The 72,089-nt window shown below is 39.2% G+C and overlaps 2 protein-coding genes across 3 annotated transcripts in view; both read left to right on the forward strand.

The window, feature by feature from the left end:
- Gje1 (gap junction protein epsilon 1) overlaps nucleotides 1–1,251 on the forward strand; it is a 1,728-nt gene extending 477 nt beyond the window's left edge. The window contains exons 2-3 of the mRNA XM_032896398.1: nucleotides 240–422; nucleotides 856–1,251. Coding sequence (XP_032752289.1) covers nucleotides 240–422; nucleotides 856–1,251 — 579 coding nt within the window. The remainder of the gene's footprint in view (nucleotides 1–239; nucleotides 423–855) is intronic.
- A 5,816-nt stretch (nucleotides 1,252–7,067) lies between these two features.
- Nucleotides 7,068–56,153, forward strand: Vta1 (vesicle trafficking 1). 2 transcript variants are annotated; one of them, XM_032894965.1, is made up of 8 exons: nucleotides 7,068–7,222; nucleotides 25,167–25,261; nucleotides 28,027–28,154; nucleotides 28,842–28,917; nucleotides 38,489–38,597; nucleotides 45,626–45,802; nucleotides 50,448–50,534; nucleotides 55,646–56,153. In XM_032894965.1, exons 1-8 carry the CDS (start codon nucleotides 7,111–7,113, stop codon nucleotides 55,789–55,791), a joined length of 930 nt encoding a protein of 309 aa, XP_032750856.1. In that variant the 5' UTR covers nucleotides 7,068–7,110; the 3' UTR covers nucleotides 55,792–56,153. The 2 variants fall into 2 exon arrangements, with proteins under 2 accessions (XP_032750856.1, XP_032750857.1); XM_032894966.1 differs by lacking the exon at nucleotides 25,167–25,261 and having other exon boundaries at nucleotides 7,089–7,222.
- The last annotated feature ends 15,936 nt before the right edge of the window (nucleotides 56,154–72,089 follow it).

The raw sequence follows: 72,089 nt of genomic DNA on the forward strand, positions 1-72,089 counted from the left end.
CTAGTTGCCTTCTGTCCTTTATAAATTTATGAGTGAAGTGGAATAACAAGGTCCTAATGAGGGCTTCACAGTGAACTTGACCATCTCAAAGAGACTTCTATCTTGCTAAAAAAAAAAAAAACTTCTCAGATCTCAACACTTTTAAAATTCATTTTAAAATGTGATCGTGAATACATCCTTCCAATTGCCCCCTTTTACATGTTTGTTTCCAACCAATTTCCCCACTTCAAAAACAACAGGTTAAACCTCCCACCGTGATCGGCCAGTTCCACACTCTCTTCTTCGGCTCAGTGCGGATGTTCTTCCTTGGAGTGCTGGGCTTTGCCGTCTACGGGAATGAGGCTCTGCACTTCAGCTGTGACCCAGACAAAAGGGAGATAAATCTGTTCTGTTACAATCAGTTCAGGCCAATAACCCCTCAGGTAAGTTTTCTGGCTTGCGCACAAACACTGACTCCCCAACACTCGTATTTTCTTCTTCTCCAGTTTTGAGAACTGGATTGCTTTTTTAATTGTCTGAACTTGAAGCCCTTGGAATTTTCTCCCAAATCCAATATTCTTCTATCTATTGGCATAAAGCCATCAGGCAGCTATTATAATCAAGTAATTTACCATTTCTTCAGCAGATAAGCAGTGATGATGAAATATGACTTCCAACTGCCGTATGTTCAAAGTTCTAAAAATCTTAATAATTAAATGATATGCCAGCACCACTCTGTTCATTGTATTTCATTGTTTATATTTGCAAAAGATGTGCAGTTTTTAAATTAGGCCTTGGTGAATCTGTGACTTTTCCATGTATTCCTTTTGGTTGTTGCTTATTTGATTTGACTGAAACAGTTCTGATATGCTTTAGGTGTTCTGGGCATTACAGCTCGTGATTGTCCTGCTCCCTGGAGCTATTTTCCACCTTTACGCGGCATGTAAAAGCATCAATCAAGAATGCATTCTCCAGAAGCCCACGTACACCGTGATTTACATCCTCTCGGCCTTGCTAAGAATCAGCCTGGAGGTGTCAGCCTTTTGGCTTCAGATTCACCTCTTTGGCTTCCAAGTGAAGCCTGTATACTTGTGCGATGCTGAATCTCTCGGTCAAAAAATAAATACTCTAAAATGCATGGTTCCAGAACACTTCGAAAAGACTATCTTCCTCATCGCAATGTACACGTTTACTGTGATTACCATGGTGTTATGTGTTGCTGAGATTTTTGAGATCATATTTAGAAGGTCGTGTTTCCTCTTTAAACGGTGACAGGGTTGACTGCCTATTATCATGCCATGGTTCCCATGAGTCGTTTATATTTGGTTTTCCGAGCGGGTACTTCAACCCCATATGTTCTTTAAACCTCAGTGTGTCTGTCACTTGTGTATACTAGAGAACGGGATGTCAAGTTCTGAACTAGGTGTTTTAGAGCAAACATCTCCTCCTATTGGAATTTTATAATTTATTATATAATAATGGACACGTAAGCCTAATGATAGCTCATTTTTAAATACTAAATTTATAGGCTTCTCTCATATACAACACATTTTAAGTGATCACATTATTTGTGGCCTAAAAGGCTTCTTGTGTCAGTTAAAGACTGGAAAATTGATGTTCAGAGATGTTGTTTATGTGCCCTAAGTCACAAAACCAAACCAGAATCCAGGTCTTTCCTTATACACCGAATCATGCACCTTTAACTTGGAGGACATAATTATTTTTGCATTTGCGTAAAATGTACTTTAAACACAAAATATGAAGGAATTGAGAGTCATAGAGTTTAATCACTAACTCAAAGAAGATGAGCAATTGATTTTTTTAAATATTAAACCCATATTGTTTTGCTGAAATCAATATTAAATGATTATGGAGATAGTTACCAAATAAATTAGACTTGTTACAAATAACACTGTGGATGGCTTCCTTGTTTTTGTTGTGCCCACCTGCCCTGCAACAATTAACTTCCATATTAAAAAGTATTGAAATGAAAATTTTGTTTCCATGAAACTATAGTTCCTCATTAGTTTTGAGAGCGTGTCATAGGCAATACTATGGAAAATCAGAGCACCCCTTTCTACTTGCCTATATTATCGACAATCACCCTCACCTTACATCTTTTAAAATTCTTTATGTCCAGCTGTTTTATGCTAGCTAGCACTTTGGTAGGGAACCACACAGAGTCAGATACTGAAGTTTTGGGATTTTTATTGAGCACTGTCTAGCTTATACTTGATATTAAAAATTCTTCATTAGGCTTTTAAAACCATTGTGTTAGCTCCACATAAAAGCACAGAAGAAAATCCAACTTTGTTTTCCTAAACAAATAGTAACTCGGGACCAACTATTTAATATGCACTACATTGCTAGGTCAAATTTAAAAGTAAAAATTGGTACCCAAAGGGAGTCACATTCTGTTGTCCAATGATATATCTACAGAGTCATAATGAGAGTAAACTGTAAATAAAATAAAAAAAAAATAACGTGTTTTGCAAAAGTCTAAATATTTCAAAAAAATCAAAATAAATTTATAATAATCCATGGAATATGGAATAAGGAAGACATGGCATCAGAAATTAAAAATTACAATAACCAAATGATACTGAAAACAGAATTTACTGAAATTTGTTTAAAGAATTAAAACGGTGTTTGGCAGCCTATGGAAAAAAATCTATATTATGTTACTAAAAATTGTAAATATTTTTATCTTCTCATTTCAACAAATTAGCAAAACAACTAGTTAAAACGATTAAGTGAGATGAGAGTGAAACTAAACACACAGCACACAGAAAGATGAAGGTGAGAGTTAAGAGGAAACTCGTTAAAGGAAGCTTGGCAAAACTAGGAAGCTTCCAGTTACACAGGTTTAGATGATAAAGTAAAGGAAGTCAGCCTTATAATAACAAAAAGTGATCGTAACGTGATCATAAGAGTATATGAGTAATGTAACAATAAACTTGATGGGATGAAGAGTCTTTGAAACATATAAATTTAGAAATATTCTTAAGTCTATTTAAAAAATTTCAAATTCAAACCCTTTTCATAAAGAAAACTCCACATCCAGAGGGCCTCTCTGGTGGAAATCATCAAATGTTTAAGGAAGAGAGAACGCTGCAAAATCTCTTTAGGAAAGAAGAAAAAGGAGCCTCCTAGTTTCTCAGGCAAGATCGTGTTGGAATGAGTGGAAAATATTTCTTTTTTTTTTTTTAATTAGAGCAGCTTAATGTTTGTATCATAACTTTGATATCAAAAGTCCTAGCAAAAATATATTAGTAAATGTAATCCAACTAGCATGTACAAGGTTGGGTTTATCCTGGAAATGAGAGACTATTTCTTAACACTTAAAAGGCAATTGATGTGACTGAACTATATTAAATGAATAAAGGAAGAAACCACATAACCATCTTAGCGGATGCCAATAAAAGTACTTGATTATACTTAACAGTCATTTCTGATGAAATAAACAAAATCAAACTTTTCACTTAATATGAGGATTACCTAAATTTGAGTAGATAGATAGATGGATGGATGGATAGATAGATAGATAGATAGATAGATAGATAGATAGATAGATAGATAGATGAATTTATGGAAATACCACATGGTATTGAAAGAATGAAAAATTTTCCTCATGATTTGAACAAAGAGAAAATTTTCCACTTTTACTAGTTTGGCTTAATTTGAACTGTAGTTTGTTAAAGCAAACAACAACAACAACAAAAAAGTGTATATGTTGAATGATTTCTTCAATAAATTTAATAAGACCAAAATAACAGATACAGAGGTATGCAACTTGGAAATCATCTTTATTCATACAGCAGCACATACAAAATCCTAAAACACTTTAAAAAAACTACAAGAATAGTGAATTGCCTCAAGAAAACACTGTAGCAATAAAAATCAGCAACAAAATATTTAAATTTGTAGAAGTATGGCCTTTTAGAATAATCACAGAAAACACATGGGGGGGGAAATCACACAATATTTGCTAGGCAGGTACAATAAAAACAATGTAGCAATCCTGAAAGAAATTTATAAAACAAAAAGATCACGCCGCCGTTGTGACTGAGTTGGTGACCTTTAATCACTAAGAATTTCTGATACTGACACAAATGAGTTCAGTGTAATCTCGGCAAATTATTGTAAATATATGCAGGCGGTTTCTAAATTTCGTATGGAAACACAACTGAAAGCAAGTGATAGAATAAATTTTCTACAGGGGAAAAATCCATTATTTCAGTACAGCAAGCCAAACAAAACTAGCAAGCAAGCAAACAAACAAAAGGCACCATTACAACGGGGGTGGGGGTGGGGGAATAAAAATTACCTAACACATCTCTGGCAAAATCACATAGAGACTGAGACTCGAAGAGGATTAGCATAACTACTAAGTAAATAGGGGCAGATCAGGTGTTAGAGTCTTCAAGTAAAAATTAACAAAGACGACTGCTACATACTAGTCAATAATGATTTAACAATGTATCAATGCATTCACTGAACACTTGAGCCTCTGGTTTCATAAATTAAACAGTAATGTGCATTAAAGTTCAGATGTCTGCTGAGACAATCAATACCCAGATATCAATACCCTAATTTTAGTTTCAGAAAATCCATCCAAAGTAGAAATAAGCAAAGAAAATTCAGACTTAATCTCCATCACAGACCAGTCAGAATTAATAGATAGCTACAAGAAATTCTACCCAGTGTATACAAAGTATACATTCTTCTACTCATCCTGCATAATTTTTTCTATCATAGGACATATTATAGGTCGTGAAGTGAGTCTAAGTGAATACAAGAGAATTGAAATAATTCGTAGTATCTTGTGAGACCATGGAATAAAACTAGAAACAGCCACAAATATGTAAAGACTGGACAATGCACTCTAGAAGGAACAGTGAGTCATTAAAGAAATAAGGAAGAAACTTTAATCTCTAGGATCAAGTGACAACCACAGCGCAACTTACCAGAACTCTGGGACACAGATAAGACAGTAGCTATTAGAAAGTGTGAAACTATATAGTGGAAAATATAAAGCTGTAAGTACTCACATTAAAAAAAAATTCAAGGAGATCACTACTAAATAACCTAGGAGCATCCTTTTAAACATTCTAGGGAAAAACCCCAAAGAAGCAGGCATTGAGAACCAATGGAGGGCAGGGCAGAAACTAATGAACCAGAGGCTACAAGAGAACCATTATATCAGTTCAGAAGAATGTTGTTCTTTGAAAAGATACACCAGATTGAGAAACTTCCAACCAAATTAACCAAGAGAGAAACCAGAATTAGAGATGTAAAACAGGTTATTAGAGAAGAATCCAATGAAACTCTCAGAATCATTAGAGAATATTTCAGAAACTTATATTCAAAGAAAGCAACTGAAAAATCTGAAGGAAATTTCCTAGACATATATAACTTACCAAAAATAGACATAAATTAGACAACTTAAAAAGGTTTATACCCAGGAATAGAAATGAAAATGAAGCAATTTTTTAAGTTTATCCACAAAGATAGAACAAATAAATAAATAGATAAATAAATAATAGGACTAGTAATGTTTACTACTGGATGCCCTTTCACTCCCACAAGACAGGTTTCTCTTTGTAGCCCTGGCTGTCTTGGAATTCCCTCCATGGGTCATATTTTCCCAGACCCCAGAGATCCACTTACCTCTGCCTCCAGAATGTTGAGATTAAAGGTGTGTACCACCACTCCTGACACTACTGAATTCTAATGAATTTTTATGGAAGAGCCTACATCAATACTTCTCAAACTGTTCCATGAATGAAAAGGGAAGTGACATTACCAAGTTCATTCAGTGATACCAGTATTACTCTGATGGGAAACCACATAAGGCAAAGGAACTCTATAAACCAATATTGACAGTGAAAGAAAGGTTTAAATGAAATGTTACTATGGAATGGAGAGGAGGAAATATAATATTTATATATATTAATATTAAAATTATATTAAAATGCCATGAGTCGGAAGTGCTGGATCTCCAGGACTCTATCTTGTCAAGTATTAAGATAGACTAACACTTCCCTAAAGTTCATCATCTTCCTCCATGAATCAACTTGGTTCACTAAAACATACACGAGCTAGATCAGAGAAAGTATTCAATTTGTATTAGTTCGCATTATGTTTAGCTTTCATGTTTGAAAAGGACTCGCTATTTAGTCCAATATTTCAACATGCAAATTTTAATTTAGTATTCAAACACAATATTTCTCATATAAGAATCTAAAACTTCTAAACTAAAAGCAATCGTGGCTTCCAGTTCCAACTTCCTTTACATATATGTTTTCAATATCTCTCTACGGTTTCTAGAAAGGCTACAATGTGTACTTTTTTGTGTGTGAATGTATAAATCACACACAAATGTAAAAATGTGATCATTTGTTCTATTAAAATTAATGACACCTTCCCCACCCCCATCCCCCAAAACCCACGTGGGCCATCTATAAGCAAAATGGCTGTAATCTCTACTAACTGGGAAGCCTTGGGGAAAGGATTTCAAGTCCAAAACCTGTTTTGACAACTTTGTGGGGCTCAGTCTCATAGAAAAAAAAAGGGAGGGAGGGAGGGAGAGAGGGAGGAAGGAAAAGTTAAAAGCTGAGAAGGTAACTTAGTGGTATATACTGATTGCCTAGAATGTTTCCAACAAAAACACACACACACACACACACACACACACACACACACACACACACACACACACACACACACACGAGAAAAAAGAGAGGAGAGGGGGAGTTTTCCTTTCTCCCAGTCAATGTCCTTTACGTCCTTATTTTTCCCTTTCCCCCTTTTTTTTTTTTTTTTTTTTTTTTTTTTTTTTTTTTTTTTTTGCCTTTTATTCCATGAAAACAAACAAAAATAAAAGTTAAAATTAAAAAACGCTATCTTCCTCTTACCAGCAGAGAGCGCTGGAGCCGTGTGCAACATAGAAGACTCACATTCTTCACATTTAAACTGCCTTGAGCCAGGCAGCAAAGTTTGTCTCTTTCGGGCATCCGTCGCAGACAAGCATCTCGGCAACGGAAGTGTGGGTGGGTATTGCCGCGCTAGAAGGCGGAAGCGGAAGTGTCTGTGACCGGCTAGTAGGAAGTGGCGCTTCCGGGAGTGGAGATGGCTGCGCTGGCCCCGCTGCCGCCGCTGCCCGCGCAGTTTAAGAGCATACAGCACCATTTGAGAACGGCGCAGGAGCATGACAAGCGTGATCCTGTGGTGGCCTACTACTGTGAGTCTCTCCGAGTCGCCGCCCTCCCGCACGGTTACCCCCCGAGCCCCGCGTCTCCCTCCGTTTTTGAGGCCCGTTCCGCCCTCTGGCTTTAGACCTGAGCCTTGACCTCTGGCCCGCCCTGGGAAACCCCAAGAACCACCCCCGTCCCCGGTCCCCCACCTTTCCTCTAAATGCCTTGGGACTGACTACAGCCACTCCTGGGTACTCTGCACACGCCCCCCACACCACCCCGGGTTTTCTGTGTATACACCAAGCTATCTGCTTCTGGGAATGATAACCTCGACAGTCGAGCCTTTGAGATGGGGTGAAACGCTCGTAGGTTTCCCAGAGATGAGTAGGAAGGGAGACTAATAGAAAACATAACAAAAACCGGACATTAATCTCTCGACAGCTTTCAGGTTTGTTCCAAAACTCATAAACAGTTCAGTGGACAGTGTCTACTACTGAAAGTTTGAATTTGACTTTTTTTTTATTTGTTTTCTGTACACCTCGTTATCACCAATAAGAATTTTCAGTCATCCTTTAGCTATCCTGAAAGTTAAGAAGTTTAATAAAAATATTTAATTTGAAATGTATTATAATACTGCTGTGCCGCTGAAGAGGGAACAGGCTGAACTCCATTCAGACGTTTAGAGTTGATTAAGAGGGTAGGACTAGTGATTTTATGTAAATTATATTTTGAATATTATATTCATATCTTTGTTGCAAGAAATGGCAGTGCTACCTCTGAGTTTCTAAACAACTTACAGAATAGAGAAACTCAATATGATGTGTCCTCTCTTATGGGCATTGTAAAGACATTGTTAGTAGAAATCTGGACAAAGTCAACCCTTCCCTTCTCAGCATGTACCTCATTTCTCACGTATGCAAGGATATCCTCCCTCCACCAATAATTGCCATACTCCACGCGATTTAAGATCTGAATTGTCACCTCTTCTGCAAGCCACAAGGTGCCTATAACCCATTTTCATAAAGAGCATGAGAGTGTTGTTTCCACCATGCTTGCTCTAAGATCCTCAAACAAAGCCATGCAGCAGGTAGTTATTGAGCCCTTTTACCTATTGCCAAGCCTTCCCTCAGTAGGACTACTGAGAGGAGGAGGGTGCTTGGACTGTACTCACGAGTCATATAAAGTCAGTCAGGAAGAGGAACAGGAGTACCACAGTAGCATAGAGAGGACCTCATTCTCCTGTGTTCAGAAACACATTGCTCAGTTGACAGTTGAAGCCAGACCTTTGTGCACAATTTGCCAAGAATATACCTTAAGAAGGAGTAAAAGTGAAAGTCCAGAGGCAGCTTTAAAAGAGGAGTTAGGATGGGGAGTATAGAGTCAGAGAGAAATTGGTACAGAACAAAAGACTGACTTTTCTTTGAGCCAGGGCCCTTTGTTTCCCTCTAAGCTAATCCTTATTCATGTACCTATTACTGTGCATCTTTGTGACTACCCCAGGGTCTTTTTCTTCCTATGTCATTATGTTCATTCCTGCCCTTTGTTCTAAGCTTGGTCCCCCGTTTTCTTTGTTTAAAACAAAACACAAAAAGAGAGAAGTGCTTCTCTTGACAGTCCCCTAAAATTGAGCCTTACAGCTCCCCCTCCTAGGTGAACTTGAAATTTGAGTCCACTCTTGTCCTCACCCTTTCCTGGTAAGGACCTTTTCCCCTGTTGTCATCTGGTTTTTATGGGTGTTTCTGTTTCAGTGGAATCCCTTCTCCATAGAGTCACGAATGGGCATTTTAATGACTAAGTTGATTTGGCTATAACGCAGTTTTTGTTATGAGACCTGCATAATATCCATGCAGAGTTTTAAGGAATGATAGGAAGGTATGAATGTACTCACATTTGATGTTACTGATGTTTTAATTTTTGCTAATTTGGTGGCTGTGGATGCTGTATCTTTGAAGTCATATTTGCAATTCCCAGAGTCTTATGAGGTTCAGCATCTATTCATGTGTTAATTAAGCTGTGCTTTCCTTTAGAACTGCCTTTTGTTGCCTTTGCCCAAGATTCTATTGAAATGTCATTTGCTAATAATATATACTAACCCTTTGTTGCATGTATTGCAGCTGTTTTCTCCCAGTTCACAGTCTGGTTTTTCTTCAAGAAATCCTTTCCAAAATGCTTGATATAAATCGTGTCAGTTTCTAGTTTGCTAGGCTCTGATTTCTTTTGTGTCTTCACTTGGAATTTTGTTTCTTAAGACTGTAAATGTATCTCTTATCAACCATGGAAACATATGTTGTTGATGCTGTTTATGACTGCTATTGTGAAGTTTCTATTACATGTGTATATCCTTTTCCCCTGAACTGTCTTCTCTTAACTCTCTTATACATTTCATTTGTGATATGCTTTGTAATTCCTCAAAGCCTTTTCTTAACTTCTACATATCTGTTGTTTAATATAGCTACTAAATTGATATCAACTTTTATTTTTTATTTCTGAGTATTTTTTGTTTTGTTTTTGTTTTTCAAATCTGTCTGCCCATTTTCGATATTTTCTTAGTACCGAGTTCATCTTTAAACCTTTTAAGTTACATTCCTTCCCACACACCCTATCTGCTCTAAAATTCAAAAGGTTATTAATGTCAACATTATGGCACAGGTAAAAAAAAAAATCACACTGAAGAATTGTCTCATGCTTCAGACTATTGAAATATATACATTTTCCTCCCATGCTAGGTTGATGGGTGCCGGAAAGATTGCTCAGTATGTGAAGTGCTTACTATGCACACATGAGAACTGAGTTCAGACCTCTGACAACTTGTATAAATGATAGCATGATAGAACATGAAAGTCTGGGAAACTGGACAGATGGATACCAGGAGCTTTCTGCCATATGACCCAGCCAATTGGGATAAACTCCCGGTTCAATGACAGACCTTGTCTCAGAAAATGAGGTGGAAAGCAACAGAGAAAAACTCCCATCTTTGGTCCCTGCCTCCATATATGCCTGCAGAAGGATACAGATATACACACAAAAAATATCTTCGGTCTTTGTGTATAAAATACTTATGAAATGAAACTATGTATTGACTTGGATTCCTATTATTAGGAGTTTCTAAGAATATGAAATTTAAAATACGTTATGTTTGTTGTATTTATTCTTGAGTAATTAAAAACAAAAGAGTGATTCCTGGACTTAAGAGGAATTCTCTCGTTTTGTTTTGTTGTTACTTAGTAGTCTTACATTTCTAGGTTGCTTGTCCTTTTGTTCTTTTAAATCAGAAGTTAATGCTAAAATAGTAGTTTATTTTTCTCCTTCTTTAGCTACAATAAATCCTAGGGTATTTATTGTTTACTTGCTTGGACTATTTAACATTGTCATGGCAAAATAATGAATTCATGATATTTGAAAAACATGTCTATTCTAAGAATGAATCCCATAAGTTTGTCTTGTCTTGTTCTGTGTTTTTCAAACAAAGTCTTTGTGACTCTGGTTTCCCTCCAATTGAACAAGATCCACTTACCTCTCCCTCCTGGATGCTGAGATTGCAGGTGTGAGATACCATGGCCAGCAGGTTCGAATTTTAATTAGGCATTTTTTCTTTTGAGGTTACTTTTCATCCATGTGCAGGTGTAAGAAATAATATAGAGGAAAGCCTGTTGTTCCCAAAAATACCATATGACATCTTAGCCAGAAAATTGAAATTGGTACAGTCCACCCATGTTTTTCTCAGATTTCCAAGTCTTACACATATTTATTTATGTGCATATACACTTAATTCTAAGCAGTTTCATAAATATTGGTTCCTATTCTTATCACAGTCAAGACACAACAGCCTAAGAATTCATTTCAGAAAGCATGACCTATCAGCAGCAAGGCGTTTGGCAATAGGATGTCCAAACAGGACCTGTCCTTGAAATATACTTGGTTTATTCATACAAAGATTCCTTATAAAATCATGATAATATTAAAGGTAAACAGACATCTTCCCAGGTGATGAGCAGTTGTTTGGGCAGAAATGCTGCTGCAGAGTTCCAATGGGGATTCTTCTCCTTAGGACTCTCAGAAGCTTACAGCCTGCACCCACATTCCCCATGAAGTCCTTTAGTTGTGGCAGGCTGTAAGGATGGCACTTAAGTCCTTGAGGTCCTTGAAAGCATAGGCCAATCTCAATTGCTAGGGCTGACAAGTGGGTCACCAAGGCCAAGGCCCTCTGTGCACAAAGTCTCAGGTCCTCCTGCCAATGAATATCAGCATAGAAACTAGAGAATTCATGTTTGGGGAGCAGTGTGATGCTAGAGACCATTTCCAAAGTTCCAATTTCTGTATCATTTCATTGGATGTAGTTTTGTGCTCTCAAGGCTCAGAGCTTGGGACTGGACATCACTAGCATATCAACACCGCCTTGGAGTTATGTCATTAAAATATCAAGGCCTGTACTGTACTGAGCTAGGCTCTTGTCTAAGGTACCTGCGCTACCAGGTAGCCTGCCTAGAGCTGCCTCACAGCGCTTATCAGAGATGCTGATTGCAGACACATTCACCATATCATTTCAAGTCATGTAAAATGCTGTCTAGGTTTCACAAAATGGTTTATATGTTCCTTATATCCATCATGGTGCCCTTTACCATATCTGCCTTATTCTCCGTGCACATATGTAGTAGACACATAGTCCTTTATGTGTTTACTACAGCTTAGCAATTTAACTGATGAAGTTCATTCAGGTCATTTCCTAGTAACATTACGAATAAAGCTTACATGGTCACCAAGAAAAAAGACTGAAATAGCAATTCCTTTATCATTTCAATTCCCACTTACAAGCAGGCTGAATGACAGTAGGTGCTTGCACAAGAACTTTCCCATTAAGCCATCTCCCCAGCCCTGATTTTTACAGATGTAAGATCCATATGAATAAGTAGACAAAATTGCAAACTAATGAAGGACAGAGTGCTAATTATTAACATTCAGCTTATTCAGTGTCCCGCTTGGTTTTTATATCAACTTCACACAAGCTAGAGTCATCTAAGAGGAGAGGATTTCAATCAAGAAAATGCCTACATAAGATTTGACTGTAGGCAAGCCTGTAGGACATTTTCTTGGGTAGTGATTGATGACAGAAGGCTCAGCCGGTTGTGGGTGGTGCCATCCCTGGGCAGGTGGTGCTGAGTTCTTTAAGAAAGCAGGGCAAGCAAACCATGAGGAGCAAGCCATTAAGCAGCATTCTGTGGCCTCTGCATCAACCACTGCTGCCAGGTTCCTGTCCTGCTTGAGTTCTGTTCTGATGCTTTTGGTGTGAACTGTGAAGAAAATAAACCCTTTCTTTCCAAGTTGCTTTGGTCATGATGTTTCAATATAGCAATTGTAACCCTATCTAAGATAATTAGTAATAAGTATTAATTAAATGAGTACCATTTTTAATATTAAAATTTAACTTGGTACAGGTCATGAACTAAAGTCTGCACAACATAGCTGAGTGAGATGGCACAAGTTTTTGAAAGCATTTTGGGAAAATGTAAATATCTGTAGTTAAGTGGTTCCAGTTTGGGGAAATTTGTGTTTAGGGAAAAGTCACAAATATTGTTCTCAGCAGAATTCTATGAAATATATATGATGTATATCTTTGTTTTCATTAATAAAGCCATAAAAGGTATGAGCCCCAACAAACAACAGACACTGAAATATTTTGGACAATGCTGGATCTGGTCCTCTGAGTACACTAAATGCAGGAAGATCTTGACAGCCTCAAGTTCACTGAGCAGCATAACATACACCTGTCATCCTGGCACTCAGGTGACAGAGCTAAGAGGATCAGGTGTTCACAGCCAACCTGGGCTACAGAGAACCTGCCTCAGAAAAGAAACAGTGCTAGGGAAATAGCTCCCTGTTAGAGCACGTGCTAGCATGTGTGGGGCCCAAGTACTGCACAAGCTTTGCTATAAGTAAAGGTGTAAAATTTCACAGCTCAGAGTGTGTGTGTGTGTGTGTGTGTGTGTGTGTGTGTGTGTGTGTGTGTGTGAATATATCACAAATATATAAATAAATACTATGAAACTAGTACGTGACTTCACTGATAGAAATGATTGTTGTTGAAAAATGGCAAAGTGCATTTTATAAGATGACGAGTCATATGAAAAAGTAGGACAAAGAATCTCATGTATATTCATAAACAGTAGCATGTTCCTATAAGAATGGAATTTTTGCTTTTGATTGCTTTTTCCCCCGTTCTCTAAGTTGACATATTTCATATTATAAAAATAAGTAAAGCCATTAAAAACTAAAATCAAAAACTAATTAAAAGGCATAGGTAGTGAGGAGCCTCAACTGCTAATCAAAATATAGCAGGGTCTTTTATCTCTAAACTCCCCCCTTTAATAAAACCAAAAAAAAATTGAGATCTCATTAACAAAATTGTATTATAACAATTTTGGAACAACCAGATTTGATACTATAGGCCAGATCCAGAAGGATCTCTTTTTAAGTTCACTGCAACTAAAAATATGAACTTTCCAGTTTGGCTTTTAAGGATTCCTCTAGGGGGTAGCATTGTAAAACCATAGACCTCCAGTGACCTTGAGAACAGTTTCTTGAGACTCCATTTGTTTCTGCGATCACAGAAGGATAAGGAGTTCCTTAGGAAGCTGTGGATACATGCCACTGTTTCAGTCAGATAAGATATAACATATAAACGCAGAAACGTTTAACTTAAACACCAATAATGTTTGTTTTCTTTACTAATGATGGTAAAGTATATGGAGATTAACATTAAAGGTTGCCTGCTATTAATTTGTTTTTAATCACACAGAAAAAAATAGGTTTTTAAGTTAAATAAGCCTAAATCAATGGGAAGAATCTTGTTACCTTTGTGGTTTCAGAACTTAAATGATAAATTGGTACCATAGTCTTTTTTGAAAACTATTGTTATTATTGGCCAACTCAACATACTGTACTGTGACAGTGAAAGGTTTACAGTAAAGACACAGAATGGTCAGTCTCTGCCCCACGCGTTATAATCACATTACTATTATCTGTGCAAGTATGTGGGCACCCATATTGTGTTCTATGACTGTAGGCTTGTTGGTCATTCGAGTACTCTCCTTTGTATAAATAAACCTCTTCAGAGAAAACTGGGATTGCAGGAACAGAGCCTGTGCAAGCGACCCCTCAGCTTTCATTTCCTTCTTTGCCACGCCAGAGATTCAAGCCAGGTGGTCCTCCTTGCTTCTCATAAGAGTTGTATTTGCCTGCTCAGAGGTGAAACCTGCATCCCCTTTGAGCAGCAGCGGTCTGTCTGTAGTAGGCTTCAGTAGACATGCTTGCTAAATTCTGCTTCAGTAGCTGCTGTGATGACTTTTGTCCTTCCATCCTGGGGCTTATCAGGTTTGCGGTGGGGGGGTTGAGTTTGTTTATTGAGACTCAATTTATTGCCCTTTCCTTTTGGAAAGAGGGCTGAACATCATGGAAGAGCAATTCTTTGCTGACAGGACTGCCCAGCACATTTTAGAAAGTCATTGTAAGTGTCGGCCATTCCCCCACACTGCATTCACTGGGAAAGTGGCTCAGTTGTAACGTGCTTGCCCCGTGAGCATGACCACCCAACTTTGATTACTGACACCCACACAAAGCCAGGCAAGACCACGCTCCTCTGTAACCCCAGCACTCGACATGCAGGGACAGGCGGGTCTCAGGAACTGATTGGTCAGCCAGTCTATCTAATCAGCAAGAGACCCTGGCTCAAAACAAAACAGAAAAAAGACATGTGGCAGACATTGAAGGTAAACACCCAACATCGCCTTTTGGTATTCATATGCACATAACTCACAACGTTGTTCCCTCTAGAAGCAGTAGACAGCACTATTTTGCCTTTGAGAAACATTGGTCAGAATAATGCATGGGTTTTGTTTTGTTTTGTTTTTTAGAAACTTTCTAATACTTACAAAAGAATAAAGAATCACACAACTTCATACTCATAATTATTTGTTTGAAGTGACTAAAATATAAAATTGTGTGCACATTCACACCTGCTATCTTTAACTTCATGTGCCAACTGGCATCCTTAGGCTTCAGTTCTTTTGAGGGAAACAATGCTTAATTATGTCTGAACAGAAGGTTGTCCTGTGACCAGGGGACCCAGGAACCACACAGCTCTAACATGGTACAGTGCCCCAATGTGTCCTGAGACCCAGAAGCCCAGGAGCCACACAGTTCTGACAGGAAGCCTCCTCAGGAAGCAGAGATGTTGCAGCTTCACCCTGAATTCTCTGATGGCTGTATTTCATTATATTCCCTTCACAGTGCATGACTGCGACCCCACAGTTACCAGCATTTGTTTGTTTTGCCTTAGCCATTCTGATTGATAAGGTAAAGAAACCTCAGTGCAGTTTTGACTTAGGTTTCCACGATGACTGACAGTGTTGAAGTTTGTTTTATTTGTGGATTGACTCTTGAGTTGTTTTGAACAACACACATTTGATCACTTATTTCTTAGATTCTTTAATGTTCTGTATATCCTGAATATTAATTTCCCAGATGTATAGATAGCAACATTTTCTTGTGTTCTGCAAATCATCTCTTCTTTGGTAATTACTTTGCTGTGAAAAATCTTATTTATTTAACATTGGTCAATTCTTAATATTACTCTCTAAGCTGTTTTGAATTCTGTTCTTAAAGTCTTTGCCTATGCCTCTAATGTGAAGGGTTTCCCCTATGATTTCAAGACTTTGATTAGGGACTTGGATCCATTTTCAGTTGAGTTTCAAAGCTATAAAGATAGAGATAGATACCTTTACATCTGACTGTCCAGTTTCTTAGCACTACTTTTTTAAGAGTCCATCTTGTCTCTGACATACGATTTTAGCACCGTTGAGAATCAGATGTCAGGAGGTGTGCACTTTATTAGTAAACAATCTTGAGCCAAAAGTAACATCAGCTTCACAGTATTTTGTGGTGATGTTACCACTTTTAAATGATTTGTAAGTACATGATTCTTTTTTTCCCCATTTTTATTAAATTGGGTATTTCTTATTTACATTTCAAATGTAATTCCCTTTCCCGGTTTCCAGTCCATCAGCCCCCTAACCCCTCCCCCTCCCTTTCTATATGGGTGTTCCCCTCCCCATCACCCCCATTACCACCCCCCTAACAATTCCGTACACTGGGGGTCCAGCCTTGGACCAAGGGCTTCCCCTTCCACTGGGCTCTTACTAGGCTATTCAATGCTACCTATGAGGTTGGAGCCCAGGGTCAGTCCATGTATAGTCTTTGGGGTAGTGGCTTAGTCCCTGGAAGCTCTGGTTGGTTGGCATTGTTGTTGTTATGGGGTCTCGAGCCCCTTCAAGCTCTTCCAGTCCTTTCTCTGACTCCTTCAACAGGCGTCCCGTTCTCAGTTCAGTGGTTTGCTGCTCTCATTTGCCTCTGTATTTGCCATATTCAGGCTGTGTCTCTCAGGAGAGATCTATATCCAGTTCCTGTCAGCCTGCACTTCTTAGCTTCATCCATCTTATCTGGTTTTAGTGGCTGTATATGTATGGGCCACATGTGGGGCAGGCTCTGAATGGCTGTTCCTTCAGTTTCTGCTCCAAACTTTGCCTCCATATCCCCTCCTATGGGTATTTTTGTTCCCCTTTTAAGAAGGAGTGAAGCATTTGCATTTTGGTCAGTCATCCTTGGGTTTCATGTGGTCTGTGCATCTTGGGTAATTTGAGCATTTGGGCTAATAGTCCAAATGACTATTAAATCAGTGAGTACATACCATGTGTGTTTTTCTGTGCTTGGGTTACCTCACTCAGGATGATATTTTCCGGTTCCATCCATTTGCCTATGAATTTCATAAAGTCATTGTTTTTGATAGCTGAGTAGTACTCCAATGTGTAGATGTACCACATTTTCTGTATCCATTCCTCTGTTGAAGGGCATCTGGGTACTTTCAAACTTCTGGCTATTATAAATAAGGCTACTATGAACATAGTGGAGCATGTGTCTTTGTTGTATGTTGGAGCATCTTTTGGGTATATGCCCAGGAGAGGTATAACTGGGTCCTCAGGTAGTTCAATGTCCAATTTTCTGAGGAACCTCCAGACTGATTTCCTACATGATTCTTAAGTACTCATGTAATGCTAGTTATCCTTAAGTTACTATTATTCCAGATCACTGGACTCTTGAAGAATTTAGATCTTCTTGAGTCTTATATATCTTTACTTAGTGTGATAGCCTTCACCTTTTAATTGGAATAAATCATTTGTTTTACTAATTACTAATGTGCTTGAATTCAAATATTCTTGCAAAAACCAGAAAACTCAAATACAACACTGATAGCAAGAGTGTTGTATTTGCTTTTTCTAGTTTTTGTTTCTTTTTCTGCCTCTGACAGATAAATGGGGTATTCTTTGGTGTGGTGGGGGGCAGGGGTATGTGTATAAAATTAAGTGTTTTTATGCATGCAGTGCCTACAAAGACCGGAAGAAGGCATCGAATCACGTAGAACTGAAATTACAGTGTTGCGTTCTCCATGTAGGTGCTGAAAACAGAACCCAGACCCTCTAGAACAGCTGGAGTGCTCGTGACCACTAAGCCAGCTCTCCAGTCCTGTTGAGCATTTGTTTTTGTTTGTTTGTTTAAGAATTCTGCCATTCTTCCAATAATATTTATATTATAATTAGTAAGTATTTCTAATTTATTAGTAACCATTATAAAGTTTGCATTAAGGCAATACAATCTGTCATCATACAGTATATAAATTACACATGAAGTATTTATTGTTTTTTCCTACCTTTTGTCTATAGTTGGTATTGTATTCATACATATGTCATATGCCCTATATTTTTGTTATTTTATATTTTTACATTTTTTAACCATTCTGTTTTAATTTTTTTTATAAAGTGAGAAGCTAATTTTTTCTATTTGTAACCACATAAGTACCGTCTTCACCAGTCCCCTTCCTTTTTCAATGGTGGCATTTCTTTTTCTCTCCCAGAACTCTGCCATTTCCTAGTCCATTTGATGCTAAGATTACTTCAGCCTCTATTACAGGAAGTAAGCTTTCAACCTCAGGCTTTCTTTTTGACACATGCACTGGACTTGACAGTTTGTTTTTCCCTTCTCCTATTGGACACCTTTCTGGCTGTATCCCTTCATTTGGAATCTAGTCACATGTAAGTCAGACACATAACACGTTCCTGGACCAACAGAAGCTGCTTTTTAGATTCTTTGTCTTTTTCTTTTCTAAGATTGTTTCTCCCAATTTTCTTTTGGGTGTTTTCTGATGCTATTTTTGAGACTCACTAACACACACACACACACACACACACACACACACACACACACACAGCCTGTCTATCGCTCTTCCTCCCTTCCTCCCTTCCTCCTTCCCTCCCTCCCCTCTCTCTCCCTCTCTTTCACTCTATGTTTATACTTTGCTTGTAATCATATCACGTAAAATTTTCACTTTGAATAATTTTTTTCTAGGTGTTATTTCTCTTTTTTCCTCTCTTTCCTAGCTATTCTTGAAATGATTTAGTGTTAGTTGCCTAGTGTTTGATTGTTATCTGTTATTTCCTGCTTGAAGTGTTGGCTTACTGCTTTATTCCTCATATTTTCACACCTGTGTGGTTAGCAATTCTTGCTTAGACACTTTGAAAAGAATTATCTGGCCAACACTCAAGGTATTTGTGGTTCCTTGGATCTTTTGTGCTTTGTTCTTTTTTTGTTTCCCAGTGTTGTCACAATTGTTGTTTCTAGCTCTGTGGGTACAGTAGACTACAGGAGAGGATGGTAAAAGAACTTTCTTTAGGGACAAGTTAGACCCACTACTAAAGTATGGTTTTGGAGTCTCCTAAATATCCGGGGTAAATATTCAGGACTCTCCATGGTCTAGTTGGAACATAAATGTATTCTAGCACTGTGTGTATGCTTGGGAAGATGTAGACATACAGCCTTTGTACATTCTTTGGCCCTGTAGAGCTCTCCCCGCCACAGACCTGTAGTAGTGTTTGGCCCACTTCGACTGTGTTTAGCTGTGCAGACCAATGGACTGCAGGTTCCTCCAGGTCATTACCCTGGCCTTCAACTTACAACTGCCTGATTCTCCCTGAACTCATTCTTCATCGTTATTGTTTTTCTTGCTTTTAATTTAATTAGGGATTTATTTTACTTCACTTTACATACTGCTCACTGCCTCCCTCCTGGTCAGTCTTTTCTCATGTCTCTCACTCCATTCAGATAGAGGGAGGGAACTGAAGTGAGAAAGGGGATGGGGAGAGGGATGAGGGGAAAGAACTCTTTCTTCTCCCAGTTCAACCAGCAGACATACTGTCCGTGAAACTGCGTCCTTCCTCTGGCTTTACCATGTGCCTCGTGCACAATGCTGAGCTGATCTTACACGTTTCACGCTGTGTCTTTTCTCTAGATACCATATTGTTGTTTGTGCTGTTAGGAAATACATTTTATGGTTTTTGTTCAGATATCTTTCTAAGGCTTAGGCTGGCCTTGAAATCACTCACTTTCACAAGCCAGCCTTGAGCCTGGCAATTCTCTTGCCTCAGCCTGAAAAGTGTCCTAGAGCACAGGTCTGCTCCACCCAGGGCAGCTTATCGGTATCTTGTGAATAATAGGTTGCCATGTCCTGCCTGCTGTGCAGCAGCACCGTGCTGGTGTGTGACCTTGAGTGTGAGCATTGGCCAGGTTTGTACACATTTAAACCTAGATACACTCACTGATACAGCGGCAGGAGCTGCATTAGGACAGGCGCTGTAAAAGCCTTGCTTGATGAAAGGTGAATGCTCACCTTTAATATTTACTCACTTATTCTGCCTTTCTTGTTCCTTTTGATTTGATTTGACTTGATTTGTGGTCAAACTGTGTATATTAGCGGGAGAAGAGATTGTTACTGCGGTTTTACTTTGGAAAGTAGTAAAATTCTACCTGCTATGAAAACAGTGTGTGTACGTCAGTGTGTGACTCAGTAGTTGTGCACCAAGGATAACACTGAGCATATAGAGGTACAGACTTAAAATATTATAATACTTTCAGTTCTATTTCCTGAAGTAACTTTTGTTTTTAAATGTCAATATATCTTAGTATTTCAGTGCCATGTTCTTTTAATATAATAAAACCTTATTCTTCACTGGTGTGTGTGTGTGTGTGTGTGTGTGTACTTTATACTACATCATGTTAAGCATTTTTACATTTCTCTTGGATGAGCAAGATCTGTTAGAATATTTATGTTCAGAGTCTGTGGAACCTTGAATAATGCATACTTCCATGATTAGTGAATGTTTGTCTCCTGAATGCCTCACATTAAATCAAAGTTGGAATGGAAACTACTTAATCCTTTTGCAAACGTGCCTCATTACTCATCATCAAATAATATTTATTTATAAAAACAAACAAAAAGAAACCGGGAATTTAAAAAAGAGTGGGGGTAAAAGTGGGGAAAGGTGTCATAATATTATAATATCAGAAAATAATTAAATTATCTATCTCTCTCTCTCTCCTAAAAGAAGCTCCAATATGAAAGATTCTTGTAGTCGACTTTAACTACACACATTTGTTCTACCTTAATAGGTGTTTTCAATGTTACACATTAATTTTTATTATATTTCTATTTCTACAATGAATTGCTTATCTCAGACATCTCTTTGAAAGTGATTCTTTTTCCATCCATACAGCAAACGATGCTTTGTAATTTTCTTTCATACAGATATTTAAGGTTTTCGGTTTTTTTTTAATCAGTACTGGAGAATGTGTCTTCTATTACTTATCTAAACTTCAAGTCGTAAGACACTTAACTAATTCAGAAATGCTATATAGGAGTCTGTGGGGATCGCATTTTATGTTAAGAGTGCTACATAGTGAGTGAGTCCTAGGCCAGCCTGACATACAAAGCAAGACTCTTACCTCAAAAAGCCAAGAGAAAAATGCATTGTAAAATTAAATATGGTTACAGAGATAGCTGAAAGAAGACATTACAGTTTACAAATGGAAAGATGCTCATGAACTGGAGGCCTGGAGTGGTACATATAGTCAAATGTTAGAAGAACAGAGTATTGCATTCACAGGGTTGTGCTTGACAGACTTACCTTCCCCTGTATATATCAGCTGGAGATGGTAATTCAGCTATAGAATGGCAGTGTGTGAGCAGAGCATGTAGCAGTTTAAAGGTCAGTATGTATGACCTTTACATCTGTATTAGATTGACTTGCTTATTACAGAAAATTCAAATAGTCCAATCAAATAAGGATTTACTCCCTTGTTTAAAAACTTGTTAGCAGTGCACATTGGCAGTGAATCTCTATGACGTTACTGGGGTCCCAAGTAGTTTCAGAGCTAGCAAACAGCACGTTACAAAGGCTGCACATAGTCTGAGGCGAACGCTAGAGTTGACTTAGGAAGTGGTGGTGTTCTAGATGACAAGGAAGAGAGCTCTTTCCCTGCCGTTTATGGCTGGAAGGAGTGTAAAGTTGGGTTTAGCTCTGATACAATGCCGTACTTTTGTTTCGAGCATTGTAAAATATAAGCTCTTCCAAAGTGTGTACATGTCTGTGTAGCAAAAAGATGGGAAGGAGGCATACGAGAAGGCACCCAGCAGTCTCTGCTACCAGAGAAAGCTTCAGGAGTGTGCCAGATGGACAAGGAAAGACCCTGGGATCCACAGGTCATTGCAGACATGATAATATTGGGTGGCAGAGGACACAGGCAGCCTGAGAGAGTTGGGAAGACACGGGAGAGAGATTAAAATTAGATAACAGCGGAATTTGTAAATCCCAGGTAGGCATTCTGTGGGGGAATTTAAAAGTAATGGTTACCTGAGGACTACAGTCCTGGTGTCCTGAGCAATCGCAGGTTTCAGTAAGATGAAGCATGGGGGAAGGCAGACACTGGTAGATGTGAACTCCGAAGCAGTATGTGAAGGAAAGTCTTGGTCTAGATTAGAGCCAAAAATATCTGATTGCTGGAAAAATACAGTTTATCACATTTGTCATCTACCCTAGAGAACTAAAAATACGTATTGAACACCAATCTCCAATGATACTGTCTATAATTTATTAACTACATTTGTTATATTAACTTTAAATGAGTATATAAAGGTAAATATTTTAGAAGACTGAGATTAAAATATCATTAGATGTGCTTATGTTATCTTTCCACAGTCCATCCCAGCAGTTTTGCTGACTCAGGCTCATGTGCATACCAAAGGCTTCCACTTTAGCATAGTTGAGGATGGTGACTGTTGGGAAAATGTAAACAGTCTGGTATGGACACTGGCCTTGAACTGATTCCTTCCTTGTGGAAGCCTTACCCTTAAACGAAAGCTCTAAGACACTTAATGTCCTTTAAGAAACTTCAAAAATATTGTAAAACATGGGTTAAACTTAGGAGACAAAAAGGCTAATGTCATTTGAGGACATTATCATGTAATATTTATGAAGGCATTTATCCAAGATTTCAACAAACTCAAATAGGCAGAGAGTAAACAAATTAAAATATATTAAAGAATCACAGATCACCAAAAAGAAAAGGACAATGTGTTAAATGATTTTCACCTATGAGCCACTTAAAGGTAGAATATAAGATAGAGTTAAATTTGGAAAATTAAGCCATAAGAAACCAGAAAAATCATCTAGCTGAGTTGTAAATGTCTGCAGAAGTTCCCAAACTTAGGTTCATTTGGTGGAGAAATGTCACAAATGTAAGCAATGTTTTAAAGAGTTCCCAAAGTATTTATAGTTAGCCTGTTTCTATCTGAAAAGTTTGTGTAATGGACTTGTAAGAAGAAGAAATCTCACCAAACCCTGTAAGAGGACGTGGGCCGCTCATCAGAGAAGTGGTTAGAATTCAAGTTCAAATACAAAAGAACTAACTAGAATAGACCCAAGCTTGGCCAATAAAAAGAAATAGAAGTGGTTTAACAAGGAGATACATTCAGCCATACTCTAATGGAGCAGAGTGGATGAAGACTAACTAAGGGAGTCTTCCTGGATAGTGAGTGCCTTGGACAAGTTACTAAAGAATAGGACTGATTGGGGTCGGGGGAATGAGAGAAATGTAGTCTATTGGGTCTTTGGGTGAGAACATTTCTGTCTATCTCACCTCAGGTAAAGATGTTGGTATTATGTTCACCTAACATAATCCGATTTTAATGTCTACCTCTTTCTCCCTACCTCCCAAAGAAAACCAAAAACAATAGTTTTTCAAACTAATTTGTTACAAAGAAAGCATGTTTGGTAAAAGATTTTAATGTTGATAAAAGTCCTGATTCATAAGGTAGAATACCAAGATATCTAAGAAATATGAAATGTCATCAGGAAGCGCAATGAGGAACAACTGTCAGTCCCTAGATTGACAGGGTTTTGTGCTCAGTGTCAGCTTTCGTGAGTTTAAGAAGTACAGGTGTTTGCATACATCACAGAAGTAGCTGCACAGTGGTGCTCGGTGTTAAAGCCCACCTTCACGGACCTCAGTGCAAACGGCACTAGGGAATGCTACCTCCTGCCCCTCTAACCCGAGGAACTTGAAAGTATGTGCACTGGGAAGTACCATAGCATAAAATTAGTTATAGCCGTCAACTTTCAGAACTGTCCCGGGTGTATGTGCTAGAAGAACACACGAGTGCCGTGAAACAGTAGTCCTGCCATCCTCAGTCTATCCTCAGGGCGGGCCGAGTTTGCAGGAGGAGGGATTACAGACTCTATGTGTGTTGATCCTGTAAAGTCTCCACCATAAACATTTCTAGTTCTTCACACTAGAAACTGTAGAAACTGGGATATTTCTTAAAGAGGGCTTCAGTTTTAGCCTTATCTCAAATGTGTTTGTTAGTTTTTAAAGAGGTTTATTTATTTAATCAGAGAAAGCACATTGAAATGACTGAACCAGCTGTCCCTATAAACTTCAGCTCCAGCCTCTGCTGGCACCACCGTAGCCCAAGTTCTCTGTCAGCTGCACTAGTTCGGCAGGCGTTCTTTACATGGGATTGTATTTTATTCTGTTTGGTCTCGTCGTGTCGTGTCTTGTCTTTTAGTGCTTTGGCTCACCAGTTAGATTATATGTCCTTCTGACATCATAGGGCCTACCTAGTTTTTAATTTGTTTTAAACATGATGGAAAGAGAAGGCCTTACTTGTAAAGATGTGCTAGCATGATGCCTGTCTTGCATTTGTAGGTAAGATTTTATGGTTTTTATAAATAAAATGCATAGGAAATCTAATCTTTATTTTAAATTTATACAAATTCTGAATTTCTTACTAGGCAAAAAATATTTGAAACATTTAGTTACTTCAAAGACATATTTAAAGCATAAAAGTTCAGCTGTTTCTCATCTTATAAACTGGTGCTTTAAAAAATCCAGGAAGCTGAACCAAAGGTAAAGTCTAGAGCCAAGAAAGCAGTGTTGTTGGCGTGTTTCAACAGGCAAGAGCTCTCAAGATCCGTGTTCCCAGTCTAGCTGTGTGTTCTGGAAAGGACATGTAGGAGAGGACATGCTCAGCTGCTAAATTGTGAAGACTAAGACAGTTCACAAACTGTCGCTAGGAACAATTAGCTTGTCTGCTGAGCAGAATGCCTAGGTGGTTTTTCTACTCAGGATATCAGGATATGACGCAAAGGCTCGTGAGCCTCAGGGGCCAAAAAAAAAAAAAAGAGGCCTGCAGTAAGCAGAGCTCCTGGTGTCCTGTCCTGTCAGCTGGGCTTACCTTAAGAACAGCAACTGTCAAAGCGCAGACACAAGGATGGTCAGTGAGACAGACGGAATGGAAAAAAGGAAACACCAAAGTATCCAGCAGATAAAACTGATCAGAAAGCTGTGGACCCATGACTTAGACATGTTGCCACAAATCAAAGCGGTTCCCCAGGTCTAGGTCTAGGTGCCGTCTGCTTCAATCCTAACCAGTGGAAGTTATCCTCACGACTGGTGTTGTAAATTTCTTAACCATGGACCTAATTAAATAGCTGGTGGATTTTTTTTTTTAAGTATAGAAATTTAAAACCAACATATTTTTTCTTTTCTGTGTAGGTCGTTTATATGCTATGCAAACTGGAATGAAGATTGATAGTAAAACTCCTGAATGTCGTAAATTTTTATCAAAGCTAATGGATCAGTTAGAAGCTGTAAGTTACACACTAATAACTTATTATCTGACTGTTTTATATGGCATTTTGTTTTGTATGTTTGTGCATGTATTTTCTGTTATTTCAATTCTTCCCCTAGCAACACTTAGCAATGTCACATTATACCTGGAGAAAAATAAGGAATCTTAAAAACCCGCGCCACATCCAGGGGAGTTTCAGGAATAAAGTGGATCCAAGTATTGTTGTATCCACATGACTATAGGTGGTTTCTGCTCGCTCTCTCATAAGTAGTAAGGCTGCTTTCCTTCACATAATCATGGGGATTATGACTGACGAATTCTTACCATAATAAAATGGACCATTTAGTAAAGGAATCATGAAGAAAGGCACCAATTGCTGATTCTCTTCCCTTACTCTTACTGGCAGCCACATCCCCTCCTATACCTGTTGGCTGGTGGGGGGCAACTAACAACTCTGACTTCAACTTACGGGTTACTGTGCAGGTCGACTGCGGGAGCCTGGGCTGTTTAGATTGGACATCATTGACTAAAGAGTGCAATGACAACCATTAATAGTCGTGGTCGTCAGGGTTTACTCCTGTGCCCTGCTATCCAGGTATTATGTTAGTTTGATTGGCACTTAAGGTCACTAGAAAGATGGAAATTCAGTGGGATTTGGTCGGATTGTCCTGTGGGCATGTGTGTGAAGCATTGTCTTGATAGCCCACTGTGGGTGACACCATCCTTAGCAGATGGATGTGTAAGAAAACTTACCTAAGAGAGCCAGAGTGCGAGCCGGTTAGAAACGTTCCTCACAGTTTCCGCTCTAGGGTTCTGCCTTCAGTTCCTGTCCTGACCTCCCTTAACATGGATTGTGACTTGGAAATGTAAGCCAAGTAAACCTTCCTTTCCTCATGTTGCTTTTGGTCATTGTTCTTATCACAGCAACAGAAAGGCACACTAGACCACCTAGTTTATCTCTTAACAAAGGCAGAAACAGTGCAGTAGTCATGCACACTCTCCATTGACAGCCAAGGCACACTGTCTGTCTAGTTAGGGATATTTTAATTGAATCACTTGCATTATTTTGCTTAAGGAAATAGCAGTCATACACACTAAAATTAAATAATTTATGTTAGCCCAGAACAGTTTACGGTTGTCATTGCTTTTCGGTATTATTCCAAAGTTACTGTTCAGATGAAAGGGCCAGTTAGTTCAAGGTGAAAACCTAGAGCCTAGCTGTAATCGTCAGCCATAGACACAGTGCCCCTGGAACTCGCTGTGACCGTCTCCTCTTCCCAGTGTTGCGCCTAGGGTTGTAAGGTGGGTCAGAGTGCCATGGCAGCGACACTGCTGGGGAAGACGGGAAACGACTTTCACACATAGAAGGGGATTTGTAAAATTCCACCTTTCACAGACATCCGTATAGAATATGTCTCGTTCACACTACTAATAACAACTAAGATAAAAATTCAGGATAAGCAGCAGTCTTTGCAGTTGTATAGTCACAGAATGTAGGGACTCACCAGTTTAGATGACGTCAGGTAAGTGCACACAGGATTGCACCTCTCTGTGCCTCCTTGTCTGCATTACACGTTACAGCCATCGAGGATGTCTTATCAGAACTCTTGCTCGATGAGAATAAGATGAAGTGTCATGTCCTCACTAATTTTTAGAACTAAATCTAGTTTTGCAAATCCTTTTTCAGCTTGAACACAGTAAATCGTATTATGTTGGGGTTTTTTTCTGCTGTTTTTCAGAACCAGATTAGTCAAAATTACCTTAAATTCCAGCACTACTGGAATCACTTCTGATCTTTACATTATTCTATTTTAATTTTTAGAGTTTTATTTTAGCTCACTTAGTAGCCAATCCTGATATGTGTATGTGTGTGTGGTCACACACAAGTATGTTTGTATGCATATATGGTCCATATGTGTGTGGTGCCTACAGAGGCCAGAAGAGGGCATCAGATCCCCAGGAACTTAAATGACAGATTATTGTAAGCCACCGTGTGGGTGCTGGGAACTAAACCCATGTCCTCTACAAGAACAACAAATGTTCTTAACCTCTGAGCTATCTGTCCAGTCAGACTCCAATACAAGCACTTGTAATAATATGGTTGCCTGAATCTGATATCCCTGAAAATAATTTTATTTCAATATAATGGTCCTAGACAAGAAAACCAGAAACTCTTTTGATTATAAATTTGTAAATATTTCAAATATGCAGTGGAGAGATTCTGCATAGCTGAAATTCTGTTGACTTGGACTGTACATGTTTAAGTGTAAAATAATCAAGTAATGAGCTTGTCACTGTATATTTCTAGTTTGGTGTGAGCTCGCCTTTAAACTTGTTCTGAAGGTGCTATTTTAGGACACAGTGATACTTCTAGTCTTATTTTTTTATATTTGATGCAAACTGAAGTGGGTCAAAGTTAAATTTTAATTATGTGCTTGAGAAGTTTCTAGTTCCATTTTAGGGTAGTTGCTAGCGACTGGGTAATATTTAGCAGGCTTTGATTCCTCACCAGGATACGTGGCAGTGTTGTCTTTTATTTTTGGTTGTTTTCCTCTTTAGACCTCAATTGTACCTCTACATTTTCATCCCTGTGAGGGAATCAAGCTTTTGTTTGAATGCAGAAGGCTGGTGTAGACCTATTTTTATTTTTATAAGGTTTGCCATTACAGTTTTTATTGAGATGAATGTAGGGTATTTACCTAAAGTAATTATTAGAATCACTTGTGCATAAGCAGCCCCTTCTGAGAATATGAATCATGAGCCATGTGTCTGATTTGATTCTAGCTTAAGAAACAGTTGGGGGATAATGAAGCTGTTACTCAAGAAATCGTTGGTTGTGCCCATTTGGAAAATTATGCTTTGAAAATGTTCCTGTACGCAGACAACGAAGACCGAGCTGGACGATTTCACAAGTGAGTGAGCACCGATGCTTCACAAGCTCGTCTCCCTTCTGACCAGTTACACAGCTTCCAGCTGAACGCTTTCCCCCTACCCAGTGGTTCACACATGGTGGAATTGTGAATCCACAGTGATTTGTAGGCTACAGATGTGGGCCTTTCTATTTAAAAAAAATAACTTTTGGAACTAGCTGTGTCAAACTTATTTCTCAGTAAATTTATCCCAATTAGCCAGTCTTTGCATTTAGGAAAAAGTCACAACACATTTGTCCTGATGGCAGTAGATTTTAAAAACATAGCAGCCTAACTGGGTGTGGTGGCACACAGCTGCTTTGAGATAGGAGGGTCATCAACCACTGGAGGCCAGCAGGCTGCATGGTAAGACACCACTTCAACAAGCGAGCACAGAAACCAAGAAAGAGTACTATTCCAGCCGATTTAGCTGGTGACTAGTCACTACTATAGTATATAAAACCATAGAATACATTGTGGTTTGATAGAGATTCAGGAGATGCTTGACAGTTCTAAAAGAAAAAAACAAACAAACAAAAAAAAAAAACTCCACAATAAATTGGAACCAATTTTATTTCAAACATTAATTTCAGTTTTTTTGTGTGTTTGTTTGTTTTTTTACAGGTACATAACTACATTTCAATGTATGTTTGTTTGTTAAACTTAAATTAGAATACCTTTCTCTTCCAGAAACATGATCAAGTCCTTCTACACTGCCAGCCTTTTAATAGATGTCATCACAGTGTTTGGCGAACTCACAGATGAAGTGAGTATATGCTTTTTCCTGTCTCATAGCTGATGACAGGTAATGTCACTTGTTATCAGTTTCTGATTGCATTATTTATTCAGAAAAGCATGTCTGTCAGAATGGTAATGGAAGCAAAAAAAGGTAATTTTTTTTCTAACTACATTTGAAAATCAAATAAAACAATTTACACACAGAATAGCAATACTTTGAAAAATACTTGATTTTTCACTTAATAAAAGGAGACAGATAAACCAGAAAATAATGTAATCGAATATTCAAGTCCTTAAAGAAAAGCAGAAATTAAAAAATTATTCTTCGGAATTCTATTGCTAGCACTTGATATTCGCTTGAGAAGGATGAAGATATGGGAAGGAGAGACAGCTCAACACTTAGGTGTCCTGGCTGCGCTTTCTGAAGTCTAGAGAAAGAAATGTCTGATAAATACTAAGTGACCAAAGCCAAGGAGAAATAATAAACAAAGTAAGCTGTAAGGAGCAGAGTAGTGGTGGCAACACAAGTCATCTCAGAGTAGTCAGGGTCACCTCGTGAAGAAAGTGTGCAGCAGCAGATGTCTGTATACTTAATAATAGCATGTTCAAGTTACGCGAAATCCTTACAATATATAACTATTGTTGATTTTAAAACTCCTAGTCCCTGATTAAAAAAACAAACAGTTTCTTTAACAATCAGTAAAGTTAACCAAACAAATAAAGACTGAGCTTGGAATGTTTAGAATGCAGAAAAAAACAGACCTTTCAGACATTGCTTGGTGGAAATGTTAGATGTTACAGCTGCTTAGTGGGAAGAATTGGCAGGTTTTATAAAGTTAAACATACTCCCACCTTTTTACCCAGCAGCTCCTATTCTGGTACTTACCCAAGAGAAATAAAAACATACGTCTAGAAAAAGAACTTGTTCACTGGAAGCTTACTCATAATAGCCAAAATCTTGACACAACATAGATATCTACATCTGAATAAATGTTTTAAAAAATTGTGATGTTACTCAATATTAAACAGAATTGACAACTTCTATAGCCTGCAGTATGGATAAATCTTGTAGAAACACTGATCAGAAGAAGAATCAAGTGGTATACTGTGCATTCTAATAAAAATGAAAAATACTTTCAAGGTTTTTTTAGGGAGGCAAGGGGAATGGAGCTGGAAAGGCTGTAAAAAGTTTCACTCAGTTGGAAATTATGTATATTGAGAAGCATATGATTTTATTGACATCTCTTAATGAAGGCTATAATCTATATACTTAACATTTGTACAAATTTGTCAAATTACATATCAATCTTATTGCAAAAATGTCATTATTGACCTATTTCTAAGCTTATTTGATAGTTGTCACAAAGCAGCTTACTCTGTGTGTGAGCAGATGGGTAAATACAGAGGGAAGCCGGTTTGTCACTGGGAGGAATTAAGCACAAGAAGAGAGAAGCAGGAGTATTGTGATGCAAAATCACAGGCTCTTAAGTCATGCTTCTGAGTACACTGGTTTATATTGTACGTTCATGGATATGTATGCATACTGTGACTTATGTATATAGTTAGCCAGTTTTCCTGAATACATACTTACAGTATGTATGTAATATGTGCAAAAGCATATACAACTAGTTCCTATTTCTCTATTTCAAGACAGTCTAGCAACGGTGAAGAACCAGAAGCAGAGAACACCCTAAGTGCCTGCTTTGATTGTGAATACCAGTCTTTTCTAACATGAACCAGTGCTCTTATACAATGACGGAATGACAATTCAGGTCAGGAAATGCTTGTACTAGCAAATTATAAAGTATGGTCATAAGTGAGAGACCTGGCAGCCTCCCTAAAGAAGCCCCATTGTCTATATAAAGAACAACTTCTACTGAGCCTGGCACGCACCTATGAGTCTGCACTTCAGAAGCTGAGATAGGAAGACTGTAAGTTGGAGGTCACCCTAAGCTGTGTTGAGACCCTATCTTAGAAGGACGGACGGACGGACAGACGGATGGGGTAGAAAGAGACAAAAAATTTGAGCATCAGTGCAAATCTGATAATGATGGACACTGACCTATGTTTACAAGTGCATTGTGCTAATAAAACAAGTAAGTGATGGAAGAATGAGAAAGCTCTTGGTAGCATTAGATCCTGTCAAGTGTCTCCCCTCAGATTAGTTAATAGCTTCAAAGGGAAAAACAGTAAACTCAAGAAAAAACATGGGCCTTTTTGACCAGGTTGTGAGACCTGGCCTCCCTAGTATTCGGGGTAAATAGTCTGTGGTGATGCTGCTTACAGTGTGCAGCATGAAGCCGACGTGAAGAAACACCCAGCAGGTCTAATCCATACACATTTTATAGCTCTGCTGGCGTGTTTTATGTCGGGTAGAAGAAATATCTGTATAGATTGAGATTAAATAGCCATGGTTACTAAGTATGACTAAACAGTGCATGCCTCATAAATTCAGCCGTGCCGTGTGGAGAAATGACTGCAAAGAACATCGCTGCTTAGTTGACAAGGTGGGGGACTATGAACCACAGTGCTGTTGTGTGGATATCAATGATCTTGACGTCTGTTGTTATGAGATCGTCTTCCGTCGGGGGGAGGGGAGAATGGGAGACCGTATCTTAAACAGCTGAAGAATGATTATAAGAAATGTGGAATATCTTGACTAGATATGACATCTATATATATAGTATCCTGATAGTAAAACTTTCTGTAAGTTTAATGAAACTATAGTATTAAATAGTTACTTTGTTTGGAACTCTAACTTGAATATACATTCCAGTGTTACGATAATAGAATGGATAAATCCAAATATGCAGATTAAATTTTAATCATTTTTGCAGTAAAATTTTGCTCTCCTCTTTAAAAGTTTGTTTTGTGAGATTATGGTAGCTTTAAAAATTATGCAACTGACAATGCCAAGCAACCAGAGCTTCCAGGACAAGCCACTACCTAAAGACTATACATGGACTGACCTGGACTCTGACCTCATAGGTAGCAATGAATATCCTAGTAAGAGCACCAGTGGAAGGGGGAAGCCCTGGGTCCATAAGACTGAACCCCAGTGAACTAGACTGTTGGGGGAGGGCGGCAATGGGGAGGGTGGGAGGGAAACACCCCTAAGGAAGGGGAGGGAGGGGATGTTTGCTCGAAACCGGAAAGGAAATAACACTGAAATGTATATAAGAAATACTCAAGTTAATAAAAAAAAAAAAAAGTAAAAAAAAAAAAAATTATGCAACTATAAAATTCTTATCAAGAAACATATAATAAGTAATTATAAGTATTTCAGTATGTAGTTGTTATTATTATAACAATTTTTATTGCTTGTTTCGCAAGTATTTCTTACAATATTTCATTGCTCCTGGCATTCTATAGAATATCTATTGTTTATATGATACATCTTAAGGACCAAAGATAAATATGCTATAGGCACTAAGAGATTACTAATCTTTTTTTCTTTTTTGAATTTCTATTTATAACTTGAAATTTCACAAATATTCTCAAGTCAGAATATGTTTTCAAGTTTAATAAATGTATATTTATTGACAACAAATGTTTGCTGCCATAGTTCAGTGATTTTGAAATGTGGCTTCTAGACAGCCAGCTTGAGGGTTGTCACAGTACTGGATAAAAGGAGTGGTTCATTCACACAGTGCTTGGTACCTCTGGACAGTAGCACTGCAGCGGAGACTGGGAATCACTTTCCTGAGGAGAGGTGGACAGGTTTGTGAGGACAGTAAACACAACTTCAAATGATAGCTGGAGTTCAGAAATTGCAGGGAAAAATAAGAATTGGTGAGACAGTGGATTTAAGGAAGGCCTTACTGAGAATCAGGCTGCATCTTGAAGCGGTACTCTGGAAGAGAAAATCCCAGAGTCCAGGAGGAGGCAGATTATGTGGGACTCACGCTTTCTTATCAAGTGCTCTACTTTTAGCAACTCATCCACGGTCAGTAGGTAGCCAGGGTGACACTGTGACTGGATTGGAAATAAGAACAGGAAGAGTGATAGAGGATGGAGAGGGGAATTGAGACATAGTTGATAAGAATTGTCTTTATTGAAACAGTTACTGTTTTTGGTGTAGTAGACCAGGATTGAATATAGAAAGCAGATATTACATAGTCAGCATTAAATACTGCTTGCTCAGCCAGAATTAATATGGAGGGCGTGACTGTAGGTAGCACGTTCTGACTGTGTTTCTGTCAGACTGATAGGACCGGATGATAGGAGCATGACAGCATTTGGCCTTGAGTGGCTACTAGGAATGGTGTGGTAGCATATACTATAACCCCAGCACTCGGGAGGCAAAGGCCAAAGGATCAAGAGTTCAAGGCCAATGTAGTTTAAGTTCAGTACCTCAGTAAAACAGCAAAATTATAAAAGAATTGTCGTGAGAAGGAACAAATTTACTGAGGGCATCAGACGATGGAGCTGAAGGACCATGAGGAACTTATTTCTTCTAATATGACAGTATTCTATAATAAAATGAAATTTTCCCAGTGTGGCAGTGGTGGCAAATGCCTTTAATCCCAGCACTTGGAGGCAGAGCCAGGTGGATTTCTGTGGGCTTCAAACCACCACACTGGCTCAGAGAATGGAGGTTAAGTGAGAAAGGAAGGATATCTAAGGACTAGTTGGTGACAGTCCAGGCCTTGCATAACAAGAACGAACAAGGACTGATTGCAGTGTCATCAACGTAAAAAGAAAATTAGGAAAGCTGGAGAGCCAGTCAAATACAGATGGAGATTAAAGCAATGGGAGTGATACAGCGGGGCCTCCTGTCCAGAAAGTGGCATCTAGGAAGGGTGAGTTCAGAAGTGTTCAGAAGTAGCTGACCTTGATAATAGGGTTAGCATGAGTAAGGAGGGTATTTCTAATGCCGAATCTAGTAGGTTCAGGACAAAAGGGCAAGGAAGAAGAGATAAAGGCAAGTCAGTGGAGCTCTCCCCAGACTGAAGCAGATTCTATTTCAAGTTTGCAGGTTTGACACAAGTGTGGTTCTTGTTTTTACTTAAATCTCTTCATTCCTGTGTGCACTTGGTTGAGGACCACCATCTAGCTTTGTGTTTTCCTCCCAGCCCAGGCGGAGGCCAGTACAGGCAACGAATGAGGATTCAATGGAAACCTTTGCATCCGCTGCTGACCCTGCTCGCTGAAATTTGCCATTGTCAGTGATTTTCCTCAATTCGGTTACAAAACAGGAACTTGGGGCCAGGGGCAAAAGTAAAAGCTCCTTTTACAATTCCTGTTTCCCAGAAAGGATGTCTTAATCAGCCAAAAGGAGTGAGTGGGTTTTACAAATATTGACATCTTAATCTCCTCTCAAAATACTCTGTATCATCAGATGTTATTTATTTTTACTACAGCAGTATGCAAGTGTGCATCAACTCGTTAAAACTCTCAGAAATTTCTGCTCTCTATTATTTATGCCAAAGTTTTGGAAAATAGGGAATAAAAACATTTTTTCTTTATGTGCTATGAGGATTTTTTTCATATATTTATAAAATAGGTCCTCTTAAGCTTAAACTAACATTTTCTTAAAACTTTACATATTTAGTAAAGGTAACGCAGAGTGGTTTAAACTTCTCACAATATGAAATTAGGGGTGAATCTTATAGTCATAACTCTTCCACTAAATCTACAAACAAGGTTAACTTCTATAAAATACAGTTCATTTGTTTGCAGAAGTGTTTTTTTAATACAGCTGTTATCTTAAACATGCATTAAGTAATTCACCTTCTAAGGTCATTTCCCTGTGCTTCATATATTTCCATCTGATTTGCAAATGTGTCATGATCATGATTGTTGTAGCTTACAAAATCATTTCTAAATAACATGTCTGGCTTTATTACTAAAAAGTCCTGACTGTTGATAGCTCTGTAGGGATGGAATTATTCAACCTAAAGGAAAAGATGAAGAGGTCGCTGCTGTGGTTTGGATAAGGTCTCTCCAAATGTCCGGGTTTTAGGATGCCATTTTCTCAGATCCAGTACGTGGAAGTGGTAGGACCTCGTAGAAATCTTTTAGGCCATTGAAAACACACCCACCAAGGACATTGTAGGACCCAGGCCTTTTTCTCTTGTTTCTTGATGGTAAAGTATGTGTTTTCCCTCTCCAGGAGAAGCTAACAGTAGAACTTTGATGAAAGGAGCCACATTTAGGGGTGGCAGTTACTACTGGCCTTCATGTTGGAGTGTATGTAATGTTTGTGCTGTCTCCTCTGTCCTGTCTCCCTCAGCAGTTAGCATAGTCTCTGCCTTGAGAAGATGACAGATAATTGTAAACTTCCTGCAAGCCAGGAAGGCTATTTGAGAGTAAACATGTAAGCTGAGCCTGAGAAAGAGGAGACGTTTGACCACGTGGAGACCATGGTAGGAAAGGGAGAGCCAGCATGAGGAACACTGCCTCTTCTGGATGACAGGACATGGCACAGATGAGACTGAAGCAGAGGTGTGAATAAGGAAGGCTTTGAGTGCCAGACCAAAGTGTGTCTCTGTTCACTTGGTCCCATAATGCCTCAGTCTTAGAGGAAGCAAAGTATAACTTGCTTGCTCTACAAGGTGATTGTAAGGACCAAACAGGAAGGTAGATAGAAGTGTTTTATAACATGGGGAGTGATATATAGTGTTTGGCTGAAACTTGCTTTGGCTTTATCTTATCCAACTCATTCGTGATTTCTTATCCAACATAAATGGACTTTCTACTCATCCTGTAGTCTCTTTATTTCCACCTTTCTGACTACATAGACCTTTCTTTCTCCCCAGTCTGCCCCTGCCCATCTTTCACCTTTTTATATCATGTTTGTCTTAGAAAATCAAGCCAAAATAACACTTCTAATGTCAGCATCTTTGATCGGTAATTTTTCTTTCTAAATTGTTCAAACTCACATCACAAGAGATAAGTTTAATGTTTCTACTTGTCAGAGCTGACGTAACATTCTTGCTGTGTGTAGCTGGATAGTTACCTCCAGGGGGCAAGCGGAAGGTGCAGCCTACTTTATATCTCTTCGCTTGCTAATTTAAAGTCTTACTAGCAAATGTTTATTAAGTTATAAAAACTCCGTAGTTTCTACATGTATTTAGAATAGGTAATTTTAGTTTTACATCTGGAGGATAAGGTAATGAACATTTTAAAATAATGTCATTTACAGATATGGGATTCAAGCGGACATCTAAACCCAGAGGTGCTTAAGTTAGCTAGGAACCCTTATCCCCCATCAGTGCCAGTTTATTTGAAATTTTGAAAACTTAAACCTAAAGGGAATTCAGTTCTTTGACTTTTTTATTACTGTTATTTCATATAGTGAAAGAGAAGGGGTGGGGACAGAGCAACCAATATCCTGATGATGATGTTTCTTTAGGTCTGAAACTATTAGTCCCTTGTTGTGGCCCATGCTATAATCCCATCAAGGGAGGCTGAGGCTAGAGAACTGCCCAGCCTGAATTATACACTGAGTCCAGCAAGCTTAGGCTTCGGAATGGTACTCTGTTCCACAACTCCTCCCACCCCATGCCCAAAAAACGTTTAGCAGTCAAATTTGGGAAATTTCAAATTTCTCTGTGTAACTGCACAGTTGATTCAGTTGAACTCTTGTAACCTGAATAATGCATACATAGCCAGACAACTCTGCTACGTTAGTAGAGAGAGAACAAGACAGTCTCTGTTAGCATCCGCTCATCAGATAGGGTGCTGGTGACCAGCTAGTGTGCACTAGAGTGAAACAAGACGCGTGGTACAGAGGGCAAACAGGAGTAAACTGCCTTTGGTGACTGGGTGTGTTTATAGACAAGCAATACTTTATAAACAAATATGCGATGATAAAATATGGCAAATATTATTAGGAAAAAATAGACTACTTAGTTGTTTTAGATTTAGTAGGTCAGGAAAATCTTTGTGAGGCATTAGTATTTGATGCCCCCCATAGGGAATGAGTAGAGGTGAGTAAATTTACCTTGTGAGAAAGTCTTCAGTGAGTGAAGTTAACTGGGACAAGGAAAAGCTGGGGAAAGCAAGCAGTTTGGGGCAGAGTAATTTAGCTGTGTGTGACTTTGAAGTGAAATACCACATCAATAGATACTTACCAAAAGCAAGCTCAGACTGTATGTATACATTTAATAAAATGACAGAAGCCGCATAAATCAATATGGAGACAGACAGAAACCAATTCAGTGAGTGCTGCCCCAATGCTTGTAGGAACTGCAGGAGTAGAAGACGGAAGACAGACAGACTGCTGTGAGGTGACAAACTGTACTAAATATAAAATATGTGTACTGTGCTGATATAAATATCTGTACTGATAACAAAAGCTAAAGGCGTGGCCCTGGGAATGTGGGGAGGGGAAGGCAGTAGAACGCGGAGAGATATCAGTGGCTCTCCTGAGGGTGCATCTGAAGGAGCCGCCACTCGGCTCAGACACAAATACAGGTGACCTGCTGTTTCAAAGCCTCTGTCTCTTAGAAAAGTAGAAGTGATGGATTCCTGTCACTTCGCTATTACTGTGGGAAAGTAAGTAGTGCTTCAATGTCCTTTACGAGTGACTCCACTGCACCACTGATTTGCAGTCTCTTCTAGAACAGGAGCCTTCTGACTATTTGAGGGCTGGCCAGGGGCTTAGGTAGCAAAAACTGAGGTAGGAAAAAAAGTGTGTCACAAATGAGACTAGAGGTTTGACAAACAGAAATGGTCCAGGGCTTAATGTGCTGCTGTCAGGTTTGACATGAGGAAGCTGGAAATGGCCTCTGACAAAGTAGCTTGCCCAAGACAAGTAGCTTATTGGTGACATTATCAAAATAAAAAATTTAAAAAGGCCCCAGGGGTGGGTACATTCAGATTATATGACTGTGTATGAGTGGACAGAAAAGAAATAAAGTAAGTACACACGTCAGTGATCTAAACAATAAAACTGGGAGTGTGGACAATTGTTTTGAAAAGCTCAGATGTGGGGGAGTAAGGGATATGGAAACCAGTCTTTGGGGCTGAAATGGGAAAGCTCTCCAGGTTCCTTCATTAAGTAATCTTTTACATTCCTCTTTAGACAACAGAGAACTGAGGTAGTCAGATCAAGTACTTAAGTAATACATGACAACTTAGAAATTAAAATTAATTACCATATCATTTTTATCATGTAAGTTTTATTTTTATTTTCAAGGATTTGTATTATATCTTCACAGAACCATTATCGGTTTCTTTTATATTTTATCTTCAGTTTCTATTTAACCAAAAAAATATTTATTTCTTTATTTAGGGACAGGTGAGATTAAGGCTTTCCATGTTCTGCCTGTCTGTCCATGTTAGCTAACTCTGGGTACCCAAGAGTTAGAAATTTTGCTGACACATGCTTCCCTTACAGACTTTGTGGTGTGGTGTGGTGTGGTGTGGTGTGGTGTGGTGTGGTGTGGTGTGATGTGATGTGGTGATGCGATGCCATGTGATGCCATGGTGTTCTAATGAAAATACCCTCTCATGAAGTCTGCCAGTTCCTGACCAGTGAAGAATCAGCAGTAGAAGGCGAGACTCTCAGAAATGTGGCTTAGCCCATGTTAAGTACTTCTCTTTTTAATTTTACTGTGGTCTAATGATGCTGCAAATATATTCCCTTTTAGAATGTGAAACATAGAAAGTATGCAAGGTGGAAGGCAACATATATTCATAACTGCTTAAAGAATGGGGAGACTCCTCAAGCAGGCCCTGTTGGAATAGAGGAAGATAACGGTATGTATTTATTAATTCTAAGTTTTAGTCGAGTCTTTAGAGAAATGTTTTAGTAGAATCTTAAGTTTTTAGAGATTTCAAAGTTTTCAGAAGGTACTAGCAGTGTTTTCATCTATAATAATTATAAAACCAGGAATTTAGGGACAGGTGAGACTAAGGCTTTCCATGTTCTGTCTGTCTGTCCATGTTAGCTAAGTGGCTTGGCTGACCCCTGTGTCTGCCCAGATTTCAGCCCAACGTAGGAAAGATAGTCCACTTAACAATGTGAGCTAAAAGTATTCCCAAACGCCAGTGAATGTTGTCATAATCCTGTGATATTTTTACGTACTTATTTGATTTGTTGTGTATTGGCAGGGGAAGGGGTGATATTTTGCATGGCTCCAAAATTACAGGGCATACACAAGCGGGAAGTGGATTTCTCATTTCCATATATTCAACTTAGATCCTACCAAGACTCATAGAGTAAACACATTAGCTTTTGTTTATCTCTACAGACATCATTGTATTACGAATTTTCAAACAAATAGGATGGATGGATGGATGGATGGATGGATGGATGGATGGATGGATGGATGGATGGATGGATGGATGGAGTTGACACTTTTCCCACATAGTTTATAATACAATGTTTTACACTTATAAGAATAGGAAAACTACATACAGGAGAATTTTGACATTATTCCATAGTAAGTTGTTTTATATTATTTAATAATGAAAAATAAAAACATCTTGTTATCTTTACTTGACCTGTCAGTTAATATAGGATAAAAAGAGAAAATATTTCACACTTAAAAAAAACTATTAGACCTGTAGTCAATAACTTAAAATAAAATAAAAGAGAATAACACTGTTCTCTGACCTGAGAAAAGTCCAGCTGATCCTTGTACTTTTGGAATGACTGGGACCATCTGTGGAGATCATCATTTATTACAGGAATCATTGAGCTTTCTTAAAGGATGGGGTAGTTCAGTTCTGCTGTTACAATGGAGAAGTGACTGGGCAGTGAGCAGACAGGTACACATGGTTATTTCAGTGTTGTGTTAGCGACAGTCTAACATAGTCTCATTGTATTGAGTAGGACGATGAGCTGTCCAACTCTGAAATAGCTTTTCATTGTGACGAACTCTCACTTGCCGTGATGCTTATCACACAAGTGAATTCCATTCGTTGCTATTATTGTTTTTTTAATTGGATTTTTTTATTTAAATTTCAAATGTTATCTCCTTTCCCAGTTTCCCCTCTATAAACCCCCTATGCGATCCCCCCTCCACCTACTTCTATGAAGCTGTTCCCCCACACATCCATCCACCCCTTCCCGCCTCTCCACCCTGACATTCCCTTACACTGAGGAATCGAGCCTTAGCAGGACGAAGGGCTTCCTCCATCAAGGCCATCCTCTGCTACATACTCAGCTGGAGCCATGGGTCTGTCCATGTGTACTTTTAGATGGTGGTTTAGTCCCTGGGAGCTCTGGTTGGGTGGTATTGTTTTTTATGGGGTCGCAAACCCCTTCAGCTCCTTCAAACCTTTCTCTAACTCCTCCAGTGGGGACCCTGTTCTCAGTTCAGTGGTTGGCTATAAGCATCTGCCTCTGTATTTGTCATGGTCTGGGAGAGCCTCTCAGAAGGCAGCTATATCAGACTCCTGTCACCATGCACTTCTTGGCTTCATCAATATTGTTGGGGTTTGGTGGCTGTATACGGGCTGGATCCTCAGGTTGGGCAGGCTCTGAATGGCCTTTCCTTCAGTCTCTGCTCTAAACTTTGTCTCTGTATTTCCTCCTGTGAATATTTTTCTCCACATCCTCGCCAGCATCTGCTGTCACCTGATTTTTTTTATCTTAGTCATTCTGACTGGTGTGAGACGGAATCTCAGGGTTGTTTTGATTTGCATTTCCCTGATGACTAAGGATGTTGAACATTTCTTTAGGTGCTTTTTGGCCATTCGATAATCCTCAGCTGAGAATGTTTTGTTTAGCTCTGTACCCCATTTTTTAAATAGGGTTATTTGGCTCTGTGGAGTCTAACTTCTTGAATTCATTGTATATTTTGGATATTAGCCCCTAACAGATGTAGGATTGGTAAAGATCTTTTCCCAATCTGTTGGTTGCCTTTTGTCCTAATGACAGTGTTCTTTGCCTTACAAAAGCTTTGCAGTTTTATGAGGTCCCATTTGTTGATTCTTGATATTAGAGCATAAGCCATTAGTGTTCTATTCAGGAAATTTTCCCCACTGCCCGTGTGTTTGAGACTTTTCCTTCTATTAGTTTGAGTGTATCTGGTTTGATCTGGAGGTCCTTGATCCACTTGGACTTGACCTTTGTACAGGGTGATAAGAATGGATCGATTTACATTCTTCTACATATTGACCTCCAGTTAACCCATTTGTTGAAAATGTTGCCTTTTTTCCATTGGATGGTTTTAGCTCCTTTGTCTAAGATCAAGTGACCATTAGTGTGTGGGTTCATTTCTGGGTCTTCAATTCTATTCCACTGATGTATCAGCCTGTCTCTGTACCAATACCATACAGCTTTTAATCACTATTGCTCTGTAATACTGCTTGAGTTCAGGGATGATGATTCCCCCAGAAGTTCTTTTATTGTTTAGAATAGTTTTTGCTATCCTGGGGTTTTTTGTTATTCCAAATGAATTTGCAAATTGCTCTTTCTATCTCTATGAAGAATTGAGTTGGAATTTTTGATGGGGATTATATTGAATTGCTTTTGGCAAGATATCCATCTTTACTATATTAATCCTGCCAATCCATGAGCATGGGAGGTTTTCCATCTTCTGAGAGCTTCAATTTCTTTCTTCAATGGCTTGAAGTTCGTATCATACAGATCTTTCACTTGCTTGGTTAGAGTCACACTGAGATACTTTATATTAAAGAAGCTAAAACCATCCAATGGAAAAAAGATAGCATTTCCCTAATTTCTTTCTCAGACTGTTTATCCTTTGAGTAGATGAAGGCTACTGATTTGAGTTAATTTTATACCCTGACACTTTGCTGAAGTTGTTTATCCGGTTTAGTAGTTCTCTGGTAGAACTTTTGGGGTCACCTAAGTACACTATCATATCATCTGCAAATAGTGATTTTTGATGTCTTCCTTTCCAATTTGTATCCCTTTGACCTCCTTTTGTTGTCTGATTGCTCTGGCTAGGACTTTGAGAACTATATTGAATAAGTAGGGAGAGAGTGGGCAGCCTTGTCTAGTCACTGATTTTAGTGGAATTGCTTCAAGTTTCTCTCCATTTAGTTTGATGTTAGCTACTGGTTTGCTGTATATTGCTTTTACTATATTTAGGTATGGGCCTTGAATTCCTGTTCTTTCCAGGACTTTTATCATGAAGAAGTGTTGAATTTTGTCAAATGCTTTCTCAGCATCTATTGAAATGATCATGTGGTTCTTATCTTTCAGTTTGTTTATATAGTGGTTTACATTGATAGATTTCTGTATATTGAACCATCCCTGAATACCTGGGATGAAGCCTACTTGATATTGATGGATGATCGTTTTGATGTGTTCTTGGATTCAGTTTGGGAGAATTTTATTGCATATTTTTGTGTCGATATTCATAAGAGAAATTGGTCTTAAGTTCTCTTTCTTTGTTGGGTCTTTGTGTGGTTTATGTGTAAGAGTGATTGTGACTTCATAGAAGGACTTTGGTAGCGCTCCATCCGTTTCTATTTTATGTACTAGTTTGGACAGTATTGGTATGAGGTCTTTTTTTTTCCTTGATGCTCAGAGTTTTGTTTTGTTTTGTTTTGTTTTGTTTTGTTTTGTTTTGCTTTTCCAATTCTTTATATATTTAAGATACTAACCCTTTCTCATTAGACTGGCCATGTCTAATTGAGGAAGAATTTTTTTTAATCTGTAGACTACTGCTTTGTTCAAATTCCCCCTTATTGTTTTATAGATGTCCTATTCAAAAAGTCCTTTCTAGTCCCAGCAAGTTGAAATCTAGTCTTTTCCTTCCCTTGTAGCAGATTCAGGGTATCTGGTCCTGTGTAGAGGTCCCTGACCCATTTGGAGTTGGTTTTGTACAGGGTAATCAATAGGGATCTATCTTCATTTTTTTTTCATGCAGCTATCTAGTTATACCAGAACCATTTGTTGAAGATTCTGTATTTTCTCCCATATATATTTTTGACATCCTTGTTTGGTGTTTGGGGGCTTGTTTAGTTCATTTCCATTGACCAATGTCTCTCTTTCTCTCCCCGTCCCCCTTCCTCTTCCCTCTTCCTCTCTCTTCCTAGATTATGCTGTTTTATTACTAAAACGTCGTAATGTGATGTAATCTGAAATGTGGAGTGGTGATACTGCTACAGTTCATTTATTATTCAGAATAACTTTAACTATCCTGAAGTGTTTGTGTTTCAGTAGGAATTTGAAGGTCATTTTGTTGTCATTGCTGCTGTTCTTGAGTTTCTGTGAAGCATTGTGTTGGAATTTATGAAGATTTTCTCAAACATGTAAATTGTATTTGGTAGGATGGTCATGTTCACAATATTAATTTTACTGATCCATGAGCGTGGGAGAACTTTGTCTTCTGTTGTCTTCAATTTCTTTTTTCAGTGTCTTGAAGTTTATATCATACAAGTCTGTCACTTGCTTTAGTAGAGTTAGCCCAATATATTTTGGGGTGCTATTGTGAAAGATACTGTTCTCTTGATTTTTTTCCTCACCCTGATTATGATTGGTGTATATTACTGTTATTGATTTTTTGATAGTATTTTTTAAATCCTGCTACTTTGCTGGAAGTATTTATGCGCCGTAGGCTGTTCCTAGTAGAGTCTCTGGCATCTATTATGCATACATTATCTGCAAACAAGGATGCTTTGCCTTCTTCCTCATTTATGTCCTTTTGATCTCCTTCATTTGCGTCATTGCTCTAGCAAAACTTCAAGTCCTTTATTGAATAGGAAGGTAATTTTGTCTTATTCCTGATTTTAAAGAAAGTGCTTTGAGCTTCTCTCCATTTAAGTTGATTCTGGATATGAACTTGAAGTTATTTTCCTTTATTATGTTGAAGTGTACCTGTGCCTTTATCCCTACCCTCACCAGGATCTCTATCATGAAGAGATAGTATGGTTTGCCAAAGTCCTCTTTGCATATAATAAAGTAATAATGTGCTTTTGTCTTTCAGTTTGTTTATATGGTAGTTTACACTTATAGACATATGTATATTGTGTGTGTGTGTGTGAGAGAGAGAGAGAGAGAGTGTGTGTGTGTGTGTGTGAGTGTGTGTGTGTGTGTGTGTGTGTGTGTGTGTGTGTCAGGATGAAGCAAACTTGATCATGGTGGATAATCTCTCTTAAATTCAGTTTGCAAGTATTTTATTGAGAATTTTTTTATCTATGCTCATAAGGGACACTGCTGTATAATTTTTTTTTTTTTTTTTTAGTGTGTGGTTTGGGCATTAGGTTAATAATTGCTTCATAAAAAGAATTTGGAATTGTATTGTCAATTTAAGGAAATTTTGTGTTAGTGCATCATTAAGATAGTAATATGAGATGTCTCCAGTTTTTCAATATAGCATTTAGTGCTATGAATTTGCCTCTTAGAACTGTCTACATTGTTCCTTTAAATTTGGGAATGATCATTTTTCATTTTTATTTAACTCTAAAATGTTTTTAATTTCCTACTTCATTACTATCCTGACCCAATTTACATTCACCAATGAGCTGTTTAGCTTCCATTCCATTGTATACTTTCTGTCATTTTGTTGTTATTGTTAATATCCAACTTTAATCCATGCTTGCCAGATAGAATTCAGTTCTTCTAAATCTGCCAAGACTTGCTTTGTGTCTAACCTGTAGCATTTCTCTGTGTAATTTTGCCTGGCTGGTCTATCTATAGATGAGAGTGGGATATTGGAGTTAGTTGCCCAATATCAGTGTATGAGGGTCAACATGTAATTTGAGATGTCGTATGTCTCTTCTGGTGGGTTTTTCCTTTAGTGAATATGCACTGTCCTTCCCTGTCTCTTCTGGTTAGTTTTGGTTTGAAGTCTGTCTTATCAGATATTAAAATGGGTATGTGTCATTGTTAATTCTTAATATAGGAAAAGGATTTCAGTATATTTGAAGTATAAATATATTCACAAAGTTGTCTAGAAAAATGCTTATCTCAGAGTAGCAATTTGATTTACTTTTTTAAAAATAATTTGCGTTAGAGGTGTATGTAATCAGACAAGTGCTTGGGAATTTGATAGAAAGTAAAATATTGCATTTAAAAATTTTTAAATTTAAAGTTTTAAAATTTCATATTAAAATATTAAAATAACTGTTATTTTAAATTATATGATAACTGTCTCCTTAAGCATATTTTCAAATTTTAACTGTCTCATGTTTGTTTTCAGTCAGTTAACTATATAGTTTATTTTAAAAGTTTATTTCAAATACATTGAAATATATAATCACCTATTATAATGTAGATAGCTGGGGTTGGGGATTTAGCTCAGTGATAGCGCGCCTGCCTAGGAAGCGCAAGGCCTTGCGTTCGGTCCCCAGCTCCGAAAAAAAGAACCAAAAATAATAATAATAATAATAATAATAATAATGTAGATAGCTGAATGTGAAATTTCAGTTTTAATTTTTGTTTATTAATCTTTGAACAATGGTAATAGATAATCATTTAATAGCATGCATATACCAGATAGGGATTAAAATACAATTACCAAAAAACAGTCCGCCTTTGACAGCACAAATGTGACCTATTTTACCAAAAATGTCCTTAGTTTTCATTAGAATTTTTTTTATAGAAATAATTGTATGTGTAAAGAATGTGCAGACCTGGTGGACACTGTCCAAAAGAAAGAATACTCATCATCAGCCACAAACTTTCTAAAAAATTAAAAATTAAAAATGTAACCATGGTTTCAAGAAATAGCCTGCTTATTAGCTACACATAGGTGGAATTGTGTTTGCAGATTCCGCCTGTCATGTGGGAGTAGAGGAAAGTAGAAAGTATTTGGCAATTGAATTTTAAAACCCCTGCCTCAACATTTCACATGTATTATACACAGATGTTGAAGAAAATGAAGATGTTGGTGCAACCTCTCTGCCCACTCAACCACCTCAGCCATCATCATCCTCAACGTACGACCCAAGCAACTTGGCAGCAGGCAGCTACAGTGGGATACAGATCCCTCCGGGTGCACATGCTCCAGCCAATACCCCTGCAGAAGTGCCGCACAGCACAGGTATGAACGCAGTCGTCTGTCCCCAGGTTCATAAAAACTGCACAGAGCTTACTGAGTAAGAGCACCTCCTCAGTTATGGGGACCCACATTTTGATCTCAACACCCACATTAAAAGCTGGCCATGACCACACACAGAGCTGTAACCCCAGCATTAGGAGATGAAGAGACAAGAGCATAGCTAAGGCTGGCTAGCTGGTAGCTTAGATCCAGGCTTTTTGAGAGATTCCACCTTAAAGGAAGGCAGAAAGTAATAGAGCGCAGAGACCCACTGTCCTGGCCTCAGCACACAACCATTCACATGCACTGCACCCTTACTTCTTACGCTTTCATTTGCCAGCCTCATTGTAGCAACACTTTTAGGTCTTCTTGTATGGGTTTCACAATTAGTTAAAAATTATTTTCACCATTAAAATAGCAATTACACTTTTTCTTCCCATTGTAAAACTTAAAGTTTTCTGATTATATTATTGCTATATTGCTTTTATTATTGATAAAACTGATTGTTTTATCCCCAGGCTCTCTTGTGTCGTTTATTGTAATTCATCTGGCTTACAGGGCTTTAAGGTGTGTGTCATATCACAGCTAGTTCAGCCAGTGTGGACTCATTTTATACATACATTTCATAAAACATTGTTTTAAATGTTTTATAGTCTTTGGAAACATTCATCATTTTTAAGCTAGAATGCTTAAGCAAAACCAGCTACCCCAGTGAATCTGCCGGAGGCCGATCATGGTCAGAATGAGTTAGCACTGACCTCCTTTCCAAAGCAGCACGCCATGCATTTGAGCCGGATCCCAGTGTCTTCTGGTTCCCACGAGACTGTAACTCTGCCACAGCTCAGCTGGCATCCACTGCTCTCACCCTGTGGTGTCTTTCTTTCTAGAATGAAGTTAGTATCATACCTATTTTTCATGCTTAGTTATTAAAAAGGGGGAAAGCATAAAATTGACTGGTACTGAAACAGAACACAGAAATCCTTGTTCTACAGATTCATGTAGTTTCCTTGTTTTCCTCTTCTGTCCTCGGTGCCAGAGAGACAGAGCCATCTGTGACAAGTTAGTGAGCATTCAGAATTATTTTGTGAGTCAAGCAAATATCGTATGTCAATGTAAAATGTATGGAAAGATTACCTGGAAGGTACTACTGTAGAAACAGATCAGAGGCCAGCTCTGTAGTAAACTCACGCACCCTGGGTCTGTTCTGTACAGAGCTGTTAGGTGTGTTCAACAACAAACCACACTTTTAGTTGGCAGACTGTTTAATTGACCTGTATGAAATCAACATTTGTACAGTGAAAGCATTAAAATCTTACACTGTCCTGTGGTCACACTAATAGTCAAAGCTTGCTGCTGTGAATATTCATAGCAATGATAATATCAGAAGGTGAAATCTAGGAAGCGTTCTGTGCACAGTGCATCTTGATCTGGTTAGCCGAGACGTGTGGTTGTGTGTTCTGTCTCCCCTCCATGCCCATCTGTGTATAAATGTAGCATTTTTTATATTCTGATCACCCCTTCCCCACCTCCTCTTTCATTCATCAAAGAAGCAAATAAAAGTAAAAACTTGTAAGAAACATCCTCAGAGAAGAACCAGAACTTCTGGCTTCGTTGAGTTACTTAAGTTTCCCCCTCCTTTCTGTGTCCCTGTGTGTGATCCTTGGGGACAAAAGGATCTAAATCTTTTCAAATCCAAATCTGCTTTCCCAGTGGCGAGCCTCTATTTAATTATTGATTTTTGATACCGGATCTCCTCTTAACTCCATTTTTTTCTGTGTCAAATAAAAGAAAGCAATAACATTTTAGTTAATAAACACAACAGATGTTTCCCCTCTTGCTCCCTCTAAGAGTGATTTACCTTCTCCCATGGAACAGGTCCAGGATGTACTTTTATCAAAGGGAAATCCTTCAGATACTGGAAAGAATAGTATGTACTCATTGACAAGCTTTAGTTCTTCCACAAAAGAGCAGTGGGCGCAAGGGAGCAGGCGTAGCGGTTGTTTGGCAGTGTCTGCCCCTGTGCCCAACCCCCTGAGCAGATAGCACATGGAGACATTAATGGTTTTCACTGGGTCTCTTGAAACTCAAAACGTGTGCTGCTTCTAGGCTGTGTCACAGAAGGCCTTGGCAGAACAATAAACTTGATAAAAGTGGTACAACTCTATTATTGTGGCTAGCCTTTTCCCCCCCAGAGACAGGGTCTCCCTATGTAGCCCTGGCTGGTCTGGAACTCTTTATCTGGCCCCTAACTCACAGTTATCCTCCTGCCTCAGTCTCAGGAGTACGAGGATGAAGGGTGTACACTGCCACACCCAGCTACGGCTAGCTTTAACCTCTCACCTACTGTCCTGCAAACCTGAGCTCTGAGGAACTGAGGGAGAAGCTAGGCTCTTGGATTCTGTGAGATGTCGTCTGCTTGTTGACATCCTGGCTGTGCTTTTCTCTCTAGATCTCTCTTCTCAAGAGATTCTATGCCATTTAGCCCGTAGAACAAGATACTACTTAACAAAAAATGTTACGGTGTTCTCAAACATGTATGAATGCCTTCTAATATGCTGCATAAGTGTGGCTCAGAATTACTACCTGACATAACATTTTATTGCATTTTATTGTTGAGTAACATAAAGGAATTAATGTGCAAACTCACGCTTCCCTCCAGGAGTGCACTGTAAAAAGATCACCTCACTCCAACATATTATAGTGTAAAAGTTGCAATCATTGCATAGATTGCCCAGAGTGTCCTATCCAAATCCAGAACAGAGAAAAAATAACAGATTAGAGCACCCAGTGAACAAATAATAACCTAAAAAAGCATTACCAACTTACCAGGTATTTTTGAGCTTACGTCAATCCAGTATTCTAGGCTCTTGGTGGTGGCAAAAGAGCTTTAAGACAAACAGGAAGAGACTTGTCCAGACTACCCTGCCTCAGGCATGTACAGCTGAGTGACTGACCAAGTAGTGAGACTCACACAGCCTTTTAAAGTATCATTCACATGAAGCACTGCTGTGGAGCTGAGCAGCCTCTGTGAACCTACTGTGTCCTTAATGTGGCTTCTTCACACATGTGATTATTTGAAAGTTACCATAGAATGCTGGCCAGAAAGTATGCCCTCCCATGAAGGAGTCTGTTGAAAGATTTAATCTATGGATGAGTATGAGTTGCTGGGGAAGGAGTGGTGTTGCCTGCTTGGAGGATAAGCACAGCCATGTGCATGCACTTAAGATGTGGCTGCTGAAAAGCCCTCCTAGGCTCCACAAACAGTCCCTCTCAGATCTCCTGACTTTCTCACATTCCCCTTTCATTTTGTCTTGTTTTGTTGTTTTCTGAGACAGAGTCTCACTGTGTGGCCCTGGTTGGCCTGAAACTCAGAGAGATCTGCCTGCCTCCACCTCACAAATCCAGGGGTTAAAGTCATGACCACATGACCAGCTTTCTGACCTCCTTTTTGATGTCAACCTGATATGTTCTTTGAAGGTTTGTTTGGAAAAGTATGTCAAATGCTAATTACTTATATACTTTGTTATCACCCATCAAAATTAAGCAAAAAGTCACCTAATTGTTCAGTATAAATTTCATTTGTCTCCTGGCTTTTCAGTAATACGTACATCCACTGTAGTTCCGTGTTGTTTTATAAGTAGTGGGTTGATTTTTAAATAGTAATTTAAAAAATAGAAGAGAAGGAGCATTGTAAAGAAAGAAAGCAAGGGTTGTATTGTTATTCTGAAATTGCAGCCTCTAAGCCGCATGAAGAGCAAAGCAGGCAGAAGGCATTCTCTTTAGATGTAAATATTGCAGGACAGGCACACAGGGAATTGAGTTGTCGGAGACCACTTGGCTTCTGGATTAGTCAGCGAGTCTTCAGTCTCGTCTTCTGTAAGATCGCAGTGCCTTTTGCTAAGTTTTTAGCTGAGTCATAGGCTGTAGCTGGAGCACAGTGCTAGGGACTCATCGATATGAGAGCTTTGACAAGTCTTGACAGGAAGTCAAGCTAATATCACTCCTTTACCTATATAAATTCCACCTTAAAAACATCAGCTGGAGCATTCCCGTGTTCAACTTCACGTAGTTATAAGCTGTATTTTTCTGCTGACTTAAATCACAATTTTGTCTCTTTGACCTCAGGGTACTTAGCAGGCTAAGAGATTAAAAGATGGAAAGGGAGTTTCTTCCTTTAAAGATAAATGGCAAGCTTTAATTAAGAAGCAGTTGACTACTTGATCATATATGTGAAAGTAATATGATATGGGATGAGCAGCCCGTTGTTATATTTATGAATATATATGTTTACACATACATGCATATGTGTCATATGTAGCAACAATGAAAAAGAAGCAGTGAATTTGAGAGGGAAAAAGAGAGTACATAGGAAAGGTTGGAGGGAAGAAAATGAAGGGGGAAATGATGTAATTAAATCTTAATTTCAGAGAATAAAAGAATTGACCCACTAGTCATGAAGGTCAACATTCATACTTTCTTGCATATTTTCTGTTCCAGTTTGTAATAAGTTCAAATTCATGCATCAGAATCAATTAAAGGTTTCAAGAAAGTGTTGCAGCAGTGAGATAATTGCCCACCCTTGAATTCTTCACTGATCTGTAATTAGGGAATGATGCACATTCTGCATATCTCTGGTTTTGATTCACAGGTGTAACAAGTAATGCTGTCCAGCCTAGTCCACAGACTGTCCCAGCCATTCCCGCCATTGATCCTGACCTGTACACAGCTTCCCAGGGTGAGTCAGCTGGCTGGCCGTAGGCTGCATTGTGTCTTTCCTTATTTGGGGTGGTGTTTTAACTGTTCCTTGAGTAAACCATATGAATTTGAGTATCTAGGTCATTGAAAACAAGTTTTTTTTCACTGTGTCTGCTAGATTGTCATGGGAACCAGGATTATATAAGTTGGTTCCAGAAATCCAAATCCAAATCATTTCCTTTTCTTTCTTTCTTTCTCTTTCTTTCTTTCATTTGTTTGTTCTATCTATCTATCTACCTATCCCTCCTGTCTTTCCTTTACTGTTCTCTCTTTTCTTTTTGTTTGTTCTGTACTGGATATAATGACACCAATATCTAGCCACAGTAGCGGAAACTTATGGTTACTTTGCTTCATCTCAAAATCACTATATTGTTGTTGTCTTTATTCTTTTCTACACCAAACTATTACATTATCCAAAAAGAAAGAGCTAACCATGATGCAAATCATCATCACCGAATGCGGTTATATGTTTGCTTGGTTCATATTTTAGGTGACTGGCATGTTGATGTAATCTTTTACCTTTTAATTTCTTTCTACTTTTCTGCCTCTAGTTGGATTTGAAATATATCTTAACGTTTTATTCAGAGTTTAAGTCTTCTTATGGCTCATGTAAAACCAAAGAATGGAATTTGCATAAACATACATACCAATGTAACAGAGTAGATATCAGGAAAATTAATTTAGATCTATGTATCTTCAATTAACCTATTCAACAAAGGAGCCAAAACACATTGGAGAAAGATACCTCTTAGGTGGTAAGTGCTGGGGTAAGTGGATATCTTACAGAAGGTTAATGTCATCCCTTCCTAACCCCTGTGAGAAATAAAACCAAGATTGTTTAAAGACAAGACTTAACACTTGGAAATTCCTAGAGGAAAACATAGAGGAAGAACTAATAAACGCTGATGGACCAGGGACTCTATATGTATTTGGCTCCTAAAGGACTGGAAATGAAAGCCGAGTTGACAAATGGTATTAACCCAAAGGGAAAACAGTCATCTGTGAAGAGATAGCCCTTAAAATGGGAAATATTTCCTAATTAGTCAACTGTTAAATTAAGTAAAAATTAAAGAGGGATGAAGTTATTGAAACAGAAAAAATAATTCAAAAAATGTTATTCAAAATAACCATATGCCTAAATGTAGAAAGGGAGTCCTACCCCTTGATGTTTGTCCCAAGAGGTGGAGAACTTGTCCACACAAACCCCTGTATCCACTTGCTGATGCCGTCCTTACTCAGAAACTGAGGAGCAGTGGAGACCTCTACACTGATAAAGAGACGGTGTCAAATACCCAGCGATACCGTATTCTCCCATGGGAAGTGCAGATGAGCTTCCCAGCCTTTTAAAAGAAGGGAAAGACTATTGTATTAGTGAGTGGAAACCCAGCCCTGTCTCATTAGTCACATGGTTCACTAATCTAAGCACTCTACACCAGTGTGTTTATGTGACCCCACATTGTCAGGAGCTGGGATGGGTTTTTGTAAGGACAAAGAGCAGAAGTTTCAGTGTATGAGTGGAGAGCCAAAACTAGAATACCTCCACACCCCTGTGGGGAAACTGTCACTTCACTCACTTCCTGACGAGCTTCTTAGTCAATACAGCACTTGCTTCAGGGCCTGAAGAACCAAAACAACAAATGCAAGAAGGGCTACACACTGTGTGACCCCAACTGTGACAAGAAGAAGCCAGAGGGTGAGACAGGGAAAAGATCAGTATTCATCAGTTGTGGTGAGAAAACAGGATGAAAAGGGAGAGAACAAGAACTTCTCTGCTGTTAGGAACAGAAAGGTTTTATAAATTAGTCCAAGTTCATTGAATGCATGAAACCTAAAGGGAACCACACAGTGGCCTCGAGGGGTTCACAGTGTGTCAGTGAAGGCTCATCAGTTGAATCACTGGTGGTGCCAGAAACAGAAGGGCTTTGCTTGTGTACAGGAGGTTATGAGAAACTCTGTCTGTCTCTCAGTTTAGCTGTGAACCTAGAACTACTCTACATTATCTATTGTCAGAAAATAATATTGTCAGAAAAATAATACAGATTTCCGTGTTGACTCCTGCTATCCCCGCCACCTGCATTTCCTGTGCCTGTGCCCTACTCCTTTTCTCTTAGTAGTTAATAACTACCAAGTTTCAGAAGTATACCTGTTGTGCTAATGTGTAAATACATTCATATTAGTGTATCATAGGTAATTATGCCTGGCTCCAGAGAGGAAAATGCAAAGCCAAAAAGTTTCAGAATCTGCTATGGTTTTTTTGCCTCATATATTATAATATAAATTAAAACTAATTTTCAATTTTTTTAAGTCTTAAATATCACAATATCTGGAAAATATTGAATATTATCATTATATTCAATTACAAAATATTGAAATAATGAAACTACCTGTATCCATGACTTCTCTTTCCATAATTGGAATCTTGTAACAATGCCTTTTTATAAGAATTCAGAACTGTGGATTTCTGTTTTCTCTGCCTGTGTCTTGAGGGGCACATTCACATCAGTAATGGAGTATATGCTGGTGAGATTAGACAGAGCCCTTGACATACTAGTTTGTAAACCTAGCTACATAAAGTGCAGAGTTCATCTTGGAGATATCTCTGGTTGTGCTCTGCAGTGCTGCTCTGCAGTGCGCATGAATCTTGAAAAGGGAGCTTTTGTCAGTAGAGGACTCAGTGATTTCACTTTACACCTGAGACGCTTTGACACAGCGCTTGGCCTGCTCCCCTCAACACAGCAGCAGAGACTGGCAGCTCCCCAGCTGTCCTCTGCTGTTGTGGGGCTGCTCTGAAGGGGAGAAGCACTCTTATAAAGGGTGGTCCTGGTCCAAAGCCATCCTCCAAGGATCGCAGACTACCTGAGAGAGATGCCAGGTTACATATCACCTGGGACCATGTGGCGCTTTCTCCCCTGTGCTGCCTGAGGAAACAGCGCTCATTTATACAGTGAGACCATCTTTATGATACTGAAAAAGGTTAGGTAGCCTGGCACTAAACTGTCTCCTCTCTTGTTTCTACCTTCGCTATTGAAGTTTTATATGGTAATTTTCAAGCATCGTAAGTAGACGACATGATTTTATTTTAAATTTTAACTTTTATATTAAAAGTTGAGTTCCTATATTTCATTGTGGCTGACTTATATTTCTTAAATGAAAGAAAGGCTGATGTGTTACAAAAGTAGTTATTTGGCATGGGTTGGTTAACTTCTTTAAATTGTTGAGGGGGGAAAAAACCTAACATCTCTGTATGTCAAGAAATTTTGAATATGAATGTACATGTTGATTTTTACTATCTAGTTACCATCTTTTATATATGAATTAGTTAATGTCTTAGGAGTCTCTGTAAGCTCTATATGTCTGTATTCTTTGTAGTGATATTTCATTTACACTATTAGTATTGAGATGATTTCGTAAGAAAATAAAATGTGCTCTACCTTTATGATTGGGACACGAGCTTAGTAGAAACTTCTCAGACAGGAGCTGGGCAGCGCTCAAGTGCGCTCAGTCTACAATGTTCTACTCCAAGAGGGGGAGCAGAGCCAAGTGGCCAGAGCCTCAGTGATTCCGAAAAATCATTGAGAATCCTGTAGCTGTTTGTAAGCAAAGCATGAACTGGAGTGCACCTGACAAAGTTGTGAGCAGAAGTGAAGGTCGGTGCTCTCAGGTTCCTCAGACTACTGAGAAATGGCGGTGGGTTATGCTTGAATATGTCATTTAAAGTTGTAGTTTTAGTCATCTGTTGATTTGAATTACTTTTAAAGCAAGTGAAATTCAAGGAAATTAAAAGAATTTTCTGGTAAAATGAGAGTGTCTAATTACTTTAATGTTTTACTAATTAAGTGATTATTCAAAGCATGCTCCATGTAGCACCCTGCATTTACTGTATGTAATTTGTAAGCACATCATCTTAAAGTCTGGGATTTAATAGTATTTAACCGGTTGTTCATGAGTTATATTTAGAACGTGGGGGATTGCTGACAACAAAGGCAGCTTCCACACTCCGTTCGGTGAGCCACTGAGCCGGGAGCCACCTCGCACAAATACATTCTAAAAATGTATCACGTTTATCAGTGCTTGCTTTGGTAATAATGGTGAGGATTTAGTATGAGCCTACCTACAGTTGCTACCTCTTTCCTACGTAATGTCACACTTTGCTGTTTCCATCAATGGCAAAAAAAAACAAAACAAAACACTAACAGCCATTTAAAATTAGTCTGTGTGTCAGTACAGCCTTTAAAACACCTAAACTAAGCCGCCTGCTCATTTCTGTGCTTCCGTCTGTGTGTCAGGAAGTGTGCCTTAGCATCATCAGAATCTTGACACGATAAAGGAATGAATGAATGAGTGAGTGAATGAATGAATGATCATCTGTGTCTTTTCCAAAAACAATATACTATGTCTGCTTTTTATCTTACCGTAGAAATACATATATACAAGGACATACTCGTATCCTAGGTTAAATGAATAATGTAGACTTTTACATATTACTCATCTATAAATAGAAAACTGCTGGAAATAAAATTTGGAAAATTTTCTGTAATGATCGTCTTCATGTTTAGTCAGATGTTTTAATGATAAGAATTCGGAGATGGCCTTAAGTGTCTTTTTTCCAGTTACGAAGCAAAATGTAGAATATTTTAATGCTTAAAAAAGGAACCATGTTCTGCATGGATGTTATCCCCCCCCTACACACACACACACACACACACACACACACACACACACACACACTTTTATTGGAGGATATATTTATGTTCTAGCTCTAATGAGGGCTACAGGGTTTAGTCTGTCTGTGGTGTTCCATGGAGAGCCTCAGCGTGAATTCCAAGCCGCTGTTCTTGTCTCACACAGCCAGGTGTTCTCATTTTATTTCCCTTCACAGTTAATTTACTAAAACACAGACTTCTGGTTTATTACTTATTGATAGAAAATTATGCATGTGAGTTATTTTTATTAGCATGTGTCTAGTTTTTATTAGTAACAAAACAATGATTGGTCTTTTTACATTAGTATAAATATGTTGCTGCATCTTGAGCTGAAATAGGAACAGCAGGACATGCTGTGATCGTGTTGTGTCTGATGTGCTTCTTCTAGGGGATGTCCGCCTGACCCCAGAGGACTTTGCTCGGGCTCAGAAGTACTGCAAGTACGCTGGCAGTGCCCTGCAGTATGAAGACGTGGGCACCGCGGTGCAGAACCTGCAGAAGGCCCTCAGGCTGCTGACAACGGGCAGGGAATGAAGCTCTGCTCACGGACCCCATGCGTTTTCTGCATAGAGAACTAACATTCATTACACTTTCCTCAGCCTTTCAGGAGCATGGTTTTACAGAAGACCTCAGTTCCCCGAGTAAGACAGTGGCTCCTGTGTGTGTCGTCAGCTGCCTCAGCCAGTTGTCATTGAGCGTGTAGAGCTGATGTTAGCATCAAACCCCGCTATGGAATGTCCCTGTAGAAAATCCTGGTGGGTATAGTATGCTTTCTTAATGTATACACACTAAAGGAAGTTTTTGAAAAATCTGTAATATCTGGAGAAGCAAACCAAACATTATGTTGCTTTAATATTCTAAATTAAACTTTTAATAAAGATTACCAGAATGTTCTAGGTGGGAGATGCTGGCTTTTTTCCCCACTTGGGATTTGCAAGACAAATGTGAACATCCAAAAATGGTAAATAATAAGAAATTAAATGCAGGTTATATCCATGTTCAGATATAACTGTAAAAATCAAAGGTCATGGGAGGAAAAACCAGGTGGGGAGGGAGAATCACTGCACTCTGAAAAATCACACTGGCTTCCCGGAACTCCTCCTGCCCCGGCAGGTGCAGTGAATTGCTATCCTTCATCAGCAGTTGGTTTATGTATTAGAAAGTGAAGAAAAGACATTGTCCAGACATTTGCATACTTGGTGCTCTACAGATTCTCTTCTGCTCTTGTGGAATTGAAGAGTGTAGCTGGCGTGATAAAGATGGATTCCTGCTCAAATCGATGTACTTTATAGGGCTTGAGCACTGCCTGCGTGTGTGCTCTGTGACATTAACACAAGGAGACTTTTTAAACTTGTCCTCGGGACTGCAGAGCGACCATGTTTGATTTGCATAGTAGAAATATCACCTACATTAAATGTCTCTATTTAAAAGGTGAGTGTGAAAGATAAACATGAAATTTTTCTGGTCTGTGTCACTTATGCTGTTTCTATTGGAATTCTTTAGAGTAGAGCACATAGACTCCATTTATTATACGGATGGCAGGCCATGGCCCATAGGCTTGTTTACATAGAGGGAATCAGGCCATGGCCCATAGGCTCTGTTAACATAGAGGGAATCAGGCCATGGCCCATAGGCTTGTTAACATGGAGGGAATCAGGCCATGGCCCATAGGCTTGTTAACATAGAGGGAATCAGGCCATGGCCCATAGGCTTGTTAACATAGAGGGAATCAGGCCATGGCCCATAGGCTTGTTAACATAGAGGGAATCAGGCCATGGCCCATAGGCTTGTTAACATGGAGGGAATCAGGCCATGGCCCATAGGCTCTGTTAACATAGAGCTTGTTAACATAGAGGGACTCAGGCCATGGCCCATAGGCTTGTTAACATAGAGGGAATCAGGCCATGGCCCATAGGCTTGTTAACATAGAGGGACTCAGGCCATGGCCCATAGGCTCTGTTAACATAGAGGGAATCAGGCCATGGCCCATAGGCTTGTTAACATAGGGGACAGCAGGCCATGGCTCTCACTATATATTTAACAGAGGAAACAGCAGGCCATGGCCTGTGGACTCCCCCTGCCATACAGAGTTTAATTTTAACAACACAGTACCCATTCATTTATATTTTGTCTGGGTGGTTTTTCACAGTAGCAGAGTTATATGGTTTAATACCTCTGAGTGTTTACTGTCTAGTCCTTTAAGAAAAATATTGACTGAATATCTAACCTACTAGAAAGAAAAAGTCCCTAATTCCTTATAATTTGTGTCTGTTTTTCTGCACATCAATTTATTACCGTGCACAGTTTGATAGAACAGGTATGCACAGTGACTGAACTGTCGACATCAGCACGAAGAATCCATGACTACGTCTCCTGTATCGTGCTCTCATGAAGTAAGCATGACTCTGCCTCACCGTTTGCCCCTGGAAATCCAGCACTCTTGTTTGGTTCTATAGAATATCAGAATTAAACCATGACTGGGGCGATTGATCTTCCCAACAGGTGTAAATACAGTGTAACAAATTTTATTGCACACCTAGACATGTTTGCACATTGGAATTAAAAGTCACTTCCTGTGGCAGTCCTAGTTAGCAGAGCACATGGAGGTAAGGAGATAGCCATGAAGTTCACTAGTACAGAGCAGAGCCCCTCTGTCTGATGAAAGGGACACCAATGAGTTTGCTCATAGAATCACACCCATGCCGTGTGTAAGGTGCTTAACACACAGCAGCACTCTATACTTGTGGATTATTCATTTGGACGCTTGAAAATTATGTAAGATATTAATTTGTTTTCCCAGTATCAAGAAATGTTTCTCGTATGAGGGAACTGAACTATATTTAATATCTTCATATGTATCCCCATTTTCTGGTGTAAGAGGATAAACATTTTTCACTTACTTAACATGTATTTAAGCTTCTGCTTTGTACCTGGCATTGTTCTTTCAAGAGGAAATGGCAGAAAATCAAGTCTGCCTCAGTTTACATTCTCAAGAGGAGGAAATGGCCATTCTTAAAAGTTACCACATGCTGTATATTTGATGGGTGTTTCCCAGGGATGCTTGTTAGAAATGTAGTTTTCGGGTGCTACCTCAGCTGTATCCACGAGGAACTCCAAGCCGTGGGACTTCACCTTCTGTGCTCTCACAGATACTTTGTCTAATGACCCTACAGCTTGAGTGGGTTAGTCCTGTCTAGATCAAAAAGAGTGGGCGACAGTGGTGACATCAACAAAGCTGTACTTCCTGAAGATGCAGACCATGGTCCACAAGACATCAGAAATGCCTGGGTTCTGGTGAGAAAGTTCACTTACCGCATTCGGGGAATTTCCATGTCATAGTTGTAAATGTTGTGGAGAAACTAAAGTGTGGACTAGGAGACTGGGTATATGCAGTGTGTGCATATTTGAACTGGTCACTCAGTAGGCCTCAGAGAGGAAAGTGGAAGCAGTAGCACACAGCTACATTGCTGTGTGGTTGATGAGAGGGAAGAAATGTCACAGAGTATATGGGAGAGAAAGACTGGCTAGCCAGAAGAAACCTTACAGGGTTATTATAAGTTCCTTGGCTTCAAATATAGAGAGCAGCAGGCAGGTGGTGAGCAGAAACTGTGGTCTGCTGTGAAGATAGCAATGTTTTCTCATTAACTTATTCACCTTACATCTCCATAGCAACCCCCCCTTCCTCCTCTCCTCACAAGCCCACCCTCCACTACCTCCTCCTCTTCTCCTTAGAGAAGGAGAAGCCTGCGACCATGGGTACCAGCCCTCCCTGACACATCACCTCAAAGCAGGACTAAGTCCATCCTTTCCCACTGAGGCCAGACAAGGCAGCCCAGCTGGGGAAGGGGATCTGAAGACAGACAACAGTCAGAGACAGCCCCACTGCAGTTGTCAGGGGAACCACATGAAGACCAAGCTGCCCATCTGCTAAAAGTATGTACAGGGCATAGGCCCAGCCCATGCATGCTCTTTGGTTGATAGTTTAGGCACTTTGAGCCCCCATGGGGCCAGGTTAGTTGATTGTAGGTCTTCCTTGACCATTCCGGCTCCCTCGGCCCCCACTCTTCCACAAGACTCTCTGCCTGATGTTTCGCTGTGGTCTCTGCATCTGTTTCTATCAGCTGCTGGACGAAGCCTCTCAGAATACAGTTAGACTGGCCTCCTGTCCTCAAGCATAGCAAAGTATCATTAATAGTGCATGAGTTGACTCTCTCCCATGGGATCAGTCTCATGGCGGGCCAGTCATTGGTTGGCCATTTCCTCAATATCTGCTCCCTCTTTAATTCCTGTACATCTTTGGAGGAAGGGTACATTTTGGCTCAAAAGTTTTGTGGGTGGGTTGGTGTCCCCCTCCCTCCATTGGAAGTCCTGCTTGGCTACAGGAGGTGGCCCCTTGAGTCTCCATGTCTGCAACTGCTAGGAATCTTAGCTAGGGTCACCTCCATTGACTCCCAGGAACTATGTTCTGGAGAAACTAAAGTGTGGGCTAGGAGACTGGGTATGTGCAGTGTGTACATCCAGGTGTCCAGATTGTCCCAGAGGTGCTCCCCTACTGATTTCTATTCTCCCAACCCTATCCCCCACCTGACCCCCATTCTCCTCACCCTTGTCCCCTCCCACCTCCTCTCCCACTCAATTCCCTCCATCCATCCACCTCTGCTGTCTATTTTATTTCCGCTTCTGAGTGAGATTCGAGCACTTCCTTGGGCCCTCCTTGTTATTTAAGCTCTTTGGGTCCATGGATTGTAGCATGGTTATCCTGTGCATTATGGCTAATATCCACTTATAGGTGAGTTATACCATGTGTATATTTCTGGATCTGGGCTCTCTCACTCAGGATGATATTTTCTACTTCCATCCATATGCCTGCAAATTTCATTTTGACTTTATTTTTAATAACTGAGTAATATATTGTATAGGTTTACCACATTTTCTTTATCTATTGGGGGACATCTAGGTTATTTGTAGTTTCTGGCTATTAGGAATAAAGCTGCTATCAGCATAGTTGAGCAAGTGTCCTTGTATGATAGGACATCTTTTAGGTATATGCCCAGGAGTAATATAGCTGGGTGTTGAGGTAAAACTATCCCTAGTTTTCTGAGAAACCACCAAATTGATTTCTACAGTGATTATACAAGTTTGCACTGCCACCAGCAGTGGAGGAATGTTCAACTTTGAAAGGATCATACAGCTGTTGCCATGAAAAGAGGCTAGGGAGAGAAGGATTGAGAAATACGAAGCCAGTTGAGTATTGCATTGATGTGAGATTGGCTTGAGCCACCAGTAGCCGTAACGTGTAAGAAGCAAATCCATAGGGTTTCTGTAAACTGGATAGGAGGAAGAAAGTGGAAATGAGTCAACCCAAGTTAACTTGAAATGGAATCTCAGCTGGGGGCATTGCAGAATTTATTTTAGTTCAAGTGAGGTGTTCCTGAATTCTTGTGACTGTCCCAAATAAAACTGATAACAGTGTTTTACCAGTGTGACAGAAAGGGATGAGAAAATAAGATAAATTTCTGAGAACAGTGACTGTTGTGAATATCTCACCAGGCCACTGCTCAGCTGAAGCCAGTCCCAGGGCCAGCCTGACCACATAGACCTACCAGCCTCAAGACTGCACCTACCAAGCATCCCTCCACTTACACTTCTGGAAATTGAATATCTTGGTATGATAACCTACTGTGTGTATGAACTTCTGGAAATGTGAGTCTTCTCAGCATTCACTAAAGGAAGAAGCACATTGTGGAAAAGATTTTCAGTTCTGGAAGAAAAGAAGGCTGAAGAATTTGGGTTATCCTCGCAGCATCCCCTCTTCACCTACCCTCCACCCATTTGTTAGCAACTCATTTTATACAACACAGCAGTTAATGTCAGAAGCTTCTAGTTAGGGCCCTAAACAAATCTTCATTTGGAAAACCTGTGTTTTTGAAAGAGGTCCCAATTCTAAGGTGGTAGTGGTGTTACTGTTTTGTTTTAGAGAAGTATGTTGACACTGCTCATGAGTGGTTTTACATACATGAACTCCCTTCCTCTTGCCATCTGCCTGTCCTGAGAGATGGGCTCTATCATTGGCTTACAAGGCTGTACAGTCAAGCCACTTACAGACTGTTTCAGACAAGAAGTATCCCCATAGGCAAGCCACCAGAACAATGAGTTCTACAGTATGGGTGTGAACCACCAGAATAATGAGTGCCTTTCGCAGAATGGAGATCTGCGAGCAGTTTCTGTTGGGGCAATGGAGATGGGGGTGTGTGTACAGAAGCTAGATTTTTCTGCTCACCGAGCCATATATTCTAGTGGGCAAGGTGCTATACTTGAGAACAAAAGATCATTTTAAGAATGAACTTGAAAGTCCTATCATACCTACATATTTGGGACGCACACTGGACTATGGCCTGAACTCAAAGACTCCAGGAAATAGAGTGGGTTTAAATAACTGGCCCAGGAGGCTAAGGTGTTGTCTTGAAGGCGCCCCCACAACACAAGGGAATCCTGAACGTCAACTTGCCAGTTTCATCAGACATTAGAGAGCAGCACTGCTTCTCCTTGGCCTTCGACTATGGATCAGACTGGGATCTAGACTTCAATATAAAACAAACAAAAACTTTAGTTATTAGCCGCTTCTTCTATTACGTTTCCATCCGAAGGAGCAAGACTGTTCAGACCCAGAGTTTGGGAGGAAAATAAACTGAATGCATATTACTATCCCACGAATATTATATGGAAAAGTGCTTTCCTAGCTAAGTGATCTTGGTAGAAGATATAAAAGTCTTAATCACTTGAAAAATAAAGCACTCTGAGATCTACTATCAAAGTTTAACATGGTGACACTGCTTTGGATGTTGGCTACGGGACATAGTGTTGCTGCATTGGACATTAGGTGCAAGACATGGTTATGGTGCATTAAAGATTGGGGCTGGGCTTGGTAATGCTGCATTCAGAGTTGAGTATGGGGCACAATAACGGTGCATTTTAAGGTTGGTAGCAGGAACAATAATTTTTCTTTGGAGGTGGGGTTGGCAGCACTATATCTCTGCCGGAGGAAGTCAAGAAAGATTTCACAACACGGTTGAATCTCAATGATTCCCAGAGCAACAATGAGTAAACAAAGAGGTTATGAATGGAGGAGAAAATGGAAAATTCAGTGAAATTGATTATTTGATGGTATTATGCAGAGACCAAGAGCTATAAATGTTATAGGGGCAACAAAATGTTAGGAATTCCCTTGTATCCCTTCCAAATTCATACTTGGAAGGCCTAACTCTGAGTATGACTATTTGAATGTAAGGCTTTTAGGAGCATAATTAAGGTGCCACAAGATAAATAAGACCCCAATCCCATGGGGTTGATATCCTCATAAGAAGAGTGGACAGGAGAGCCTTTGCGGTGTAAGGACAGAGGAGCCATGTGAGGAAACAACGTGGCTCTTAGCCATAGAGATTGCCTACTTGATTAGTAACCAGTGGGATTTCCTTCATCCACGACCTTACCATTTGTGTAGGTACAAGGAACATTCGCCACCCCTTGAGGAAGAAAAGAACATTTGTCCATGATGCTGGGCATACATTATTTTCTAAAGTCAGTAAGGGTCCTTTAACAGTAACTTGGAAAAGCTACTACTGCTTCTTAACTGTACATAAGTTGAGTGTTAGTTTATGTTTGTCCCTCCCCACCCCCACGACACATGATGAGCTGCTTGTTTTAAAAATTATCTACACATGTGTGATCGTTAGTAATTCACATGGAGCCTGGTGCACATTTGAGCACCTCAACCGTGAATGAATGAAAGAATTAAACAGAAATCACCAAATAAAAAATGAATGTTCCAAAGCCTGTCCTCCCTAGGATCACGGTCTGAGATAAAATTATGATAATTGCATCTAAAAGTTCAGTACCTGGGCTGGATATGTAGTTCAGTTGCAATCACTTGCTCAGTGTGTGCAACGGTATGACTTCCATCCCCAGCTCTGGGGTTGGCAGACACGATTTGAAAATACTTTTAGGAATCTACATACATCTTCATGTATATACGTATACATCAAGCCCATAGGAGTCACCAAACTGTAATAGAAAGCAAGAAAACATATGCTGATCATAGAACATAGTTATTCTGATCAGAATATAGTTACGACATCTAAAGAAACTAATAACATTTTTGTACGTGATTGGGCAAATCATTTAAAAATACAGAAACTACCATGGAACTTTGAAGATAGAAGCCAAATGGCATTGGGTTATCTTTTCTCCTAAGTATATCATAGACTGTCTACAAGTTCAAAGCCAAGCAATTGGAGACAAGGTATGGAGATGATGAAGCTACCGGGGAAGCAAGGGTAATACAGTGTCCTACTGTCAGGAAATGTGTTCTTTTCCCTTATTGCCTTACGCTGTTCTGCCCAACAAAAGAAAAATTTCCCTCCTGACCCCCATGCTATGTTCTTGTTAGTTTTTGCACACATAAAATGATTCTACAAGTTAAATTGCTAGCATGCATGGAAGAACTGAAATTCAAGTTCAAATACTTGGGCTTTAGCAGACAAAACTCAGATGAGGCTATGGCCCTTGATCCACTTCTCATTGTAACCAGAAGCATGGCATATTTTCAAAACCTAAATCCTGGCCTGCGTCCTAGCGAGTAAGTAAATAGTCTTGAACGCCGTATGATAGTATGCCAAGAATTCAGTCAATAAAGGCCTTTGAGGAAAATTGAAACCATAGACCACGACAGACAAAAATTTGCTCTTTGGGAGGCAGGGAGGTTTCTCTGCCAGGGCCCAAACTGCTAGAAAGTAAGTCTGATGAAGATATGCGAGCAAAGGTATTACCAGGGATAAAGAGTTACATCATAATGACTACGTGGTTAATCAAGTTAGCCAAAAGGACACAATCCCACACACACACTCTTTCCAAGAGTTTTATAATATATAATGCATCCTTGTTGTCAGAATATCCAAAATCAAAAGTGTAAGTAGGGTTGGTTACCTACCTAACCCTCTCGATAAAGTTTAGAGTTTGAAGCATTTTAGATCTGAACTTTTCAGACTAAAGGTGTTCAGCAAGTGCTGCCTTAGAAGAACCCTGAAGTCTGGAAACCTCCAGACATCAAGTTCTTCTGGTTCTGAGCGTTTCAGAGAGGAAACGCTTGGCCTGTGCTCAGCAGTTCTGAGGAGAGGTATGTATTTCAAAACTATCTCAAAAGATGTAGAACAACTGGAAAATATCCCCCTGAATAGTATCCTATACTTAGGGAACTCAAAGGCAGCCATTGCTTACTGTTTCTGCCGTGGGCTTCTTCCCTTCTTTGCATGGGACTTTTGTGGCTGGTGGTATGAGGAGCCTTTTCCTCTTCACTGTAGATTTTATTTTTATATAAGCAAAGGTCCTAGATAACCATGAACTTAAAGGGACACATGATATGCACAGTTAGTTACAAATGTGTGTATGTACTTTAGATCTTAAGTATTTCTCAATCCTCTTCAGGCCTCTTAAAATATTTTTAATAAACATTCCCTGATACTATGTTATGTGAATCTGAAGGACTAAGAGCTTTTGAAGAGGATTTTATTGCAAGTCACTATAACAAAAGTTCTCAGATTCTTCATTGCACTCCCTATTTTCTAATATTTATGAGGAAAAGAAATCATAGTACTGCAGCTAGAAAATTATAGCGAGCCCTGTTAATACGTTTGCATAAGTGCATATCTCTATATGGCTATCAGAAAACAAAACACACAGATTAAATCGTAATCGTATTAAAAACGTTTTAATCTAATAGGCAAGCAATGAATGAATAACTTATTTGAAATCCTGATAACATCTGCTAGATTTAGAGATGCGTATGTTTTGTCCTGTCATGCTGTGGATGATAAGGTGAGGACATTTCTGAGGAATGATATTGAACTTCTGTATGGATACAGTGGATATTTCGTTAGCTTCAGATCAGCAAGCTTTGGTCAATCACCATGTGGACCTGAAGACACAAAGCTCCAATGAGAAGTTTCTGACCACTTAAAGACAAGTATGTAGATGACTGATGGTCCTCATTCAGTGAACTTGAGGGAACACTAATCTGTCATTGGAACAATTACTATTGCCCAAAGCTGGATAACTGCTATAAAACAGAAAGGTATTTCTGAGAAAATATGAAGAGAAATCAAGACACAAAACAACAGATACATCCAAAACTAAATGTTCCCATGGTTAAGTCTTCCCAAATCTAAGCTGTCTATCCCAATGCTATCCTGAGCAGGGATCCAGTGGAGGACATTTGATGGTAATTAAAAATGACAGGAGAATGTTAGAGGAAAATGGATTTTTTTTGAGAAGTTATATGACTTTACAACTGTGGCAGATGTTCATTTAGTCCTAAGGCAAACCTTCCTAACAGAACAGGTATGATGGACCACACTGTTCCCAGTGAGGGAGGAGGCAATCTCTGTCCTTGTTAGTTTACAGATCCATTCAGTATATCAGCAAATAACTTTCTGAAGAAAAAAACACTTACTTTTTATACGTTTTACGCATTTGAATGTTCAAACTCACCCATCATAAACTGTAAAGCTGCAACATCAGAATAATTGTATACAACAGAAATAACCAGTAGCTCTGGATACTGGCAAGTCCAAGATCAAAGGACCAGCCCATTGAGTGTCTAGTAAAGGCCCATTCTCTTGCTGTGTCTTCACATGGGAAGGAAGTAACGAACTCCACCAGCTGTTAGACAAAAATCACTAATCCTGAAGGCCCCACCTCTTTGTACTGCTGCCATGAGGGTTCATTAAATGTGGGACTTTGCAAAATGCCAAGTTTCAGACAACAGCTTGCGTGCAGTGCACTTTCTGTATATACACATATGTTCTTTGAGGATCAGAAATAGTGTGTCCATTCTCATAGCTGTAGTTTTTATTATGTCAGTAAAAATGAACGTTGTGTTGCCTTTACAAACAGATGTACAGCAGAATGTTCTTAGCCAACATCAAGGGGGCAAGAGAAAACAACATAAAACAACAACAATGGACACACAGGCACATTCAACTGTACTCTTACCCTCCCTAAAGCCGAGCTGCACATTCCAATATTGTGGAACCTCTGGCCTCCTGGTGACCTCCGCCCTTCCTGGTTTATGTCTCTAAGGCGTCTTAACTGTCCAAGTGTCCAGCTGTCCCTACGGAAGAGCCTGTGAAGCAGGCAGAAGAGCTGGAATATGGGGAAGAGGTATCAAGAGGTGAAATATTCTACGAAGACCGTAGGAGACAAAAGTTCCCACCATCTCTAAAAGAGTCAAGAAGTCCCCAGTCTAAAAGGTTTTTGTGGTCCAGCAAGGACTTAGGGACAATCCAAAATGCTATAATAGTTCTTAAAAGAAAGTTAAAGTCACAGCATGTATTTCTTTTAAAATCGAGAGCTGGAGAGATGGCTCCACGGTTAAGAGCACTCCGTGCTCTAGCAAAAGACCTGGGTTTGGCTTCCAGCATCTACATGGTGGTCGGAATTCTAGTTCCCAGGTTTTCTGACACCCTCGTCATTCCTGCTTGGGACTAGGCACACAAGCCACACACATACATGCAGGTAGGAAAAACACCCATACACATAAAAAGAAGTCTTGAGAAATGAAGTTTTTAACAATAAATATATATTTTATTAATGTTTGCTTGGTTGGTTATTCGTTTTGTTTTTGGTTTTTGGTTGTTGTTTTTTGGGTTTTTTTGTTTTGTTTTGTTTTGTTTGTTTTGTTTTGTTTTGTTTTGTTTGGTCTTGCTCTTTAGTCCAGTCTGGTCTTAAACGGGGATGAATCTTAACAGATTTGATCTGGTCACAAATGATTTCTCAGGAAACTTGTAGTGTTTAAGCGCTTCCATTGTTACTGTCTTGAGTAGTTCAGTAATCTCAGAAGTTTTAATTCAGTCCCAGTGAATAAGTGTTACAATGATTTTGCTACTAATTCACAAAAAACTCAAGATGGAGCAACCTTAGTTGCTTTTATTGAGGGAAAAGAACCAAGATGGAAGCTGAGAAGGACAACCCAGATCCGTATGGCTTATGGCCCCAGATAGTTATGAATAGTTCTTAAGGGATGGATTTTTATAGGTCAATTTATCTTATCTAAGTGGGCGGTTTATCTCATTATCAATGGGCTCTGAGTTTCTTGTATGGACGTTTTGTGGAGTGTAAATTTACCAAGATAAGTTACTGAGATAAATCTTACGGTTAAGTTACAAGCCTCCGGAGTTTTAATTTGGTCAGGTTGGTGGGGGTGAGGTGGGCGGTTGCAGGGAATGTCAGCAGAGTTCAGCGGCAGAGAGCCAGGAGGGCGGCCTCCGCTGGAACCAGAGAATAGCTAGCGGTAAGTGGTGTGGTGTCCTAGAACCAGATGCTGCTGAGATGAATATACCCTGCTAATGCCGGATGGCTTGACGATGCAAGCTACTGAGAGTTTGTGGATATTTTTAATATTTACTACAACAGGTGACGAACTAACGTGTTAGGCAAGAATCCACTAAAAAGATAAGCCTAAGAGTTAGAGTTAGTAAGAGTTTTATTTTCTAAGTGAGAGAAGGGTGGCGCCATGATGAGTCACGTGATGACCCAAGTGCGGGGGTTGGGGGGGGGGACCTTAAACAAAAGAAACCAGGAGTCAGGTCACAAACTCTTGGTCCCCTGCTGTGAAAAGAAACAGGCTACTCTGAGTCAATGGCTTAATTCAAAGATTGGTTTATTTACTTTTAGAATAGATTTATATACAGAGTTTGAATCACATGGGGAATTTCGCCCACGATTCAGAACTAAAAAAGAAACATAATGTATTATAGAAGGTGCTAGTGAGTGGAAGTCTGAAGCTTCAGGTAGAGAGCTCAACAGATAAATGGTATATTTTGGTCTACAGGATACTCAGATTCTCTCTAACGTGGGCTCCACGGGAATTTCGGGTTGATTTCCTGGCGTGACAGATTAGAGAAGCCTAAACAGGCTCACACAGCATTGCTTAGTTTACTTCAGTTATTTTAAATTGCTTTAATTTTCAAAATGGGTGTGATTTTGAGTTTCGTGATACTATTATTTCTCTGGGAGAGAATACAAGATACAAGCTTTTCTGTTTGCTGACTAAAGGATATGCTGTTTGGGGGAAAAGGTTTGTCTTCCCGTTTTTAGAAAAGGTGGTTAGACTCTGGACCTCTTGCAGAGCTATATGGATGAGATTTGATAGAGGTAGATCTCCTGAAGAACTAGGTTCAAGGCATTCCAACAAAAAGAACAAAATTCCATCTTAACCTACCCTACACAGACAGATACAACCCAGACAGATATCTCGATGATACTAAAATTTTGTTCTGAGATTTATATATTTCAGAATGTACAGCTTTGATGAGTCTCATCATCAGAGGTGCTGAACTGACCTGCTTGAACTCCTGACCAGGGACTTTCAGCCAGATCCAGTCAAGACAGACATCGGAGACTACAATAATCATTGGTGTGACTTTCTTAAGGTCTAGCCAACTCCCTCATTTTCCCTTAATCCCCTCCAACCCCTTCAATATATCTCAGCTCCCATGCACAGCTTCAAAAAGTTACTAAAGAGTCAGTGCCTCTATTCCATGAACTTTGGGAGGCTGGAAGTGGTTATTCTAAGGTTGTCTTTCTGGAGAATTTAGAAATGGGCAAAATTTAACAGGGAATAATTAGCTCAAATTAATGGTACAGGCATAATCTCATTTGGTAGAAATCCTCATATTGGTATAGAACTTAATTGATACAAGTTTAAGATTTTCATTGGTATGAATTTCTTATTGATTTAAAATTGAGATTAATATTGTTACTTATATACAAGCCTTGTGCTTATACAACACATTTAAGAATACAAGCCTTATCGAATTACCTTAAATGTATAGAACACATGAAACTCAAGAGTTAGTAAGAATGACCAAAGTAAGGATGACCTTCTTTAAAAGGGGAACAAGAATATCCTTTGGAGAGGATAGGGAGGCAAAGTTTAGAACAGAGGCTGAAGGAACACCCATTCAGAGCCTGCCCCACCTGTGGCCCATACATATACAGCCACCAAACTAGGTAAGATGGATGAAGCAAAGAAGTGCAGGCCGACAGGAACAGGATGTAGATCTCTCCTGAGAGACACAGCCAGAATACAGCAAATACAGAGGCGAATGCCAGCAGCAAACCACTGAACTGAGAACGGGACCCCTGTCGAAGGAATCAGAGAAAGAACTGGAAGAGCCTGAAGGGGCTCGAGACCCCATATGTACAACAATGCCAACCAACCAGAGCTTCCAGGGACTAAGCCACTATCCAAAGACTATACATGGACTGACCCTGGGCTCCAACCTCATAGGTAGCAATGAATATCCTAGTAAGAGCACCAGTGGAAGGGGAAGCCCTGGGTCCTGATAAGACTGAACCCCCAGTGAACGTGATTGTTGGGGGGAGTGTGGCAATGGGGGGAGGATGGGGAGGGGAAGCAAATATAGAAGGGGAGGGGGAAGGGTTAGGGGGATGTTGGCCCGGAAACCGGGAAAGGGAATAACATTCGAAATGTAAATAAGAAATATTCAATTTAATAAAGATGGAGAGAAAAAAAAAGAACACAAGGCTTATACCTAGTCCTTTAACTGTTATTAAAAACTAATTTGAGATGATAAAACATAGAAATTAAGAGCCAGATAACAAATTTTTGGCTCTGAGTTTACTGTTAGGGTGTTTTCAAGATAAATTATTAATAGTAGTTGATGGACAACAGTCCAGATTACATTATATTAAGATAGATTTGTTTTAAAAAACATTAGAAATCCACAAAATGTGACATTTAATCTTATTTATTCTTTTGTTGTTGAGATATATCTTCTCCTAGGAGCTCTCTTTTTATGGATTCAAAGAAGAAATTGAGCATCCCTACCTCCAGGTGAGGTAATACATTGTGGCTAGGTAGCCATTGGGCAGAAATTGCTTATTTCATCTACACAAAAATACTATCCAGAAAAGGACACACTTACAGAATAGTTGACTGATAATCTCTGCCAAGTCAGAATAAACAGTCCTTCAAAATTCTGTGTTACAAAGGTCTGTCAGATGACACTGGGTCAGAAGGCTGAAGACGAATGCTCTTAAATGTTGCTACCAGGAGACTGTACTGGTAGACAGTTAGTTCTTCAACTTGTCTCAGTTCAGGAAGCCATGTTAGGCTTCCTGTATTTTCAGATAGCATTGGTCATTCTCAGATTTCTGATGGGGTTGAAGACTAGTTATAGTCTCATAGCCCACCCAGGCTATTTAACCTTGAAAATACATATTTAATTAGATAGTTTTCAGATAGTATACAAGCTAGCCAAAACATAACACATAGACTTTAAGCCTTAAGCTAGCATAGATAGCAAAATGTTCTGTTTTATTGACAAAAACAATGGACTCGGTGTGTAGGTATATTTTATACTTTGTAAATTACAAAATGACAATAGTTGTGCTCAGCTTATATTTGAGAGAAAAGTTCCCTTTTTAATTAGACAGAAAGGGTGAAGTGTGGTTGTTGTCTATGTGCAAGTGAGGGCTGGCACAAATTAAGACAAGGCCTGTGGTTGAGCAGTGAAAAAGTAAGGCAGGCACAGAGTTTGGAAGGGAGGAAGAGAGGGGGAGGAGAGGTGAAGCGAACCAAGATGGAGGCAGAGAAGGATGACCCAGATCCATTTGGCCTCAAACGGCCACAGGTAGTTATGAATATTTCTTAAGAGATGGATTTCTATAGGTCAATTTATCTTATCTAGGTGGGTGGTTTAATATCATTATCAATTGGCTCTCAGTTTATTGTGGGTACATTTTGTGGAGTGTAAATTTACTGAGATAAATTAACTGAGATAAATCTGATTGTTACCTTTAAAAAAAACAACATCAAAACACTTTTATTAGTATGGAATGGAACCGACAGAATGGAGGCAATTACTAGACAGCTGTTGGGAAGGGTAGGATGAGGAACACACCAATGACCCAGGAACCACCTCAAATGGTGGCACTCAACTTGTAATTCCAGGAGTATCAGGACTTAGAAGCAGCAGGATTAGGATCTCATCTCATCCACTGCTAATCTGAGTCCAATATAGACTAAATGAAGAGATATTTTTAAGATATGGTTGGTCACCTAATCAAGTAAGTCTTGACACTCGCTGTTGTTGCCAAGATATATATGAAAATTCAGTGCAGATCTTTAACTTCCTGAATAATCACTTCCTGAATATTCACTCACAATCTTAAAATGCTCCCAACTCTGGGAAGAATGAAGGACGCGTATCAGGTATCACTTCTGCTTGCAAGTTTCCCAATCTCAACAGGACACAAAGAAGAATCTATGTACAGATGCTTCTTGGGTCTGATAAAACACAAAATAAGTAGATAAAAAAAACACACACACACACACACACACACACACACACACACACACACACACACACACACGCACACACACACAGCCAGCTTGAAGTTCATTCTCTCTTACTAATGCTGGTAGCAGAAAGCAGGCCTTACAAATAAGTAGACTTTTCTAACACTGTGGGAATTCACTCACCTGCCACCACAACATTCTGTAACATCTCTTGATGTTTCCTTCGAGCATAAACAAGAGAGCCCCACCCACAACAAAGCCTCTGGTATTGGATTAGGGCAAAAGAACATCTTGAATGCTTTAAATCTTTATCCGAAGCAGCATTACCTATACTTAGGAATTAAAATCATCAAAGTGTTATTGGTCGATTCTTCAGCTATCCTTATCAGATTATTATAGCGGTGTGATCATTGTAGCTCTTGCTAACATGGTCTAATCCTCCTGCCTCCCTTGG

This window comes from Rattus rattus, chromosome 2 (genome assembly GCF_011064425.1).
Source record: "Rattus rattus isolate New Zealand chromosome 2, Rrattus_CSIRO_v1, whole genome shotgun sequence".
NCBI classification, from domain to species: domain Eukaryota; kingdom Metazoa; phylum Chordata; class Mammalia; order Rodentia; family Muridae; genus Rattus; species Rattus rattus.

Coding starts and splice junctions, on each gene's coding strand:
- Vta1 (XM_032894965.1), top strand. CDS start 7,111: ATGGCTGCGCTGGCCCCGCTGCCGCCGCTGCCCGCGCAGTTTAAGAGC. Junction 28,918..38,488: donor TTGGCGAACTCACAGATGAA/GTGAGTATATGC, acceptor ATTCCCTTTTAG/AATGTGAAACATAGAAAGTA. Junction 50,535..55,645: donor CCTGTACACAGCTTCCCAGG/GTGAGTCAGCTG, acceptor TGCTTCTTCTAG/GGGATGTCCGCCTGACCCCA.